We start from the raw sequence: 72,089 nt of genomic DNA on the forward strand, positions 1-72,089 counted from the left end.
TGCCGTGTGCTTGCTTTGCCTTGGGTTTTTGCTGCTATGCTTGCCGTGAGTTGCTTGCTTGGAGTGTGTTGCAGTGCGTCACTTTTTACCGTGTGGTGCTATGCAAAAGACTGCAGCAGGTTCGCGATGTGTAGTGCCTTTTGGTCACAGTTTTCCCTCGGTGGTGACGTTGACGTGCAGTGCAAGAAACTGCTTGCGTATAATCATTGCGGGGTTGTGTAGTGCGATTACGCATCATTTTGGTTTTCTTTTCTATTGTAGTGTGCGTTGAAGGACCATCTTGTAGCTGCCCTATTTGCTATGAAGTGAAAGAAATTACTTACGTAATCGCTGCAAGTTTGTGTAGTGCGATTGCATAGCATTTTGGTTTTCTTTGCTACTGTAACGTGCATTGAAGACCCTCTTGTAGCTGCTCTCTTTGCCGTGCTCTTCAAGCTTTTGTGGGTGATTTCTTTTCATCGTTGTGACTTTGTCATCGTCATCCTTCCACGCTTACAAGGTTTGTCTCGCATGTCTTTCGCTTTAGCGAAGCAATTTTTTTCTTCTTTGTTTTTTTTCTTGTCATCCCACCTTGTGCTTATGTTGCCTTGTTTGTTTTTTTGCAGCCGTGGTATTTTTTAAGTGCTTTAAGAGCAATACCATCACCATTATTGCGAAGGAAGGCGATTCACAAGATAGGGGAACGACATTGAAGCTTTGTGCGCTGTTAACTGGCCCTAAAGCACTTGTTCTTCCTTCAAAAGACAACTCGATGCACATCAAGTTGTGGTCTTCTGAAGCATCTTGGGAGGTAACAGATTTTGGACAACCAAATACGAAGAAGAAGGTGTGTATATCGAGAATTCTTATCTTGAATCCTTCGTACCATGTTCGTGACAATTCACCTGCTTTGCTTCTTAGTGATCGCGTTTGTAGCGGAGCTGCGACTTGGAATAACACTTTGTCGACTACTGGAGAAGCCATCTTTGTTTTTGCTTATTTTGTAATACCGCTTTGTAGCTGAATTTTTCTTTTAAAGAAATAAATTATTCTTCAAAATGTTTGTATTTTTGGTGATAGTGTGACTGTACGTGAATTTTTTAAGCTTTAAGTTGCCTAAGTACCCTCGGTTGATAAGGGATCAAGTCATGACGTAGTTCAAATGAGTGATGGATTGTTTTGATGGTGATTTTGCCATACATAGTTTATGCTCTTACGGGCCAAGAGCGTTGGGTGTCGCTTTTGAAGCTCGTGAGACCAATGAGCATTGGGTGTTGCCTTTTAAGCTCGTGCGGACAAAGAACAGTGTTGTCAAGTAGTTTAGGCTTATGCAGGCGAGAAGCATTGTTGCTGTGTGCAGTTTAGGCTTGTGCTGGCAAAAAGCATTGGATGTTTATTTAAGGGGGTAGTAGCGCTTCAAGAATCTGCCATTGATGGGGCCAATCTTCAAGCCGTCTTCTGCCATGATTAGGTTGGCATCATTGGTGTAGACTTCTTATATTACATAAGGTCTATCCCATTTTGATGTGAATTTGCTTTTTATTATGTGAGTTATGATGATAGGCCTTCGTAATGCCAAGATAAGATCTCCAGTTTGGAAAGACCTTGGGCAGACCTTCTTGTTGAATGTCTTGGATAGTCGTGCTTGGTAGCATTCCAAGTGTTCTTGAGCTTCGAGCCTCATTTTTTTCAAGTGCTTCTAACTCTTGAAGTCGTAGCTTTGCGTTTTCCTCTTCAGTCAAGCCTTCTTGTATAGCCATCCTTAGTGAGGGGACTTGACTTTCGAGTGGCAAAACATCTTCCACGCCATATACGAGAGCATAAGGCATAGCTTGGGTAGGAGTTCTATGTGTCATCCTATATGCCTAAAATGCTTCACTTATTCTTTCGTGCCAGTCTTTCTTTGTTCGGCCGATTACCTTCTTTAGGAGGTTGCACATCGTTGGTTGGAGCATGATACATGGAAGACTTGTGCTGCTTAAACTTGTATTTCTCATAGAGCTCGTCCATGAGTCGGTTGGAGAAATTTTTTCTGTTGTCAATGATGATTTAGCAAGGCACACCATATCGGTGGATGATATGCTCCTTATTGAAATGGATGACAGTTTCCTTCTTGACTTCTTTTAGGGGTACGACTTCAACCCACTTGGAGAAGTATTCAGTTGTAGATAGGGTGTAGGCTTCTTCGGCAGACGACTTTGACGTGATTGGTCCTACGACGTCCAATCCACATGCATCAAATAGCTATGAAGCAACCGTAAGGTGTAATGGCTCAAGTGGTTGATGTATGAAGTTAGCATGGAATTGGCAGGCTTGGCACCTTTTGGCGTGTTCTAGGTAATTTTTCACCATACTTGGCCAGTAGTAGCCCATCATTTTAAGCTGGAAGTGCACCTTGGTCCAGACTGATGCGTTCCATATACGCTTATGTGTGCTTCTTCCATGGCTTGATTAGTTTCTTCCTCACCTAGGCATCTTAGAAGTACTTATTCAAAAAAGTGTCGGTAAAGTGTTCCTTTGTAGTAGAGGAAGCGAGGTGCCCGTTGACATATCTCAGAGCGGTGTTTAGGATCATCTGGAAGCTTTCCATGCTCCAAGTGGTCGATTAGCGGCTGTGTCCACTCTTTAGTGTCGATTGGAAGTACTGAGATGACATTTGTATCATCTAGTAGCATTTCAACGACTAGTAGGATCTACACGACCTAAAATGCCTACAAGGACGGCTGGCTTTCATTAGACGCTTCATCTCTAACCTCGCTAGACACTGTCAACCCTTAAGTCGACTCATGAAGAATGACGCTCCCATTCATATAGGATGACATCTTCCGCAATGCCTTCGAGAGCATAAAGTGATACCTGCAAGCCCAACTGCCTTAGGAGTACCCGTGCCTAAAAAACCATTCATCCTATACATTGTTGCACAAGAAGGTTCCGTTAGAGCACTCTTGGCATAAGAAAATGAAGACCAAAAGGAAAGACCACTTGATTACCTAAGTAGAACCCTCATTGGTGCCGAGCTCAACTACTCATCAACCGAGAAGATATGTCTTGCCTTAGTCTTTGGCTTCCAAAAACTTAGACACTACATGCATGTTTACACCATCCACTTGGTTGCCAAAGCTGACCTAGACAAATACGTCATGTCCAAGCCAATTTTGACAGGGTGACTAGCGAAATAGGCATTACTTCTTAATCAATACAAGATTATCTACATTCCAGCTAAAGTCGTCAAGGGACAAGCGCTAACAGACTTCCTTGGCGACCATCCAATCCCAGCCGATTGGAAAATCTCAGGCGACCTGCCTGACGATGAGGTATTCTATGTTAACATCTTCCCAACATGGACGATGTTCTTCGACGGATATGCAGAGGTGCCAGTTTGCCAAAGATGGGTCTTGATTCTGGCATGCTTTGAATGGCCTTGATCTTTGATTGGTCCACTTCAATGCCACGATGCTTGATAATGAAGCCAAGGAACTTCCCAGAAGTAACGCTAAATGCATACTTCAACGGGTTCATTTTGAGGCTGTAGTGTCAAAGTTTGTCGAACATTATCTATAAGTCATTTAAGTGATCAGATCTCTTCTTAGTCTTGACAACCACGTTGTTTATGTAACATTCTACATTTTTATGTAGAATGTCATTGAAGATTTTTTGCATTGCGCGCTGATATGTAGCTCTAACGTTTTTAAGACCAAAAGGCATTACCTTGTAGTAGTAGTAGATACCTTTTGGAGTGTGGAAGGCTGTTAATTTCTCGTCTTTGGGAGCCATGCGAATTTGATTGTATCCAGATGAGCCATCCATGAATGATAGCGCCTCGTGGCCAGTGGTTGCGTCCACCATGATTTCGATGATTGGCAAGGGAAAGTCATCATTTAGGCAAACATCGTTGAGATCTCGGAAGTCTACGCAACTTAGGGTATTGCACTTCTCGGATGAAGCCTGTTTTGATTAGCTTGTCAATCTCGGCCTCAATTTTTATGGGATGTGCTCGGATCGATAGCGTATTTGAGTTTGCTTTATTGATCGCGTTCCAGGCTTGACTGCAAGACAATGCACGACGATGATAGGGTCAAGGCCGGGCAACTTTCTTATAGGTCCAAAAAGAGACATCTTTGTACTCCAATAGCAGTTGGTAGTACTCTTCGACCTTGACCATACTTAGCAGTGTACTTACAAAGATAGGCTTTGGTTATTCGCTTGTGCCTAAGTTGAGCTCTTTGAGACCATCAACCATGGTTTGCCCCCCGCCTTCGAGTTGAGGTGGCATAGTAGTGACATCTTCCTTCGGGACTTCGTCTTCTTCATCTTGGATCGTGATGTGGAAGACGTCTTGGACCTTCTCTTCAATACCGTCCCCTTGTGCTTGTTGGCATGAAGATTGGCCGGTGTGGATAATGGTACACCTTCTTACTTCAGTGGTCTTTTTGTGTCCACCTCCAAGGTTGCTTTGCATTTCATCCTTGAAGGAATAGAGCTTCGAACATCGTCTTTTTCTGCTAGATCATCGAGCTTTTCTTCCTTCGGCGTTGTCTTCCTCTTTCTAGAAGGCTCATTGGTTTCTTCAAGTCTTTCTAAGGTCGACTGTCTTGGAGGAGAACTAGACATGTTGCTTTGTTTCTTGGGTTTTGACAACCTTTCGAAAATAGAGCTTTGAGGTGTTGGTGTGTTAAAACTTTTAAAGACAGAGGTTTGGTCTTGTCCACTAATGCGATCAAGTGCTAAACCCTAGGTTTTGAAGGGTTCAGTCAATCGAAGATTGATGTTCGAGGGGCATGTTTAGGCTTCTCTTGATTTTGTTCAATGCTCACGTTGATGTGTTAAGCGCTAACGTTCTTCGCTTTTCTTGAGATCTTCACAGGTGTATTTGGTGTGAAGCCAAGTCCAGCTTTGTTGTTGTTAACTCTGTAACCATGCTACTTTAACTTTTTTTGAGTCTCGATAAAGTCACGTTCTTTGTCGTTGACGGTGTTTGCGTTATTCTTTCCAAGATTTGAATAGAAGGAAATCGTACCAACCTTTGACACGAATTTGTAGGCGTTTGGGTTGAAACATTCTTCGAACTTCTTGGTTGGAAGAAAGCTTGGTTCTACCCTCTTTGGCAAGGGTTTTACAAAACCTTGTGGTGGTTTTGAAACTTTAATGTTGCCTAGCTGTGTCAGAGGTAACACTGCATTTATCTTGAGCAACTTTACATCGTCTTTGTGTAGCTATGTGACGGTTTTGCTTGCTCTAATTTTGAATGGGGATTGCCTATTCTTTTTTCTCGACATTAGGATTTATCGGAAGATTGATATGCTTGACCCTTTTAAGGGTGTCACACTCTCTTTGGTTGTTGTGGGCTTAGCAGACACATCGTCGTCTTTGCTTGAAGATAGCACGACTTCATTTTCTTGTTCTTTGGGCATGGCTTGCTATTCATTCTTTTTGGGTGCCGCTTTGCTTGTGGACTTGATCACTTTTGGAAGAGCTTCATGCACCATTTCTTCATCCATGTAGAACTTGGCGTCTGCAAAGTGTGATTTGCCTTCGGTGAATGGCTTGGTGTCGCCTTTTATCACCTTCACCTCTTCTCGGTAGAAATTTAAGCATTAGTGGAGGGTGGACAACACCACTCTATTCTCTTGGATCCAAGGCCTTCCCAAGAGCAAGATGTAGGAAGTTCTCAAGTCAATCACGTGGAATAGCGTGCTTAACTTGAGTTTGGCAATGGTCATTTCGACTCGGACCATGTTTATCGCTCTTTGTCATCCTTAGTTAAAACCTTGGATTAAAAGACGGCTTCGGGATAATTCATTTACCTTGATGTCGATTGCAGTCATTGTTGACTTTGGCATGATATTTATGGCCGAACCTCCATCCACAAGCATGTGGTTGACTTTGTGCTCCCTCACATACCCAGAGATGAAGAGAGGACGGCTGTGAGGCTTTGACCCTAGCAGCAAGTCTTTTTCAGTTAATGTGATTGTGTCATGGGCGGCACATCATGTGGCATATTCTTGTGGTCGAAGCTTCAAGCCTTCATCTTTGCTTTCTAGCACCTCGTGGTCGTCAGGACTTGCCAAGACCGCTACTAGTGCTTTTCACATATCCTTGGGCAATCGCAGTGTCTCATCGATGCTAAAGTGTGTTGGCAGGCTTTCTTTAGGCGTGAGATTTTTCTTTTCCTCTCCAACAATAACTTTGCCTTTTGAGGGCTCTTCTATCTCTATTTCTACCATGTGACATGCATCGGTAGTGCACTATTGGAAAAAGTCCTTCAAGAAGTACTCATGCAAAAAGATGGGAATGCGCGGCTCTTGCTCCATAGGTTCCCTAGCGTGCGTCGGCTTAGCAGCTTTTACGTTTCTCTTGGGCTTCCTATTGTTGCGACGATGGTGCTTTCTCTTTGTTCGACCTTTGGCTTTGCATCTTGTGGTCTTGGCTTCATTGTCTTCTTGTAGGTTACCAGTGTCCACCCCTCTTTATCGTTAGTAAGTGCATTTTGGTCACTTGCCTTCAGTGATGGTTGTGTAGAAGGTGCCATATGGCTTGAGGATAGACGAGAATAAGCATATGTTACTTGGAGAGGCATGGGATCGAATGATCCAAACACAATTGCAGTAGTGTGTGTTGCGGCTGTGTTTTCAAGGTCGAGTTCAATTCGCCCTTGTTGTGCCAGTTTCATGATGAGCTATTTGAGGATGAAGCACTTGCCAATAGGATGGCTCACAATATGATGATATTTGCAATACCTAGGATCATTAACGCGATTCATCTATTCTGGGCGTTTGCATTCAAGTAGCTCAATCACATTTTTCTCCAACAAGTAGTCTAAAAAAAAGGGTACGTCTTTTACTTCAGCTTCCTCAATGTGTTTTTTACCTATCTTGGGGTGCGAGAAGGCTCACCTCTTTTTATCTTCATTGCTTTGTTCTTGGAGGAGATCTTGACGGGCGTAAGGGAGGTCTTGATGGGGGTAGTGTTGACAACAAAAGCTGCTTTGGCGGGTTTCTTTCTAATCTTGTCTACTTTTGGAGTGAACACCTTGTCATTTTTAAAGTCGGTGGTTGGCTCTTTTTTCCCATGGTTGGTGATACTCAGCTCCATGTCATGTGAATGAGTCGCCAGTTCCTCAAATGTCATTGGCTTTTTGCCTTTAAGGATGTAGTGTAGCCCCTAATGCATGCCTTGAACGCACATCTCAAAGGCTAAGGTTTCAGAAAGCTGATCATTGCAATCTAGACTTAATGAATGCAATATGTTGATGTAGTGGACGACATGTTCATCCTTTCATTGCTTCGTACTCGTCAACTCTAGCATGCTTACGGTGCGGTGAGTTCTGTAGAAGCGGTTAAGGAATTCCCTTTCAAGCTGATCCCAGCTGTTGATAGACTTGGGCTCGAGGTCAGTATACCAGTAAAAAATGTTACCTTTTAGTGAGTACACGAACTGCTTGATGAGGTAGTCTCCCTCTGCCCCAACATTGTTGCAGGTTTCGATGACATGGGCAATATGTTGTTTAGGATTGCCCTTTCCATCGAATTATATGAACTTTGGCAGCTGATAACCCTTTGGCATCCTTAAAGAGCCAATCTTCTTGGAGTAGGGGTTTGAGTACAACATGGAGTCATGCGAGCTTCCTTGGTACTGCGCCTTGATGGTGCTAGTGATCATTTCCTGTATATGTTGGATAGAGAGGGATCCCCTGAGCGTTGTTGCTTGGTTCAGCTTCTCCTCCGCTTTCTCCACCAGAGGCTCTTCCTTTTCATCGGTTTCCTCATTTGGTGGATCAACCTTCGGGTCAGCTTTGTCTACGTGCTGCACCTCTAGACGGTTGATGAACGTAGCAATTTGTAAGTCATTCTCCTCCACAGTCTTTGTCAGCCTTGCAATTGCTTCACTCATTTGAGCCAGCTACTCCTCGATGGAAGTCGCGCCTTTAGTCATGACTTGCAACGTTACGGGACATGAGCTACTTGAGTCGGCGTCAGAAGTCAAAGACTCAGAGTACCTCCTCGAACTTTCTTTTCTTGGTGCCTTAATGAGGCCAGGGTGATCAGAGGTTCGTGCCTTGGGTGCTCTTGCTCCTTCAGCAGAGTTGATGGAGGGGTGGAAGGCACGACAGAGAGAGTTCTTGCCTTGCTTCGGGTTGTGACGCCCAAAGTGCCACCACTTGCGGCAAAGATGCCCTTGTTGTTCGTGTTGGTAGCGAGAATAACTTGATCCTTTCTTGATGCCATGTATGTTTCTTGTGTATTTGAAGACAGAGATGAGAGGCAGAGAAATCTCACTGGGCATGCCAAATTTGGAAACACGAAAATTATGTATCAAATGAAACGAGAACACGTGTATAAAGTAGATTTGTATTGATAAATTTGTAAGATTACAATCTCTGTTTGCAATTTTCTTCTAACTCAGTTCTCAAATTTGATGTAAATGTGTAGATTGTTGATCCAAGGGTCGCGATGACTTGATCTCGGACGAACTATTGAACGATTGCTTCAAGTTTTGAGCTTGAAACAATGTGTGGATAGTCTTCACCTCAGGTTTAGGGTTGCGGCAAAATGAGTGTTGATGTAGAATTTCGTTGATTCAAGGGTCTTGGCAACTTGATCTTGAATCGAACGCCGTTACAAGTTTTGAGTTTGCAACAAAGTCTTGAAGGAATCGGCACAAGGGCTTGTTGATTTTTTAAAGGAATGCTTCGACTTTGGTCGAAAGAAAGCTTTGGCTTTGGTTGTGCGTTCTTCGAAGAGAGCTTTGGCAACGTATTAGTCTTCAAAGATTTGACAGAGGTTCTTCTGAATGTGTAATTTTTGATCCTATGCTTGTGGGAGGAACTTGTTTGGTATGCGCATGACAAAACGGGAGAGTTGTTCTGTTCTGCGTTTGGTGCGCATGACGGAGAACAAAACCAAAAGACAAAGAAATCAAAACAAGCTCAATAGGAGGAGTGGAAGCAGACAAACAAAGGTGGATCTTTGGTTGCAAATGTTGAATTGGGTTGATCGATGCACTACAAAATACAAAGAAATCTAAACAAGTAAATCAGAAAAGAATACAAAGAAATCGAAGCACTACAAAATACAAAGAAATTTAGCCGAACTAGGAACTAGGTGTTAATGAAATCGAAACAAGCAAATTAGAAAAGAATAATAATGCCACTTCAAATTTACATCAAAATTAATTGAAGGACCTTCTGGAAGCAATTTTTTTATTTGCAGTTGTAGATGCAATATTGGGCAGATCGAAACACTACAAAATACAAAGAAACAGAGATTGAGAGACTACACAATCACAATCAAATCGAACCTGGAATGGAGATGCAGAGTTGAAGTTCGCAGAGAGGCTATACAGAAGAGGATGAGGAGGAAGGTTGCGAAGGGGAGATGTAGAGCTGAAGAAGTTCATAGCCGCAGAGAAGAGAAGATGATAGTTAAGGTTTGTTGTATGATTTAGATGGTGTAAATATTGAAAAAGACAAGAGGTATTTTTATCTTAAAATGTTATAAATTTGTGTTCCACGGAGGTGGAACATCACCCAAAACTTGTTCCGTTCCACATACCAAACAGTACCTAGGAGAGCTGCTCGATTATACGTCTTTAAATTATTTTTTTTGGAAGGTAAAATTAATTACCAACATAGAAAATATAAGTGAAACATAGAGCAAAACTATGGATCTCCAAAGCAGTAGAAACAAATAGCTCAACACAAGGTTTGGAGCCCAAACATAAAAACACAAAGTGAAAAACCCTAGCAGCCAACTATCTTTGCCGCCGCCGCCGTAGCATCATCTACTCCGCATGAACCAGCACCCCAAAGACACTTGAAATCCAAGCACGGAGGGCCCCAGAAACGAACAAGGAAAAAGCTCTATCATCCTCGATCAAGCAGCACACAAATCCGAACAACAAAGTGTACAAAACCTATGGGAATAAACATCCCACAAACAACAATGCCAAAATAGGCACGCACAAGGAAGGTGGTGGTGTGAACACTCGCGGGAACTCTTCACACATTTTAGTAAAACCGTGAAATGCGGTGGAAATAGACGGTTTTAGATCCAAAACCTTGCGGGGTCAAATGATGCTTGAGTGAACTGTAGAGTTAGATGATGAATTGAATGTAAACAGGGAGGTGAGAAAACAGTAGGGAGAAAAGTAAAAAGAAAGGCTAGAATTGAGGGCTTTTCGATGTAGAAATCAGGGTTTTAAAACGACAGTAATAGAGGTTTTGGGACAAAGAAAATTAAGTCAGAGAACATGGGCTACCACTGAAACTGAGAGAGGAAGAACAAAAAACAAAATTAAAGCATAAACGAAACGGAAAGGGGCTGCCACCGGCCCTAACCACGGCGAGGGTTGGCGGCTGAAGGATTTTTCAGATCTGGAAAAATCATACAGAGGTCTCTCAAAAGGAAAGAAAGTCTCTCACAACAAGAGAAAGCTAATATCATATGTCTTTACTTTAGGTTATGTTTGGGTGTGGATTCTAAGTTCCAAGAGATTGAGATCAAGCTTGCTAGTAAGGAATGGTTAACAAAATATTGACAAGAAGGATCAGAAAATTTACCATATGAGCATTTTAAGACATGTAAAAGTGATTTGTAAATGACTCATTCCAAGTAGGGATTTGCAAATTCCTCACACATGTCATTGTAACACTCATATGAGGATTTTCTAACTCCTCTTATTAGCATATTATGATCCAATTCTTACAGCTTGACCTCAAGTATTGAGACTTGAAAATACCTCATCCATACATAGATAACTTCAACAAAAGATGAACTTCAAAGGCAAGGTGGGCACAAAGAGGTTTGGGGAAGTTTAACATATTTAATTTTTCAAAACCTCAATTTCTTGTTAAACAGATGAACAATATAATACTAGTTCATAACTTTATTTAGAAACACAAAACTTACTACATTGGTGACACACATTTTAAAAGTGTGTACACTACAACATATCAGCTCATTTACCACGACAATTTTATTAGGGGCTTTGTAAGCCCATTATTAAAAGTACAAATTCACCACGGGCATAATAAGCATGTGATGATTAACGACTTTTGATCACAGACAAATTTTAGTCCGTTGTAAAATAATAGTAGGGTAAAGTACAAAAAACTACCTAAACTATTGGTGTCATTACACTTTCATACCTCATCTTTTAAAATTGACAATGTCATACCGCATCTTACGAATTTGTGACAATGTTATACCTCCGTCAGTTTTTCTGTTAATTTCTCTGTTAAATGCTGACGTGGCCCGACATGTGTCCCACTCACTAATCCAGCTGGATTAAAAAAAATAATTAAATATATTTTTAATAATTAAATATTAAAAAATTAAGAATAAAAAAAAAATCCTAGGGGTGCGGCATCTCTTTTCCTTCTCCCGCACCAATTTCAATTGTTTTTGTTCTTCTTTCCTTCTTCTTCTTCTTCTTTTTCTTCTTCTCCTGGGCCGAAATTGGATTTGTCACTTTTTTTTTTGTTTTCAATTTTTTTTGTTCTTCTCTCTTCTCCTTCTTCATCATCATCATCTTCTTCTTCTCCTGGGCCGAAATTGGATTTGTCACTTTTTTTTTTCGTTTTCAATTTTTTTTGTTCTTCTCTCTCCTTCTTCTTCTTCTTCATCATCTTCTTCTTCTCCTGGCCGAAACTGGATTTGTCACTTTTTTTTTTTCGTTTTCAATTTTTTTTGTTCTTTTCTCTCCTTCTTCTTCTTCTTCTTCTTCTTCTTCTCCTGGGGTCGAAACTAGATTTGTCACTTTTTTTTGTTCTTCCCTCTCCTTCTTCTTCTTCTTCTTCTTCTCCTGGGTGGAAATTGGATTTGTCACTTTTTTTTTTCTTTTTTGTTCTTCTTCTCTCTCCTTCTTATTATTCTTCTTCTTTTTCTTCTTAGGCCGAAACTGGGTATGAATTTTTTTTTCTTTTTGTTTTTTGTTTTTTGTTTTTTTGTTTGTTTCTAGGTTGCAAGTAGAGGAAAAAGGGGACGAAGATGAAGATGGGGAGGAGATAGAGAGGGTTCTTCTTCTTCTTCTTGGGTCGAAACTGGGTTCGATTTTTTTTTTTTGTTTTTGGGTTGCAGGTAGAGGGAAAAGGGGAGGAAGATGAAGATGGGGGAGGAGAGATGAGTGCGCATTGGGTTGGGGGGGACGATATGGGTTGGCAGAGTGAGGGAGTGGCGAGAAAGGGGGGAGAGAGAGAGAGAGGACAGAGAGGGTGGTGGAGGACGGGTGGGAAGGGGTTTTGAGTTGCAGAGAAGAGAGAGTGGCGAGAAAGGGGGGAGAGAGAAAGGAGAGAATGAGAGAGATTATATATATATATATATATTTATTATTAAAATTATATTTTATTATTTTTTAATCCAATTGGATTAGTGAGTGGGACACGTGTCAGGTCACGTCAGTATTTAACAGAGAAATTAACAGAAAAACTGACGGAGGTATGACATTATCACAAATTCGTAAAATGCAGTATGACATTTTCAATTTTAAAAGATGATGTATGAAAGTGTCGTGACACCAATAATTGAGGTAATTTTTTGTACTTTACCCATAATAGTAAATAACCACGAACAATGTTGCACATTGTAAATATACCAAGTCACCACGAACAATACTCGTGATCAATATTGTTAATATCCACATCACTTTTCTTCCATCTACGTCTACCACAGGCAATACTCGTAATCAATATTATTAATATCCACAACGCTTTTCTTTCGTCTATTACGGACATTATGTGTGATAGAATCATTTATACTTGATTGAAAATAAACACTTAGAGAAGGCGGCAAACCAAAATTTTGAACATCTTTAAAATTGAAATTTTCACACAACTCCCGCACAGTTCTCAAAGGATATAAGAAGTGAAACGGTTAATCTCATCAATCAAACGCTCGTCTCTCCAGTTCGAAGAATAATCGAGGTCAACCAGATTGTCTTCTCCCTCCTGTCCATCCTAGTTCGAAGAAGAACCAAGGTCGAGCTTCACGTTTCGGTGAACTCTCTCAACACTCTCCTTTTCTTTTAGATCTTACTTTTTTAAATCCTGAATGTAAAGGTGAGCAAAAGATTGAGCGATTTCATCACTTTTGCAACAAAAAAAGAAAGGAAAAGGTGATGATTTCAATCCCAAATACCCTCCTTATGTCACGTTGCAATCTTCAATTTATTTTTTTTGTTTTCTCTGCGATTTCACGTTGCTCTCTTCATAAAATATGCAGGCATGAACACATCTAGAACATGGGTTGAGTGAGTCGGGATTTTTCATATTTCAAAATTTCGTTTTATGGAGAAAGGGTTCAGCAATTTGGGATTTTTTTTTCATCCAAATTTGTGTTTCCTAGAGAATGATATTGTGTTGTAAGTTCTTATATTCTGAGATGGGTATTTCTTTGCTCTCTTGAAGAAATTTGTTTATGTTTTTTGAGTGACGGGTGAGGTTTTTTCAATCCCCATTGTCAACAAATACTTTCATTGCTAATAATGTCATTCTTTAAGAAAAATACTTTCATATGCTAAGATTGTCATTCTTGATTTTTTCAATTTTTAGGATAAAAATCAACTAGCTTTTGGACGTACATTTTGGTCACTTGCATTAGTCTATAGTAATTTTAATTACTATTTTCACAATTTGTTACGTTCCATTGCTTTCTAGTATTGTTGTTTGACTTCAAGTTCAAGTGGTATGCTCAAAAGTAGCCTTATGTAATTTGATATTGTTGTGGTTGACTTGCTTTTTAAAGGTTCGTTTGATGAGAGCTTACATATCAAAATTAGATGTTTTGGTTACTCTCTTTTCATTAGTTTTCTGATTGTATTCATTGACCAATACTCTGCTTTGATTTTTGAAAATAGAAGGTTATCATCTCTGCTTCTAGGGAGATGCAAAGAAGGTTATCGGTTATACTCTGCTTCTAGGAAGTATGCTCCCTTGTTTGTTGTGGGGGTGAACGAAAAGGAATACAAGCTAGGCATCCACATTCTTTCCTTTGCCCCAAGTTTCAATGTATAAATGGAAACTAAATAATATATACTATTTAAAAGTAAAGACTCACTCACAGTTACTTATGATGTTACATCCGTTCAAGCTAGGAAGTTAGAGTCTTCGATAGTAATCGCACCTAAACATAATATTGGAATCCATTAATAAAACTCAATTAAAACATTTGAATTTGGAGAAACAAACGGTGGATTCGGAATCAGCGCGTCAAATTACGCTAAGAGGGGTTTTAGACAAATTTTGTAAAAAGCCAACAAAAAGCTCAATGGTTAACCTTAAAAAGTTAATTGAGACGCTTCAGTGGTCAATTATGTTAAAATTTTGAAATTTCACTAAATAAATGTCAAAAACGAACTCAGGATGTCAAAATTAGCCTAGGAAGGTTTATAAGAAATTTTCAAAAAGTCAACACAAGGAATATTTTAGGATCCATTTTGAAATTGGGTCGAGTTTGGTAACGTCCTAAAGTTTTGGGTCGGTTGGCAAAAGGTTTGGACTAAAGTGTATGGGCCGGGTTTTGGGCTTAAGGTTTCCCCTCTATTTTTTTTCCTTTCTTCTCCGGTCAGTTACCGTTGCAACCATTGGGATTCTACCCAGCTCCGACCACACTAAATCTTAACTAAACCTAGCCTTCCAATATATCAAAGTGAAGATCGAGGAACAAGGATTTGAAAAGTACTATTGGTTTCCTCGGTCGTGGTCGGATCTCGCTGAAAAATGGCTTGAAGAGGTCGTGTTTTCACCGGAAAACTAGTGAGAGTTTCTCTCGAATTGATATGCACCAAAACTTCGACATTTCTCTCAAATAAACCAAGAATCATGTACAAAACAATGATTTAAGATGATTGTCTTTGATTTCAAAGCTTACCTTAGTTGGAATCATCGAAAATTTGTCGTTGGTTTGTCGGAGGAACACAGTATAGTGACCTCCGTCATTGTCGGGGTTTTAAGGTTTTGGTTCGGGTTTGAGACAAGGAAGAAGGCAACGATGGTGGTGATGAAGTTTATCATAGAGAGTGGTGGTGGTGGTGGTCTGGCGAGTTTCATAGAGAGAGGGAAAGTTAAGAGTGAGAGAGAGAATGAGAGGCTTGAGGGAAGAAAGGGCCGAGAGGGAAAGGTAAGGGATGAGAGAGAAAGAATCATGATGGTCAACAATGGTCCATGATTGGTCCTGATGGTGGTGCTCGCCATTCTAGTGAGAGGGTGTAGTGTGATCTCTGCGTTTGCGGAAAGAAAGGGGGAGATAAAGTTGAGAGAAAGATAGAGTGTGAAGAGAGAGAAAGAGAGAAGGAAAGTGACTAATGAGAGAGAGACTGAGAAAGTGGGAGACAAGGAAGAAAAGGAGAAATGGGACGTGGGCCCCACTTGGCACACAACTCAAAATCACCAATGAAAATACAGAAAAATATATCCTGTAACGTGAATTTACCAAAACGCCCATCACACTACGTAGTTTGTAAAATTTTCGTCATAACTCCAAATTCAATTTCGTTTACGCTTATGCTTTCGTTTCATCGTGTACTATGCAAATACGCCAAAAGAATATGTCATATGTGACACGCCCGACCCTGATATTCTCCCAAACACTAGGGTATGCATGTGCTGGTCGACACCTGAAAGGGACGAAGCCATATTAGAATGTATAAGAAATAATAAATATAGACAATACTTATAAATTTAAATACAATGATTATGCGATTAGGAATATGTTCAGAGCATACAACTACATTAGAACACTAAAGAGAAATAATATAAATTTGAATGAACAAAGAGTGGGTTCTACACTGAAAGGACTCGAAGATGTCGATGTGGAAGTGCCTTGACGTTGGGATTGTATGCCTCGATTCTAAGTCCTGAGAGGGCGCAAAACAAACATGAGTGGACCAAGTTGATATATATATACTGCAATAGTTATCAACATACTAACCCTTAAAGTTTTATGAAAACTCAACAACATAATATGTGATAAGTTTTTCGAAACCCTAGCATGCCATAAAAACTTTCATAAAACATATATCGTATATAGTGTGCTAACTAGTTGTATCAGTATTGTCCAAAGGCATATAAAACTCTTCATTTAGAACACTTCCTTCAAAGATATCAATGGCCCGTAGGCTCCTACAACACTCAACCCGAAGGTCAATGTAAGTATCATCACTTGCAGGCTCTTACAACACCCAACTCGAAGGTCAATATAAGTATCATTACCCGTAGGCAGAATAGTGACCACTAGATAAGCACAAAACATTGAATATACTATTTCCAAACATAGGTACATATATCTCAAAAATATCTTCATAGCATATAGTCATCCATCATATGTACTATAAAGATGTGTGTAAAAACATGTTCATAAATAGTATATAGTCATCCATCATATATACTACAAAAAATATAAGTTTGGTAAAATATGATATTCCAAAATATTCGCAGTAAAGCATGATATAGCATAAGTGTAAATCTAATTTACTCATAAAACGTAACCATTAAATCATGCTTTTCAAGTATGCATTTCTACTATTAAAACATACATTTTGGAAGAGGTCCACTCACAGATACTTCACTGTCGAAAAGACACGCAACCTAGCGAAGAAGGGAACTCCCCAATAAATGCACCTAAGCACATAAATGGTCCAATTAATAAAATGATATTCAAACGATTGAATTTGAGAAAACGGACATTAAAAACAGATTCAAGATATTGAAATTAGCCTAGGAGGTGTCCCAGAGAAAACCCGAAAAAGTCAACAAAAGTTAACGTTAATGGGTCAACGGTCAACGGTCAGCGTTGATCGGAAATCAATGGTCATATGGGTTGGGTCAACGGGGTCGGGTCAATGCCGATTTTGGGCTTGAAGGGATGAACCAGGTTAGGCTAAAGGGTCAATGGTTGGGCCAAGTTTAAGGATTGGGCTTGAGTTAAGGTTAAGGAATTAGGCCTGGGTAAATGGATTCATGAATTTGGACCTAAATTAGGCTTGGGCTGGGTTATAACATTGGGCTAATGGGTTTGGGCTCAGTTAGTTGGATTACATGGCTCAATGGTTTGGGCCGAGTATTGCATTGGGTTGGGTTAGTGGACTGGTTACATGGATCCAATTTTCAGTTCACGGGTTGGGTCGACCTGGCTAGATTCGTGGGTTACTAGACCTAACTAGGAAGAAGGCCAGATTTTTTGCTGGGAAATTGTCGAGCTTCGATCAAGCACAAAACTCAACTAAATCTTACAAACCTATATATCAAATTGAAGCTCGGGAGACAAGGAATTGAACTATACCTATTGGAGGCCGTGATATGGCCTAAGTTGGCCGGAAATGGGCTCGAGAGTCGTCGTATTCATGCCCGAAATCTGGGAAATTATTTCTGAGTTATTTCTGTGCTATATCATTAGCATATTCTAGGTTAGAATTAGGCCATAAGGACAAAAAATGAGGGGATTTCAAGTGTCCCGAGGCTTACCCAAATCAGAGGGGTGAGAAACCTCGCCGAAGTTCCTCATACTATACCGAAGCTTGGTGATTCTTGCGTTTTCGTCAAGTTTCAAGGATGCAAGAAAGGAACCGGAGGATGGTGGTTATGTGTGAGTATGTAAGTGTGGGTGTGTGTGTGTGTAGGAGTGTGTCGGAGAGGAACGGAGATAGTCGACAGAGGTGGAGGGTGAGAAAGAGAGAGAGAGAGAGAGAGAGAGAGAGAAGAGAGAACCATGAAAGGTGAGGGAGAGAGATAGAAGGGTGGGTCGGGGGACAACCCAAAAGTAAGTGGGCCCTTTTGGGCACACCTATTAAGGCATAAACCAATATTTGAAACAATTATCCTCTTACCAAAATGAAATACAACTTTGCCTTTTTCGTTTCAATGAATCTGGGATGGGTTATTACAATACGTCTCTCTAAATAATGGTCAACGAAAGTCAAAATCCCTACCTCTAGGGGTATTTTTGTCAATTCACACTTTTAAAATTTATAAAATCGTAGAATTAGGGACAGGTTGTCATACAATGTCCGTGGTGGATTGCAATCTACCACGGACATCCATTGTGATAGATGAACTGTTTTTTTCTAGTGGTAAGTAATGTGGTCAATTTTGTGTGTCTGAATAGCATGGCTTATTTATAATTAGTACTACCAATTACCTTGTAAAATGTGTTGATTTACAAGAAAGATGAGGAAGATAGAGTTGTGGTGCATGAAATGGTAGGGTCATTGGGGTCGCGACGGTAAAGGTTGTGGTTGAGGGAGATATAGATATGGACGGAGGTGGTAGGGGCGGGTGATAAAGGGTTGCAGAGAGGAGGTGGCAATGGCCCGGTGGGCCGTGGCAAGTTATTTATTATTATTTTTTAATTAGTTATTTTTTTTTCTTCAATCAGTATTTTAATTTTTGAATACTGCTATGTAAGCTAAATAATAGTTTATGTAATGTAGTTAACAGAATAGAGTAAAATAAGACACAAAGAATGAGTACAAGTGGTAAAGTTGAGACGTAATAGAGTGTAAAGGGTAAAGTGAGATTGTGTGAAGAGTACAAGTGTCATTGCTAAAGGAGATAATTGCAACAATGGTCCCTAAACATTAGCTTAATTGAACTAAAAATTCATAAGTATTGGTCCTTGAACTTGTTATAATGTGGATCAATGACCCTTTTGGCTAATTTTGTTTAGAACTTCCATCCAAAATAAAGAGTTTAAAGAGGCAAATAATGGATAGAAGTTCTAATGGAGCCAAAAGGATCATTGCTCCATATTATAACAAGTTCAATGACCAATATTCACGCATTTTAGTTCAAAGACCAAAGCTCCTATTGGACCAAAATTCAGGACCATTGTTCCTATTTTCTATTGCTAAATATAAGTCAAAATTCTAAGAATTTGAATAGAGGGGCAAAAGCCCTTTTGAGCCTCTAAAAAAGGCATTTCTTAAATTTCCCATTTTTAAATGGTGATGCTATATACACACATCCATTTTTACCTCTCACATACCTCTCTCAATTTTTTATCGTTGGATCGAATGAATTGAAGAACTTAAAGATTAAGTATTTTGTGTTTCGCATTTGAAGTTTTTAAGATTTAGAGTTTAAAGTTCAGATGCAAGTGTAAAACAAATCTTGATATGTATCAGATGCCCCATTTGAATAGGAGCTTCAGCTTTCATTTTCTATTTACGCCATTTGTGTTTTTCCCCTGATTTGGTCATCGAGTAATTGTTTCGATGTTGTGCAGGCTGTGCCACTATTCCTTTCGGAGATTGCACCCACAACAATACGCGGAGGACTCAACCTACTTTTCCAGCTTAATGTAACCATTGGAATTCTTTTTGCCACGCTTGTCAATTATGGTGCCGCTAAGTATGTCCCCTTGTCGGTTTGGAAGAGTAATACTATGTATGAAGAATATCAACAAATGAAATTAGGTCTCATTGCGCTTTACCACCATCCACTATAATTAATATGTAATTATATGTTCTGCCAAATACATAATTAAAGGGGGATGGGGTTGGAGGGTATCGTTGAGTTTGGCTGGCGTTCCTGCACTCTTGCTATCCTTGGGGTCTCTCATTGTGGTAGACACTCCTAGCAGTTTGATACAACGTGGTAGGTTGGATGACGGAAGAGCAGCACTTAAAAGGATCAGGGGCACCAAAAATGTTGAAGCAGAGTTCTTGGAGATACTGGAGGCAAGTCGTGCTGCCAAAGAAATAAAGCACCCCTTTAGGAATATCCTTAAATGGAAGAATCGCCCCCCGCGGGTGATTGCAATAGCAATGCAGGTCAATATATACACACATACATTGGTTACTACGACTGAAAAGTAGTAGTGTAATGTTAACATTAATGAATTCCAATGTTTGCCATACAGATCTTCCATCTGTTCACAGGCATGAATGCAATTGTTTTCTATGCTCCTATTTTATTTGCGTCCATGGGTTTAGGCAATTGATCTCTCTAATAGCTTATCTTATGGTTTGGCAATTGTGGTGATGTGCACTTTCGCCTCCGCCTTTGCGTGGTCTTGGGTGTTGGGAAAGATGATAGTTCATAGGAGTCAAAATAATACTTTGACAGTCCTAGAATCTAATTTTTCCCACTCTTGTGTTATTAAAATGAACTCTGCCTGTGTAAGTTTATCTTACATTGCCGGTCCCAAGTCCGGATAAAGGAGGAGGGGGAGGGCGTCAGGTAGTCGACAGCCGGCACTCCTCGGTTACGTCGAATCCTTATGAAAATGAATCCAAAACGAAATCGCTCTAAAGCTAGGGCGTCACCCGTAAGTGGCGTGCTGTGTGGCTCGAGCACAGTGATAAGTGAGCAAGGGTTGCTGTATCTCCATCGGCACCCGAATGCAGTGTTAAATGAGCAAGGGGCCATAGAAACTTCTTTTCGAACAACTCCACTCAAAGTTGTTTGGGAGCATATGCTCTTATCAACTTTACACAGGACACACAAAAGAAGTACTTTGATCCTATTAGACGGGGGAGGGTGAAGAAGTTAGGACAGAAGGGTAGAGTTCAAGAGAGTAGAATGTGTTTAGGAACGTGGAATATAGGAACCTTAACGGGAAAATCTATGGAAGTAGTGGAAGTTATGGTGAGGAGAATGATAAATATTATGTGCCTACAAGAAACTAAGTGGGTTGGTCTTAAGGCAAAGGATCTAGAAAACTCAGGGTTTAAACTTTGGTATTCGAGCACAAATAGAATGAGAAATGGTGTTGGCATCATCGTGGACAAGACCTTGACACAAGATGTTGTAGATGTCAAGAGGGTAGGAGATAGAATCATGGCAATCAAGATTGTAATAGGACAAGAACTCATCAATGTGATTAGTGCGTACGCACCTCAAGTAGGGTTGGATACGAGTTCGAAGGAGAAATTTTGGGAAGACCTTGGAGACTTGGTGCAAGGAATTGCTCAGACGGAGAAGTTATTTATAGGAGGAGATTTAAATGGACACGTGGGCAGGGAGACAGACAACTATGGAGGTTTTCATAGTGGCCATGGTTTTGGGGAGATAAACGAGGATGGGGAAGCTATCTTGGATTTTGCAATGACATATGATCTCTTCTTAGCCAACACATTCTTTAAGAAGAGAGAAGAACATGTGATCACCTACAAGAGTGGGTCGTCAAAAACACAAATAGATTTTCTTCTAATGAGGAAAAGGGATCATATAACTTGTAAGGATTGCAAAGTTATACCGGGAGAAAACTTGGCTAATCAACATCGCTTGTTGGTGATGGATGTACATATCAAAAGAGTGAGAAAAAAGAACAAGACTTGGAAGTGCCCAAGGACTAGATGGTGGAATCTAAAAGGAGAAAAACAAGCCATTTTCAAAGAGAAAGTAATCACCCAGTGTGTGTGGGATAGAGAGGGGGAAGCTAGCCAAAGGTGGGATTCCATGGCTAGTTGTATCCGAAAAGTAGCAAAGGAGATATTAGGAGAATCCAAGGGCTTTGCTCCACACCAAAAGGAATCTTGGTGGTGGAATGATGAGGTACAAACAAAGGTGAAGGCTAAGAAGGAATGTTGTAAAGCCTTATACAAGGATAGGACCAATGAAAATGGTGAAAGGCATAGAAGAGCGAAGCAAGAGGCGAAGAAAGATGTGAGAGAAGCTAAGTTAGCGGCTTATGACGATATGTATAAGCGACTAGATACCAAAGAAGGAGAGTTCGATATCTATAAACTAGCTAGAGCAAGGGAAAAGAAGACAAGGGACCTAAACCAAGTGAGGTGCATCAAGGATGAGGATGGAAAGGTTCTTGCTACAAAGAACGCGGTCAAAGACAGTGGAAAGGTTATTTTCATAATCTTTTCAATGAAGGACATGAAATGAGTACTTCTTTATGGGAGTTGAGTAACTCAGAAGAGTGTAGAAACTACTCATTTTATCGTCGAATCATGAAGGAAGAAGTGGTTGTAGCTTTGAAGAAGATGAAGCATAGAAAAGCAGTGGGCCCAGACGATATACCGATCGAAGTGTGGAAAGTCTTGGGAGAGACAGGTATAGCATGGCTCATTGACCTTTTCAATAGGATTTTGAAAACGAAGAAGATGCCAAATGAGTGGCGAAAGAGCACTTTGGTGCCTATCTACAAGAATAAGGGCGACGTACAAAATTGCATGAACTATAGGGGTATTAAGCTAATGAGTCATACAATGAAGCTCTGGGAGAGAGTCATTGAGCATAGATTGAGGCAAGAGACACGGGTTTTGGACAACCAATTCGGGTTCATGCCAGGGTGCTCAACCATGGAGGCAATATATCTCTTACGAAGATTGATGGAAAGATATAGAGATGGGAAAAAGGATTTACACATGATCTTTATAGATTTGGAAAATGCGTATGATAGGGTCCCAAGAAACATTCTTTGGAGGATTTTAGAGAAGAAAGGAGTACGAGTAGCATATATCCAAACTATAAAGGATATGTATGAAGGAGCAAAGACTGCCGTAAGAACTCATGAAGGACAAATCGAAAGCTTCCCCATAACTGTAGGATTACATCAAGGCTCATCCTTAAGTCCTTACCTTTTTGCGTTGGTAATGGATGAGTTAACAGGACATATTCAAGATGATATTCCTTGGTGTATGCTTTTCGCAGACGATATAGTGTTGATAGATGAAACTCAGGAAGGGGTAAATACGAAGCTTAACCTTTGGAGAGAAGTGTTGGAATCTAAAGGTCTTCGCCTAGGCCGATCAAAGACAGAATATATGGAGTGCAAGTTCAGTGCAAATGGAGGCCAAAATTAGTTAGGGGTGAGGATCGGAGATCAGGAAATACCAAAGAGCGACTGCTTTCGCTACCTATGATCTATCTTGCAAAAGAACGGAGAATTAGATGGAGATCTCAACCATAGAATACAAACAGGATGGATTAAGTGGAAAAGTGCATCCGGCGTGTTGTGTGACCGCCGTATGCCACTGAAGCTCAAGGGAAAATTTTATAGGACGGCAATAAGGCCGGCGATGCTGTATGGCACAGAATGTTGGGTGGTGAAGTATCAACACGTACAAAAAATGGGTATAGTGGAGATGAGAATGCTTCGTTGGATGTGTGGACACACGAGAAATGATAAGATTAGGAATGAGGATATCCGAGGTAAAGTAGGACTATCCGAAATTGAAGGAAAGATGAGAGAAAATCGGTTACGGTGGTTTGGACATGTGCAAAGAAGGCCTACTGACGCTCTAGTTAGAAGATGCGACTACGTGACAGAGGTTCAAGGCCGAAGGGGTAGAGGAAGACCTAGGAAAACTTTGGAAGAGACTCTAAGAAAAAACTTAGAGTACTTGGATCTAACGGAGGACATGACATATGACCGAGCACAATGGTGTTCTAAGATTCATATAGCCGACCCCACTCAGTGACTTGGATTTTTCAAGTCTCAAACCGAGAAGTTTTCCTCACTCAGGAAATTAAGGGAACACTACCTCAACCTACATGCTCCACTCACAAAGCTTCAACATACAAGCTTCAACAAAAGAAAAATTCAAAGAACTTAGTGAAGAAGGCTTTGGTGTATTTAACACAATACGTTGAAATGAATCAAAACTTATTTATTGATATCTTCAATAAGTTACAAATATGTACATATACATGAGTCAAAATAAACAAACAAGAGGAAGCCTTCACAAAGGTTGCTTAGGAGAAGTCTTAGTAGTCGGTAGAGCCCCAGAAAGAGAAAGCACCGGAGGGGGATCATTCGGAGCTTCAGTACTGGACAGAACCCTAGAAGGAGGAGGCATCAGAGGTTGATCATTTGGAGCTTTATTACGCGGTACAGTCCCAGAAGACGAAGGCAATAAATGCCTTTGGAATAAACCCACAAACCTCTGATGATCAAGTAAAATCTGACCATCAGATTCCTTCATCTGGTTAAGCTTCATCTTCATGTTTGTAGCATAGTTATGTGCGAGCCGGTGCAACTGTTTATTCTCATGCTTGAGCCCTTTAATCTTCTGTTTGAGATTCATCACTTCAGCTGCCAATGATTCAACTTGGCGGGTTCGAGCAAATAGGCGTTGGGCCATATTAGACACAGAATCTGCACACTGAACACTCAGAGCCAGAGAATCCTTAACAGCCAACTTATCAGACTGTTTGGAAAGTAGTCTGTTATCTTTGAGAGTGAGAAGGTTCCTGGCCACCATAGCAGCGGTCATATCATTCTTCATCACGGAATCCCAACGGTAAGAGAACCAGTAGGGGATAAGAAGGATAGGCGCTATATGTTATTTGGAAAAGGTGTGGCTGCCTCTTCAACAAGGTTCAAGTCAAAACGACGATCGGAGGGGCCAGACATTTTCAAAGGTGTTGAAAAGAGAAGAGGTCGGACAAATCAAGATCTTAGAAGTGCAAGAAGGGAGCTTCTACTGGTGGAGATTCAAGTGTACTTTGGAACTTAATGCCAGCCTCCATAAAAATCTGCACTCGACGGAGCTTCAGAAATTAAAGAGGCGCCTGCTCAGAAATCGAAGAGGCGTTTGCTTTCTCAAAAATCTGGGCTGTTCAGAGACCACGAGGGCCGATCTCAAAAATCGAAGAGTCGTTTGTTTTCTCAAAAGCTGGGCTGCTTAAAGACCACGAAGGCCGATCTCAGAAATTGAAGAGGTGCTTGCTTTCTCAAAAGCTGGGTTGCTCAGAGACCATGAGGACCGATCTCAGAAATCGAAGAGGCACCTGCTTTTTCAGCCTTGTCAGCACCTGTCACATGCACACTCAGCTTTGTGGAAATTACGGGCATTCTGTCGAAGATTTCTGGTGAAGTAGAAAGCACGTGAATCTTACTGTTCAATCATCCACTTTCCACACGCAACATCAGCTCATGGGTACCATATATAACTTTGCCAAAGATCTCTGACAAAGTTTAGACACGTGAAGCTTGCAGCTCCCACTACATCGCTATGACCAAGAAGGGTAAAAGAATAGCAAAGAAACAGCACTAACAAAGTTTAGACACATAAATTTTGAAGGTCTAGCTACCATATTATTACCCACAGGGGTAAAGGAACAGCACCACTGCTGGATAATTGGAAAGTCCCTGTGTGTGAACCTCTGTGCTCTGTGGCAAGGTAGACTAGCAAACATGCCCAACCTTTACTCACATTCGAGAAAACACTCCCAACAAGATTGCTTGCTCCAAAATCGAAGAGGCACCGTCCTCCGAATCTCAAGAGCCAGACTCCCAACATGATTACTTTCTAAAAAATCGAAGAGACACCGCTATTCAAATCTCAAGAACCAAACTTTCAGCAGGATTGCTTTCTCAAAAATTGAAGAGGCACTGTTCTCCGAATCTCGAGAGCCAGATCACCGACAGGATTGCTTGTTCAAAAACCAAAGAGGCACCGCTTTCTCAATTTCGAGAGCCAGATCTCCTTGGATAAAGCTTGTCTGTAATCTTCACATGCAACATCAGCTTTCCAGATACCACAGACCACTTTTTCAACGTGCTCTGACAGAGTTAAAATACGTGAAGCTGGCAGCTCCCACTACCGTGCTATGACCAAGTAGGGTAAAGGAATAACATTACTACTTGTTGTTAGGAAGACTCCTATATATGTCGACCTCCATCCTCAACGGACAGGCAGACCTGTAAAAATGCTCAACCCTTCTTCATATTTGAGAGGGCACTCCCAACGAAGCCTCTCGAAATTCTCAGCTTTCTTTCCCCCCGATAATACCTCTGTAAACAAGCTACACCAGAGCAAGAATATCTCATATCATCAGGGTTAAAAACAAGAGTATCCCATATCATGCTTTTTCCCTGTCTTTTCCTTTGGCCTTGTTCTTACCTGCAAGACAAGGAGAAAGAAAGCAATCAGTCAGCACTTGGAATCAAGCTTTCAGTTAGGAACTGACTGCCTGGAACCCCTTACCTGATTACTTACTTGGCATTGCTCTCGAGTACTCATCTTCAACATCTTATGCTTCTAGAGAAGATACCACATCTGCCTGAGGAACAGATAGGGCAAGTGAGAAGGATACAAGGAAGCATGTGGAGACAAGCGTAACAAAACACGTGCTGATACATCCACTACTTTGTCAACAACAAAAGTATCCCATATCAGCAGGGTCGAACGTACTCTAGATTTGATGGACTTGTTTTGACCCTCAAATTCTTCAGTCGGCCTTATACTCTGGAGGAAACTAGAAAATCCTCCAGCCCAGTTCAAGAATAAGCTTGTGGAAAGTTACTTCTTCAAAAGCAAAAGTATCTCATATCATCTCTTCTCATTTTTCTTCTCTTTATCCTTCATGCTGCCTGCAAGATAGGGAGAATGAGAACAATCAGCCGGAACTCGAAATTAAACTTATGATCTGAGACTGATTGCTTGAAGCTCTGATTGCTTACCTTGTCTGTCACCTCTTTCAGCAAATCCCCTAACTCGCCGACTTGGGGGACTCCTATTACATGGTTTGTATCACGCTTGACCAAGCCTGAAACTACAAGTAAGCTTCAAGTGAAATTGATACATTACCTTGTGCATCTCCACCAGTTAAAGATACCACCCTTGGATAGAGGAAGAGTACTTCCAGAGAAGATGCCACATATACCTATGAGACAGATAAGGCAAGTAAAGACGATACCACACTTCGGTACTCAGAAGTTTCATGATTACTCAGCGGCTTGGATCTTGCAAGTCCCCAACCGAGGAGCTTCCTTTACTCGGGAACTTAGAGGAGCACTATTTGTACCATACTTTTGACCAATCCTGAAACTACCAAGCACCAGTCAACGTTATACCATCAAGGACCCAGAAGAGTTTCCCTCCAACCAGGAAGCCAATCACAGAGCGACACGTGTCGACATCTGAAGCCAATCATAGCGCGACACGTGCCAACATCGGAAGCCAATCACAACACAACACGTGTCAATGTCAGAGCAAGGCTAGAAACGCTCTTCTATAAAAAGAGATCATTCTCCCACAATATTTCCTAATGTCATTTGTACTAAATCATTCATTTGTACTCACTAAAGGAGAGCTTAAACCTATGTACTTGTGTAAACCCTTCACAATTAATGAGAACTCATCTACTTCGTGGACATAGCCAATCTGGGTGAACCACGTACATCTTGTGTTTGCTTTATTGTCTCTATCCATTTACATACTTATCCACACTAATGACCGGAGCAATCTAACGAAGATCACAAACTTAATACTTTCTGTTGTACCAAAGTCCTCAATGATTTTGTGCATCAACAATCCTTAAGTCCTTACCTTTTTGCGTTGGTAATGGATGAGTTAACATGACATATTCAAGATGATAATCCTTGGTGTATGCTTTTCGCAAACGATATAGTGTTGATAGATGAAACTCAGGAAGGGGTAAATGCGAAGCTTAACCTTTGGAGAGAAGTGTTGGAATATAAAGGTCTTCGCCTAAGCCGATCAAAGACAGAATATATGGAGTGCAAGTTCAGTGCAAATGGAGGCCAAAATGAGTTAGGGGTGAGGATCGGAGATCAGGAAATACCAAAGAGCGACCGTTTTCGCTACCTAGGATCTATCTTGCAAAAGAACGGAGAATTAGATGGAGATCTCAACCATAGAATACAAGCTGGATGGATGAAGTGGAAGAGTGCATCCGGCGTGTTGTGTGACCGTCGTAGGCCACTGAAGCTCAAGGGAAAATTTTATAGGACGGCAATAAGGCCGGCGAAGCTGTATGGCACAGAATGTTGGGCGGTGAAGCATCAACACATACACAAAATGGGTGTAGCGGAGATGAGGATGCTTCGTTGGATGTGTGGGCACACGAGAAATGATAAGATTAGGAATGAGGATATCCGAGGTAAAGTAGGAGTAGCCGAAATTGAAGGAAAGATGAGAGAAAATCGGTTACGGTGGTTTGGACATGTGCAAAGAAGGCTTATTGACGCTCTGGTTTGAAGATGTGACAACGGGACAGAGCTTCAGGGCCGAAGGGGTAGAGGAAGACCTAGGAAAACTTTGGAAGAGACCCTAAGAAAAGACTTAAAGTACTTGGATCTAACGGAGGACATGACACAAAACTGAGCGCAATGGCGTTCTAGGATTCATATAGCAGACCCCACTTAGTGGAAAAAGGCTTTGTTGTTGTTGTTGTTGTTGTGTTATTAAAATGGACTAACAAAAAATACAATATCTTCCACTATTAAAATAATGGGAATATAAAACAATCTCACAAAAAATGTGGATACACTCTCTCTCTTGGTTCTCTCTCAAGAGGATTTCTCTCTCACGTACAAGTAAGAAACCCTCTCACCTTTTTTCTAAGTGACGCTTTGTTTGGATTTTCTCTGTATGATTCACTTTCTCTGAATGAATAATTTGACAGGATGAGGAATAAGGGTTTTTTTTAGCCAATGTTGTCAAATGGTAGCCGTACAAAGAAGAGAAAAACTCTGCACATTCTTCCAACATCTCGCGTACATTCTTCTCTTTATTTATTTTTAATATATCAGGAAATCATTTCCTTATATATTAAAAAAAGAATAGCCTCTATCATGCCTGCAATACTTAGACTTATTCTTAGGTACGGATTTGGTCATCATATCTGAACTGTTTTCATCAGTATGAATGCTCTTTGCCTGGTTTAGACAAGAATATGCTAACAACGCCAACTGCAGTGTTATGTCCGGTCTCGTACACGCCATTACACACATTAAACAATCGACAGCTGAGGCATATGGCACCTTAGTCATTTCTTCATTTTCTTTGTTACTTACAGGACTCTGCTTTGAGCCAAGCATGAAGTGACTAGCAAGTGGAGTAGCAACTGGGTTTGCTTTATCCATGTTGAACCGCTTTAATGCCTTCTCGATGTACTTTTCCTATGACAACTACAACTTTCCATTTATCACGGGAGATATTCATACCGAGGATTCGTTTAGCAGGTCCTAAATCCTTCATAGCAAAGGATTTGCTCAGCTCTATCTTCAGCTTCCTGATCTTGTCACTATCTTGTCCTATGATCAACATGTCATCAACCTAAAGAAGAAGTATGATAAACTTACGATTTGTGAATCTTTTCACAAATACTTGAAGGTCAGAAGTAGTCCTTCGATATCCCTGCTTAATCATGAAGGAGTCAAACTTCTTGTACTACTGTTGAGGTGCCTGCTTTAGTCCATACAAACTTTTCTTCAACCGACATACTAGATCTTGTTTGCCTTTGAATTTATTAGAAATTGATTCTTTTGATAATTTAATAATTTTACAGACTCATACATGAGTTTCTTTTATACAGGACTAGGAAAACACGATCCTATATCTAAGCCTAGGAAAAAGTAGTTGCCTAGTTTACAATGCTACAAAAGGAAATATAATCTGTACAATCAATTAAGCATGATACACGGAGGATAGGAGATCAAATCTTCAGCTGACTTTACTCCCTTTTCTCAACAATCCCCCTCAAGTTGGAATGTATGTTAATGGTTCCCAACTTGCCGAGTAAAGTCGAAAATTGAGAAGAACTCAAGGCTTTAGTAAAAATATCAGCTGGCTGTTGTGAAGTTGATATGTGTGCTGTTTTGATCATGCCTTCTTGAACCTTCTCTCGAACCAAATGACAATCAATTTCTATATGCTTTGTTCTCTCATGAAAAACTGGATTTGAAGCAATGTGTAGGGCAGCTTGATTGTCACAATACAATTTGACGGGATGTGCATGCTTGACTCCTAAGTCTGCCAAAATGTATTTTAACCAAGTAATTTCACAACATGTCGCAGCCATGGACCGATATTCTGCTTCTGCTGAAGATCGTGACACTGTTGGTTGTTTCTTAGTTTTCCAAGACACTAATGACTTCCCAAGAAATATACAATATCCAGTGGTAGAACGTCTAGTGTCTCGACACCTTGCCCAATCTGCATCACAAAAAGCATTCAACTGTATTGAGCTTGTCGCTGAAAGAAATATACCTTGACCAGGCGAGTGCTTAATGTAACGCAAAACTCTATGAGCTGCTTCAAGATGTGGTATCCTTGGCTTGTCCATGAATTGGCTCAAGATATGCACAACATATGTTAAATCCGGTCTCGTAATAGTTAGGTAGATTAAACGCCCAACAAGTCTTCGATATGATGATGGGTCATCAATGAAACTTCCATCATTTTTGCTAAGGGACAAGTTTTGTTCCATGGGAAATGGCGTTGGTTTGGCACCAAGACAACCTGCATCCTCTAGAATCTCCAATGCATACTTCCTTTGTGAAAGTACAATGCCCCTGGTTGATCTAGCCACTTCAATGCCTAAGAAGTATTTTAGTTGACCAAGATCTTTTAATTTAAAATGCTGCTTCAAAAATAACTTTGTTGCTTCAATATCCTCCAAATTATTTCCTGCTAAAATTATGTCATCCACATAAACAAGTACGGCAGTGAATGTACTACCTTGGGTACGGACGAATAATGAGTAATCGGCTTTGGATTGTTGATACCCAGCTTGCTTGAGTGCCGCAGAAAGTTTCAAAAACCATTGTCGAGAAGCTTGCTTGAGACCGTATAATGATTTATGAAGCTTGCAGACACGTGTATCCCCCTTTCGTCCGAACCCAGGTGGAAGGGCCATATAGACATCCGCATCGAGATCACCGTAAAGGAAAGCGTTATTGACATCTAACTGGTGAAGATGCCAATTCTGAGTAGCAGCAACGGCAAGTAAGATACGCACAGTGACTAGTTTAGCAACAGGAGCAAATGTTTCACTATAATCTAGGCCCTCTATTTGGTTGTAGCCTTTGGCGACTAATCGAGCCTTGTATCGTTCAACTGTGCCATCGGGATTAAATTTGATTTTATACACCCATTTGCAGCCGACAAGTTTCTTTCCAGGAGGTAGAGGTTGAAGAGACCAAGTTCCATTAGTTTCAAGAGCAGCAAGTTCTTGTTGCATTGCAAGACGCCATTTGGAGTGTTGTATAGCCTGCGAAAAAGAGCTTGGCTCCTTCTCAACGGAGATGGAGGCGGTAAAAGCACGATGTTGAGGTGATAGTTGATCATAAGATAGAACATCGGACAAAGGATAAGAAATACCTGTGGTGCGAACCAAAGCAGAGGTTGATGACGAGGGGGAACGAGAGGGAAGGGACACTTCAACATGATAGTCTGTAAGATAACTTGGAGGCTGTGTAATTCGTGTAGGCCGCGAAGGATGTGTTGGAGCTTCAATAGATGGAGGAGGTGATGGTGGTGTTACCTCAATGGGAGGAGACTCTGAGCCATTGTCGCCGGATGGAGACGAATGAGAAGGAGGGAGAACCGTATCATCAATGTATGTTGTGGTATCATGTGTAGCAGGTAAAACAATAGATGAATCCATGGTTGAAGGAGGATAGGGAAAAATGTGCTCATAAAAAATAACATCTCTAGAAACAAAAGTTTTACCCGTATCGAGATCGTAGAGACGATATCCTTTTTGGCCATACGGGTAACCAAGAAAAATACATCGTAAGGCACGAGCATCAAATTTAGTGGGACGCTTGTCATGAATGGATGCAAAACATAAACATCCAAATACCCTCAAGTGATCATAGGCTGGTTGTTTGTGGTAGAGGAGTTCATATGGTGTTTTTCCTTGTAGCAATGGTGTAGGGGTACAGTTAATGAGATAAGTGGCAGTTAAAATGGCATCTCCCCAAAACTGTTTCGGCAAATGTGCTTGAAAAAGAATAGCTCTAGCAACATTGAGAAGATGGCGATGCTTTCTCTCAGCTACCCCATTTTGTTGGGGGCTAGCAACACAACTTGTTTGGTGGATAATGCCCTTATCGGAATAATATTTGGCCATGGTAAACTCAGGACCATTATCACTACGAAGCACTTTGATCTTAGCAGAAAATTGTGTTTCCACAAAATTAATGAAACTGGTTAGGTACTTGAATGTTTCAGATTTTTGGTGCATTAAGTAGACCCAAGTGCATCGAGTGAAATCATCAACTATTGTGAGAAAGTACCGAGCCCCATTATTTGTGGCAACATGATAACCACCCCAAATGTCAACATGAATCATTTCAAAAGCTGCATGAGTTTTGATAGAACTGGTGGAAAAAGAAGAACGAGTATGTTTAGCTAAAGGGCAAATTGAACAATCATTAATCTCACAAAATTCAACGTTCTTAACATAATGTGAGATTAAATTCAAAATTTTATTTGAAAGGTGCCCAAGGCGTTGATGCCAAAGGCGAGAAGAAGAAAGGCAAGTCTTGACTGTGCCAACTGAATTACACATAGCCTCCTCTGTGATATTGAGGTAGTAGAGTCCTCCTCTCTCAGTTCCCGTCCCAATCATCATCCCCAAGCGTTGGTCCTGTAATACACAGATATTCTTAGCAAATATAGCGATATAATCTGAATGATTTACAAGTGCGCTAATGGAGATCAAGTTCAATTGGAGCGAGGGAACACAAAGAACATTATGTAAAGTCAAATGATGGGAGAATTGAATGCTCCCTATATGTGTAACAGGAGCTATTGTGCCATCAGGAAGGCGCACACTTCGATTCTTCACTGGTGAATAAGTGGTAAACAAGCTAGTTGAACATATAATATGATCTGTTGCGCCAGAGTCCAAAATCCAAGCTATATTTTTCCAAAGTGCAATACCACGAAATGATTTACCTGAGAGATTACTGATGGTAGATGAACCACCAACCAAGTTAGCCATAGAAGGCGATTTATTGTTACCAAGCAAGGTCAATAAATTTTGGTATTGGTCTGGTGTTAAACTGATGGGACTAGACTGCGGTTGTGCCTCCTCCTTTGATTGAACATGATTGGCTTTGGAAGAGAATGGACGTCGGTCCTGAACATCTCCTTTTTCTTTGGACTTCTTGAGCTTGCGACAATAATCGATCGTGTGTCCTTTCCAGCCACAAAAATCACATTTGAGATGTGATCGACATGCTTCTGAAGTGTGACCAATTGTATCACATCGATCACACTTTAAATGAGGATTCTTTGGTGTGAAATTTCTCCCAGAATTTCGGTTATTATCTCGAACAGCAAAGGCAGTAGCATCAGGTACAGTTCCTCTTCCAGATGAGAGGGTGCGTTGCTTTTCATCTTGCAGGATGAGTGAATGTACCTTGTTAACGGTGGGCAGTGGATCCATGAGTAATATCTGTCCTCGAACAGCAGCATATGTTTCATTAAGACCCATGAGGAACTTCATGGTCTTTTGATTTTCTCGAAACTGTAGAACCTCCTTCATGGTGCTGCATGTGCAGGATGGGATGGCACATAAGGCATCACGCTCATCCCAGAGGCCCTTGAGTTTTGTGTAGTACGCACCTATGGTCATGTTGCTTTGTGTACAATCATGAATGGCTTGTTCAATATGGAAGAGATGAACACTGTTGACGTGAGAGAAGCGTTCCTTGAGGTTAGTCCAAATATTAAGGGCCACATCATTGTAGATCACGCTTGCCCCAATTTCTTTGGTGATGGAATTCAATAACCATGATTTTACAAGGTTATTGCAGCGAGTCCATTGCTGCAGTTCAGTTACAGAGGTTTTCGAAGGTTTCTGGATCGAACCGTCGACAAAACCCTCCTTGTTTTTGGCACTGAGAGCCATCAGCATGGCACGGCTCCAAGTCCCATAGTTTTCTTCATTCAACAACTGAGTGACTAGTATTACACCAGGTTGATCAGAATGATGTAGGTAAAGAGGATCATTTGGATTTTCATACTTGTTTTCCACAGGCTTGGCTGAGGAATTCGTTGAGTTGCCGTCTCCCATGGATGATCGCTGGTCTGTGTTTAAGATTGGCTAGAGTTTTAGCGGAAGGTGGGTGTTGGTCACCAAGAGCGGTTTCGCTCTGATGCCATATTAGAAATTGATTCTTTTGATAATTTAATAATTTTACAGACTCATACATGAGTTTCTTTTATACAGGACTAGGAAAACACGATCCTATATCTAAGCCTAGGAAAAAGTAGTTGCCTAGTTTACAATGCTACAAAAGGAAATATAATCTGTACAATCAATTAAGCATGATACACGGAGGATAGGAGATCAAATCTTCAGCTGACTTTACTCCCTTTTCTCAACAGAATTTGAATCCTTTTGTCTGCTTCATGTAAATTTCTTCTTCTAGATCACAGTGAAGAAATGCAGTCTTCACGTCAAGCTGTTCAACCTCTAGGTTTAAGCTTGCAGCCAAACTAAGTACAACCCGAATGGATGACATCTTCACCACGGGTGAAAAAAATCTTTGCAAAGTCAATTCCTATCTTTTGACTGAAGCCCTTCACAACTAGCATTGCCTTGAACCTGTCATGCCCCGACCAGCAAATAAAGACTATTCACGAGTTAGGGTGTGAGCCATATCTTTGAGTTTTAACGATAAGGACAAAATAAAATGTAAAGTGAATAGTACCATAATTGACTTTTTAGTGTAAAAATGTGGTTTTTCATTAAAGTGAATAGTACTGGGAGCTTTTCGTTAAAGTTCCCTAGAAATAAATTCTACAACTAAGATATGATGGAAAATAAAATAAAATTATAACGCTTACACAATACATCATATAACAAATCTTACATAATAAAAGTTTGAGTTTACCACATATAATTTATTGAATATGCAGCGGAAATAAAATATTAATATACAAAATTAATTCATAACAAAAGTACCAACTAAAATAATAATTGAAATGAGCAGCTCTTGCAAATACATAAAATGTATGCAATGAGATGCATGAATGTACTTACTCCCTTCTAATCCCATCAACCCATACCTAAGGCACCCAAACCTACACGTCCCATACCATGCTAATACCACTTGGCTTCAAATACCTTAGAATATGAATTAACTCCCGTTCATCCCTCAAACCCAATTTTTGTAGTTAAATTCTCAATTTCCACTTTATTATACAAGCACTTCCCCCGACGTCCAATTGTATATTCAAGCCTTTCCCCAATGCCTGACATATACAAGATTTCATTATTTTATAACCAACTGGTTGTATACTCAAGCCCTTCCCTTGACGCCTGACGTATACAAGGTTCATTATTTTACATCAAGGCAAACTTTAGCCCTTGAATACCCTCACAACTCAAACACAACTTAACTCTTTTCTTACTTTACAAGAATGCTTATGTATATGCCATGTAACAAGGATATCAACAATCATATGCTCTAAAACATCTGCAACACTAATCAAGCTGTTAGTAGCCAAAATTGTATTATATTTGCAACACTAATCAAATTGTTAGTAGCCAAAATTGTATTATATTATCAATAATATATATAGTGTGGATAACACACAACAATTTAATTGAGAAATATTACTTTACCATTTTACTCCATCTCTCTCTAGGTGATATTGATGCATGACTCCATTTGAGTTCCATAAAACAATTCTGTTGGGTAAGCTCTCATGCATTTTTTGGGATTTGTCTCTCTTATTTTACAACATTCTCAAGGAAAGTAAATGGATATTTTTGATGGTTTGGTGGGAGTGCTCTTATAATAATGACCTCAAAATGTAAATGTATAAACAACACAAGATTTAAGTGGTCCGCCAAATCGACTACATCCACTGGGGTTTGCTTTCATTGTATTTCACTATATATGAAAAAATTACAAGTACAATGAAAGATGGCTTAAAGCCTTAACAGTATGTAAAAAAATTAAGATAATGAGGTAATATGAAAGGGATGATGGTTTTTTGTTGGAGTTGTTCTTTTTCTTTTTCTTCTTCTTCTTCCTCTCTCTTTTCTCCATGTCCTCCGTTGGTTCTTGCTCATTCCTTATAAAGATTGCATGACATCTTCCTCTCCAAAAACCTCCACAAGTGTGCCAATAGAAAGAAACCAAGTGTTGTGCCAATCACTAGACATAAAATGTGTTCCAATAACAAAGCAACAATTGTTGTCCTAATCATTAAGAATGAAATGTGGTCCAATAGAAAAACAACAAATGTTAAGCTAAGCATGAACTAATGAATATCATGCAAAATGTTCCTTGCATCAAACGCCACGTGAAATGTTCTAACCACAATAAGTTGTCATCTTCTTCTATTTAGAGTGGTGAATATCATCATAATGATTATGATTCCTATAGATTGATGAGTAAGCACTTCTAATACCTCAAAGTGTTGCCACCTACATGCAAATAGACTAACATACACATGCTATAGACTCCACCTCTTCACCCTAATTATTAGCTTCTATTAATTACCAACTTCCACCTCATTCTTTGGAGAAAAAAAAATCAAGCTAACTCTACTAGAAGATTTCCACCTCTCGGAGCTTAACTCTCCAACCCTTTTACACTTCACTAATTAAAGATAAAAAAGGCTAGCAAGGGTAACTTAGTTGATATTGTCACGAAAAGGGTAAGTAGAAACCCTAACAAATCAAACTAATGCATATATACATATAAGATACACAGTTACTGGACAAAGTTACAAAATTATGATGAGGATGCCAAAAAAAAAAAAAAAGAAACCTCTCTAGTTGGAGACATTTGAGTATAAAAGTATTAGTTAGGCATAGAAATATATTTTTGTTGTGAAAGAATCCCTACTAACTTATATGCCAAAATAGAAGTTCTTGTTCTTATAATATATAAAAGGAAATTAAAAAAAAATCATTATATTTGAAATAGATATAAGTGTTGTAGGCATAATTTACTAAACAATTATGGAGGCCATAAAGAGAAAGAAAGGTGCGGCAATAGTAGAGAGAAGAGAGAGATGTGTAATTGTGGGTGTGTGTTATTCCACCCTCATTGTGCCTTTATTTATAGTAGTAGGATAGGTAAAAACCTTTCCCTTTAGGATTACAACATTTAATAGGTAATATACTCATAATAGGAATATAAGAGATATTCCTAGATATACTAGGATTTACACAATCACATTTATATTCCAATAGGACTACAACACTCCCCCTTGAATGTGTAAATACTCAAACAGATGGCTCATCAGGTCTTCAGCGATGGAGTAAGTACAGTTGATGAAGTCGTCGGCACAATGAGCAAATACGAGTTTCAAATCAACGGAAAAATGCATAAAAAGGTAAAACTCACAAAATCTCCCTATGGTAAAACCCAAGGTGGGAGAAAAACTCATAGTCTAAGGAGAAAAGTGAGAAGTTGCATTAAGTCAAAACTATACGTCTTTTAGACACAAGTAGAAGAGTATGATCAGCCTAGGATGGGTGCCTCGTTAAAACCTAGTTAGGTAGCAAAAACCCAGTAGGAAAAATGCTCCTAATTGTAGGAAAAAATAGTACATTAAGATCAAGTGAGTATACTTCTGGATACTCCCCCTGAGTTTGACATAACTTCCAAATGAGAACTACAAGCATTGCATATGATAGTTAGGCATACCAATTCCTCGGACAAGCTTCTGGAAGGTTGATTTTGGTAGTGACGTCGTGTAGAAGTCGACAAGGTTGTCTGGGATCGACTTGCATGACTTCAATCTCCTGATGCTTTGCTGATGTAGATGCAATATGTCTTGACGTTAACTTTGTTGATGTATCATGTCTTGGTCGGGTGGATACATGAGGTATAATCTTCATGGATCGTTATTAAGACTCAACGATAGATGAAAAATAGCAAGTACTTCGAAATACTCAACAAAAACTCTTAACCATGTCTCACTTGTGGCGTAATGAAGTAAGCTGAATCTTGGAATGGTTCGAAGATTTTGCAACTAAGGTCATATCGTGGACCTCCAAGATATTGTGATATCCCTTAACGGTAAAGACATAACCATTTAGGGATTTTGCCTTGTGCAGGTTTGATAAGCAACTAGCGTTAGCATAACAATCAAGGCAAACATCATTTCGAGGATCGGGGGGGGGGGGGGTTGGATCCGCTTAAGATGCGTTAGGATTTGCCTATAGTACCTTCAGGGTATGTCTTTAATACCAATTTAGTGGATGCGTGTAGGCGCGGTACTGTATCTTTACCAAGATCAACAACGAATGAGATGTCTTGTCTAAATACAATGAGCTAAGTACAACTAAGCGCAAAGTTGAACTTTAGATATGGAATTTCGGATTCTATAAAAGGTATACTCATAGGTAACATATTTGGGGTATAGTTCAATTGGTAGACCAAGGTACCATCAGAACAACGCTTAAACTTCAGGTCAAGGCATAAATGAGTTTCCCAAGATCCTTCATCTTAAATTCCATCTTCAGGTGCGATGCAGTTTTCTCAAGCTCTTTTGGAGTCTTAGTGAGATTCGTGTTAACAACATAAACTGTAACTCTAGCAATTTGGAATAAGACTTCATAGTTTAACACGCAAGGGCATAATTCATCCATGACTGATCAAATAATCACTTAGACGGGTTTCCGTCGGATTGTAAGTGAATGCCTCAAACAAGTTAAGAGGGTGTTTCATGGTTTGGAACTATTTGAACCAGTCCATGTAATTCTTCGGAAACTTACATGTAAATCTCCGTATCAATATCCCTATGGAGAAAAACACTAACCATATTTCATAATGCTGCTATCAATCACAGGACGTTTGAGAGAAACCTTGGGTCGCAAGGCGTGCATCATATCGCACTATTTCATTCATCTCATAACCTTTCCTTTCCCACTTGTAACACAATAAGGTTACCTTGGGCAGTGTAGGAATGACATGTCCAATACACACTTTGGTAAGGAATTTGACCTGGATTATAATTTCAGTTGTCTAATCAGTTCTACATTGTCACTTAATCAATGAAACACGGTTCGATATCGTCGCTTTTCATTTATATCGGTAGCTACCATATAAGTGAAAACATCATCGAGGGTAATCTCATTTCAATTCCATTTAGCTCATCTAAACTAGTATACTAGACCAAGAACTTCAAGTCTCGGGAGTAATCTGGATTAATTTCATGAGATGGAAATGATTTGAGACAGTGATCAAGTATGGATTCATTTTTGTGTCGTGTCTTCCTCTTCTACGGAAGTGACTCTTACAACAACCGAGTGATCTGTCATGCTCCACGCCAAGACATATTGATTGGCTATCCGTCGGTGTACTGGACCGTCCAACAGGGGTATCCACACTATCTAACAGGGGTGGCATACTGTCCAGGGATGTTGACTCGACGTCCGTTAAGTACGTCTATCCTTGCAAGCATGTTTGTAGTTGGTATATGATCTCGTCACTTTAGCTAGATCAGAGGAATGCGTTTGGAGCAACATTCTGAAAACTAAAATTTCATCGCACTTGCTTATCATACTTGTGCAGTATAGGAATCGAGATGAGACATAGTGGGCAACGTCCATGCAAATTTGAGCTGTTCTCCAGGAATGTTAACATTCTTATCTCCCCCTTATGGGTGGAAGACTATCTCATTAAAGAACTAGTAAATAAGCGGTAAAGATATCGCATGCAAGGGCTGGAAGAGAGCTAGTGTGAAGAAGAATCATAATCGACAAAGATTCACATCCTTCTTTGAGGACCCATGTTGGTACATTGCAGCAGCACAACTTGGCACATGGAATGCACACCCAAATGCGTAAATACTATAATCGTCGGGTTCATACCAAGTAACCAACTGTAACATCATATAGGTTGGGTGGTAATGGGCCTCAAGGCGGACCAACATAAATACTTACAAGATTGCATAGCCCTAGGCAGAAATAAAAAAATTGGTACATTTACCAAAATTCAAGCGATCATTTAAAATTACGCTCTATGATCACTAGGCGAGGCTTTTTGGGGTGAACATAAGAATTCAATGTTCAATTATAAACGCAAAAGACATGCAATACTTTATTGAAAATCGTCGATATAAACTCTCCGGCATTATCCAATCTCCCGGACCTTAAGGGATAAATAGGGTGGTGAACCCTTAATCAGCCATGAGGTTTAGCAGCAATGTGTGTGGACAAACATGTGACCAGTTTGTAGATTTATCAACCAAAACCATAAGTATTTATATGATCTGCATTTTGGTTGGAGTAGTCCACATATATTCATTTGAATCCACTATGAAAAATAGTGATTTCAAATCTTTGCGAGAAACGATATAGAAAATTAATTTCCCTAATGAGCAGGCTTGGCAAAGTGTGCTTGTAGGCATAATATCCTTACTTCGGGTAAGGAGATGCATCGTAGCATCATTGTTCGACCTAAGTGTCCTAAAAGGTTGTGCCAAAGCAAGTAAACTACTCAATCACCAAGTTCCAGGCCGGCCATATGTGGTGTATTCCCAGTTGGGAGACAACTCATTGGCCCCAAATTAAAGCTTCAGGCTCATTTTTGGTGGTGGTGCAAAGATATTCCACTCTATTTTCTTCGGTGGTTTCATTTATGATCATTGTCATCTTGAATATCCTTAAAAACTCAACGACAGGGAGAATTTAAGGTCCCTTAAATGGTGATACAGTACCATTCATACAACGAAGAGAGATGTGATTTAGGCGTAAAGTTAGTGTGCGTAGTATCGCATTCATCCAGACAACTTACTTTCCCACATTCCTACCTAATCATGTGTTTAATTGAATCAGTCACATGTATTAAGAAACATGATTCAATTAACTCATATTCGAGGACAATATCAATAAGATTATCCATAAGTAAAACATACACCAAACTTGAATCCAAGAACATGGAAAAATGTTCACAAAGTAAATGGTTTACTAAGGGGATTCGGCCAACAAGGCCATCCATGTCAAAATTCTGCTCTTCCAACGATGTTTGGTAGAGCAAAATTAGTCTCACATATTGACTACGAGAACGGTACTCCTCAACGACATTGGTAGAGGCACGAACAGGTGCATAACCAATGATTTATTCCATTGAGATGAAAGTAGATTCTGCAGGGTTGAGGTTTGGGAATATTATCCCTTATTCTTTGAACTTTTAGGTCTTAGGTACCAACGATCATGCTTCGGGCATGATGCCACACCTTGGCAAGCCCTGATTCTACCATATGTTGTAAAAAACAAACCCGAAATTAGATTGTGAGATAAACCCCGAATTGGATTTGGTAGGCTCCAGCCGAAGCTGGAAGGGTCTGTTCGGTGCATCCCTATCGAAGTAAGGCATCACCATTTAGTAGGCTTTGACCGAACTGGGTTAAGCTATTCGGTAGACTACAGCCGAATTGAGTCTATACCGTTCTCTCACATTTGTGGTAGTAATTAGATCCAAGAATTTAGTAAACTTCTGCTTTCTACACTGCTGCTTCAGGAGCGAGTTAGAAACATGGAAGGACGAGAAAAGTTTTCTCCAGTCAAAATTTGGTCGGATTTATAAACTACATAATCGTACTAATTCATGGACGTAATCATAGTGTGCTTTAGGCAATGTTTTTCATGATTAGACAGTCTGTAGGAGTGAGCCAAAGAGCCATGGAATCTTCGTTCGGGAGGTATTTCCATTTGTAAGGCTTCGGGCATAAGTCTTCGAATGAAGATCATGGCGGAGGCTTATTCTGCTCTTTCATTAAATTGTTGACTTCAATGTTTCTCAACTTCTTGATTGTCAAGTGGAGATTCACGTCTTGTACCCCACATTAAGTGGTCTCTAATAAAAACGTCCAAATAAGGGAAATCGTACTTGTGATAGTTTGACAATCCATTGAATTGGAGAGAACAAGATTGTGATTAGTGCTATGGGAATGAATCATGCATATGCATCAAAGTTAGAACATTCGGGGTTCTAAGACATGGTTTTCATGAAAAATTCAGGTTTTCATGGGTGTATTGTTTTATGAAATCTTCGGGTTTCAAAGGCACTAAATTTGAAACTACATGTTCAATTTAGTTTTTGAACGTTTAGTTCATAAAAGAGAGGTTTCTGCAAGAACACAGAATGCAATATACAACTAAGTGTAGTGGATTTAAGGTTCTTCGGGAACTCAAGTGTGAAAGCTTCGTTACTACGAAAGTATGTTAATGGTTTAAAGTATAAAAATAAATTATTGAATCGTTAATGTCCAAAAGTGATCTTCAGGTCAATAATTTTGGATTCATTATCAAATTAATGGACTGCATGTCATTTTTAATTAATTCAATAAATCAGGACCATTCAGGGTCGATCGTAGGAGCAAAATAATGACATTCAGGTCTTATTAGCTTCAATTGGCTTCGTGCCAAGTGATAACAAAAATATAGCCTAATGTGGCTTTAACAAGAAACATCCCAAAAATAATTAGGTATGGTTAAGAAGCGAGGATACCAAAAAAAATGGCATCGGGTAAAAAAAAAAAAAAAAGAGCCAAAAATGGCTTTGGGTCGTGTGAGGCTGCTGCAGGCAGCCCAATAACAAGCAAAGCAAGTTTGCATGCTTGCTGTGATGTTACAGGCCAAAGAAAAAGGGCGTAGGGGTCAGCAAGCCCAGCTTGTGCTGGCGCGGGCTGGTGCGTAACGAAGCCCAGCATGAGCTGGCTTCAGGTTTTGGGTTGGAACGAGGCGAGCCCAGCAGCTTAGGTTCTGCTGCAGGCGGGCCGTGACATGTGGTAAGGCCTAGTAAGCATCAGGCTTGCAAGAGTGGGCCAGCGTGTAATGGGTAAAGTCCAGCAAGCAGCAAGCTTGCTTGCTTGGGTCAGAGATGCATGGACAAGGTCCAACATGGCTGCATACCTGCTAGAGGTAGGCTGGGGGCTGTAGGCCCATGTAGAACCCTTATCAGGCCAAAGTCTGGTTGTCATGTGCACGCAGCAAGCCCCAAAAAAGGCTGCTGCCGTGGTGGTCTAGATGTCAAACGACATCATCCCAAGGTTACACAATGCAGCTTAGCTGCAAAATCCCAAATTTTTAATCCTTTTTTTTTTACTCTAGGGTTTGAAAAAAAAACCCTAATTGCTTCTAATTTATTTTGATTCTTTGACTTACATATTCCACATAGCATAATTGCGTATTGCATGAACAAATATATATAGACAAAATATATGAAACATACACAATATATATATATCGGAAGGTAAATATAAATGTAGGGGGTTCATGAATCATGGGGAATGTTTTCATGCTTCATGGTTGTTTCAAATATCTTCCTTTATTTTAAGCGTACCTAATTGGCAGAAAACAGCAAAAGCCTTTGAATTTGTAGAAGATCCTTCTCGGAAAGCCGAAATTGCATCTCTAATTCGTTGTATCATGTTCAACACAGAAAATTTAAATTGAATCAATAGCATGTAGATCAATTCAATAAAATAATAAATTAATCATAAAAAGAATGATTAAAACGTAATACCACAACTACAAAAGGGGATATCACTGGCGGTGGAAAAACCGACAAGAAACAGCAATTACTGTCGGATTTTTGGTAAAAATCTGACATTAAATCGTGCAATGTTTGATAGAGGAACCGACACCAATGCTACCGTCATGAAAAGGGTATTGACGTCACTTAGACCCCTTAATCCACCACCAAGAAGCAAAGTAATATAAAATAAAAAAGAACAACAGCGTCGCTTAAAAGTGACATCGGTGCTTATGTCGGTTAAAAGTGACATGGAAATTTGATATGATGGCAGTCCTAACCGACATTAAGTAACAAATAAACAATTAAAATAGTCAAGCTACTGTTAGTCGTAACGACATTACCTAACATCTCAATAAATAAAATAATTATGCTGGTGTCGTCCATAAGCGACACCAAATATATTAAAAACAAAAATATTAATAAATCTTCCTCAGTTTTTAATTAATAATACTTAGAAAAAAATATATGAAAATAATTCCAACAATATTTCATATATAGGCCAAGGCAACCATTAATAAAAACTAATAACAGTAATAGTTGTCCCAAACACTAACAATTATCCATCATAACAAACATTTTATATTTCACATAACATACAAAAACTCATCCGTCATAACAAACACTAAATCCGACATTACAAATAAAACATACAAAAAAAAAAAGAAATAGAAACTATAAATGCAAAAAAAATTATATAAAATAATTCCCACCATATGTCAATGAAAAAACAAACAATTTTAAACAAACTTCATCTTAAAAATAAAATTTCTACCAACTATATATTAAATTTAAAATTAACTACAATTCTTAAAAATGCACAACCCATACAATTTGTTTCCGAACTCTTGCAAAAGATTTTGAACCAGTTGTGTGGTTCATAGTTTTCAAATGTCGATTATGCTTATTTTTTTGGGCAATCTCTTGAAAAATAAAAAAATTTATTAGACAAATTTTAAGGTATAATAAAATAAATCATGAAACATTTACCTTTGTTTTTTCTTTAATCTCTAACCTCTGTCGTTGCATGTTTCGAAAACGCACTACAATTATCTTTAACCTCTCCGTTGAGTTGATCCTTATAAATACAGAAAAAACAATTAAAAACCAAGAAACAAAAATAAATTTTCAATTTAAGCATAAAACTAGTTAGAATACAAAACAGAAACTAAAATTAATAATCATAATAATTTAAAAATGAATCACCTTCGATCTCTTCCTCTTCGAATTGGAGTTCCTCAGAATGTTGATCTTCAAAATGGTGATCCATATCAAATGGGGAAGGAGAAGAGGAAAAACTAAAAAGGAGGAAGAAAGGGACGCACAGATGAAATGGGGGAAGGAGAAGAAGAAGACTGAAATTGGGGGAGAAATGAAAGCATGGATGAAATGGGAATGAGAGGGGTTTAAATATGGGTACTTAGTTGGCGTCGGTTAAAACCGACATTGTTTTACTGACGTTGAATTAAAAACAACTGGTGTCGAATTAAATGAACATGGCGTCGGTTAAAACCGATGCCAACCTGGCACACTTTACTAACGAGTTAAATGAACTAGTCAACTTTCTGACACTCTTTATTGAAAATCATAGCATCGGTTTAAATTAAACAGACACCAACGTCTGACATACTTTTTGAAATTCATGTAGTGTCGGTTTAATGAAACTTGTGTCGAATTAAAAGATAATAGGGTCAGTTAAAACCGACACTAAGTCTCTCCATCCAATTCCTCGTGTAGAACAAGCAAGAAATTTCCCGCCTAATATTTCAAATTATCTGACCAATGCCGTTGGCTAAAAGCGACAACAGACTAGTTTAAAAAAAATGTTTAACCCAAAGAAAAAAAATAACCAGCTTTTTGTTTTTTTTTTGTGTTATCTCATATAACATTTTAAGATTTTAATAAATAAAATTTAACTTGAATAAAATACGTAATAAAAAACAGGAATATAATTTTATTATAAAATATCATCACATATTAAATGAAACATAGTCTAATTAATACTTAAAATATAACATAAGTTTTTGTGGTATCCACTAGTGTAAATATTTTAAATTGAAGATCGAGTTCATTCATTGTATTCGTATAGGGTCAAGGAGTACAGCTGTAAAAAAATCATCAAAATCAGAGTTAAAATAATAGTTAAATTGTGATTTTTCGTTGATAATCGTTGAAAAGTTTTGTCTCGTTACTTGATCTCTAAATATTTGTTTTTTGCAATTTTTGGCCTATGCAATTATGAAGTATATACAAACATGTTTGACAGTTGGATCATTGAAACTAGTTTTGTAGAATGCGTATCCCATCAAAACAATAGATTCACTAACACTTAAGAGTTTATTCATATTTTCATTAAGTACCACTAGTGTAAATATTTTAAATTGAAGATCGAATTCATTCATTGTATTCATATAGGGTTAAGGAGTGTAGCTGTAAAAAATCATCAAAATCGAAGTTAAAATAACCGTTAAATCGTGATTTTTTTGTTGATCGAAAAGTTTTGTCCCGTTACTTGATCTCTGAAAGTTTGTTTTTTGCAATTTTTGGGGTATGTGATCTTGAAGCATATACAAACAAGTTTGACGATTGGATCATTGAAATTAGTTTCGTAGAATGCGTATCCCATCAAAATGATAGATTCACTAACACTTTATTTATACTTTCATTAAGTATAACATAAGATTCTGTGGTATCCACTAGTGTAAATATTTCAAATTAAAGATCGAATTCATTCATTGTATTCGTATAAGGTCAAGGAGTGTAACTGTAAAAAATCATCAAAATCGGAGTTAAAAATAACTGTTAAATCGTGATTTTTCGTTGATAACTGTGGAAACGTTTTGTCCCGTTACTTGATTTCTAAATGTTTGTTTTTGCGATTTTTGGAGTATGCGATCTTGAAGTATATACAAACAAGTTTGACGGTTGGATCGTTGAAATTAGTTTTGTAGAATGCGTATCCTATCAAAACGATAAATTCACTAACACTTAAAGTTTATTTATACTTTCATTAAGTATAACATACGATTTTGTGGTATCCACTAGTGTAAATATTTCAAATTGAAGATCGAATTCATTCATTGTATTCATATAGGGTCAAGAAGTGTAGCTATAAAAAATCATCAAAATCGGAGTTAAAATAACCGTTAAATCATGATTTTTCGTTGATAACCATTGAAAAGTTTTGTCCCGTTACTTGATTTCTGAAAGTTTGTTTTTTGCAATTTTTGGCGTATACGATCTTGAAGCATATACAAACAAGTTTAACGGTTGGATCGTTGAAACTAGTTTCGTAGAATGCGTATCCCATCAAAATAATAGATTCACTAACAGTTAAGAGTTTATTCATACTTTCATTAAGTATAACATAAGATTTTGTGGTATCCACTAGTGTAAATATTTTAAATTGAAGATTAAGTTCATTCATTGTATTCGTATAAGGTCAATGAGTGTAGCTTTAAAAAATCACCAAAATCGGAGTTAAAATAACCGCTAAATTGTGATTTTTCTTTGATAACTGTCGAAAAGTTTTGTCCCGTTACTTGAGCTCTGAATGTTTTTTTTTGCGATTTTTGGCGTATGCGATCTTGAAGCATATACAAACAAGTTTGACAGTTGAATCGTTGAAATTAGTTTTGTAGAATGCATATCCCATCAAAACGATAGATTCACTAACACTTAAGAGTTTATTCATACTTTTTAAAGTATAACATAAGATTTTGTGGTATCCACTTGTGTAAATATTTTAAATTAATGATCGAATTAGTTTATTGTATTCATATAAGATCAAGGAGTGTAGCTGTAAAAAATGATCAAAATCGGAGTTAAAATAACCGTTAAATTGTGAATTTTCGTTTATAACACTATGTCGGCTACAACCGACACCGGCTTTGAAAATATTTCTTTTAACCGACGCTAACATTATGTCAATTATAACCGACACCGGGTTTCAAATTTTTAATAAAAATTAAAACCTAAATCGGCTACAACCGACACTATCTTTGAAAATATTTAAAAACTATCATTAGTGTCGCCCAGAAGCGACAACAGTTGTCTTTTAACTGACGCTAATGTTATGTCGGTTAAAAGCGACACAATTTTTGTTTAATGCGACACCAATATTAAAAATATTAAAATCAATGTCGGTTGTAAGCGACATTAACAGTTTATGTCTGTTATAACTGACAGTAACTCCGACACCATATTAAGTGGGTGTCGGAATGTCTTATTCGTCACTATGTTGTATAAAAGCAACACCACTCGCTGACACAATAAGGCCCTTTTGTAATAGTGTACTCCCTTGATTGAAGATCAAACTTTCTTGTTAGAGCAGCGTCAAGAGCGTGCTGATAACGTGTTGTAGGCATAATTTACTGAACAATTATGGAGGTCATAAAGAGAGAGAAAGGTGCGGCAATAGTAGAGAGAAGAGAGAGGTGTGTAATTGTGGGTGTGTGTTATTTCACCCTCATTGTGCTTTTATCTATAGTAGTAGGATAGGTAAAAACCTTTCCCTTTAGGATTACAACATTTAATAGGTAATATACTAGTACTAGGACTATAAGAGATATTCCTAGATATTCCTAGATATACTAGGATTTACATAATTACATTCCTATTCCAATAGGATTGCAACAACAAGTACTTACACACACATTTATATAACCATTTTTTTTTTAAATACAGGGTATTACAGAACCTTTGCTGTGAGTTGTTTTCTTTAGTTTCCAATCTGCACACCCATTTGTTCTTGAGCATCCTTCTACGCATGGGTGGATCTATTAAGGGACCAAGGTGGTCCCGGGATCACCCGAAACTTGGAAAAATGGCTGTGAGGATCTTTAAGGACCACCCATGTTAGTGATGCTGCACAAGTGATGCGCAACATGTGATGCTGCACAATGACTTGGCAAAACGACATCGTTTTGAGCCAAGTCATTAAAAAAATTTAAAACCTCACTCACATGAGAACCTTCACATGATAGAGCACTCAGCTCTTTCACACGATAGAGCAATCAGAACCTTCACTTTACCAATAATACCTAATTGTCTACCACTCGGCCCGCTTTTATTCCTTACGGCATCGATTAACTCTCTGTTGCACTCTAGTTTTTGTTCACCGTTGCACCGATGACATTTCTGGTGAAAATCTGTAACCCTTATGCATTTTTTCTTCGTGTAAAGCTCTGGTCCGGAGGCTAGCCGCTGGTCCTCTTCTTCTTGGTCGAAGAGGTTTGTACTTTCTTTGACTCTGTCCATTAAATAATTTTTCCATCCACTATCTGATATTAAATTATTTGTGGTGTTCGATATTTAAATAATTTTACCATCCACTATTTGATTTATTTGTGGTGTTAGATATTTTGTTTAAGAAGTATTTTTATTTTTAATGTTTGGTGGTGAATCTGGTGACGAATTAAACTTTTAATGTTTTTTTTGAAGTGATGGCAGTCTATTTGTGGCATGCATCTCTTTGTCTTTGGCATTCATAATATTAGAATCCCACGGGCAACGACCTAATTATAAATTTATAAATGAATTTGATTTCTCGTTTTTCATATAATATTTTTTTTAGTTTCATCAATTGATATAAATTTTTTTTATTAATTGATATGTGTAGAAATTAGAAATATGGAACGATATTACAAGCGAAAATCATCATCAATTAGTTCGGACAATCATATTCCAAATAGTTCATCTCCAAACTTGGATAGTTCCAATCCTATTCAGAACAGTTCTCTTCCAATTCCAAGTAGTTTTAATCCAATTAGGGGTAATTCCACTCCATAACAAAATGAGTTAAAAGTTGATTTGGATAATCTTGAGAGAGATCTCGGAAAGAGAAAACGAATGAAGGATTATCCTCCAGATATTCGAGATGAGGTTCGAAGAGCATATATATTGATGGAGTCTTTTAGAGTTAAAGATCATGATTTTCCATTCACTTTGCATTCAAATAAAAAGCGACGGTTCGTTGATAATTGGTTGAAGGAATTTCCTTGGTTGGAATATAGTATATCTAAAGATGCTGCATTTTGCTTTTATTGCTATCTATTCAAAGTCAACTTTGAACAATCAGGTAGTGGCGTCTTTACTGAGGTAGGCTTTCAAAATTGGAAGCACGCAAGAGCCTGTTGTGAAAAACATGTGGGAATGGTTGGTAGTTTTCACAATAAAGCTGTTGGTAATCTAATGAATCAAAAGACACATATTGAAACAGTTGCGGTCAAACAGTCAGAAGAAGCTCGTATGGCTTATCCCACTTGCTTGAATGCGTCAATTGATTACATTAAGTTTTTGTTGGGATAAGGTTTTTCATTTCGTGGTCATGATGAAAGTGACACTTCAAACAATAGAGGTAACTATTTGGAGCTCTTGCAATTCCTTGCGGATCATGATGAAAAAATAAAGGCCGTTGTGTTAGATAAAGCTCCGGGAAATCTCAAGCTAATAGCTCATTCAATTCAAAAAGATCTTGTTCATTCATGTTCTATTGAAACCATTAAAACTATCATAAGTGATATGAAGAATGCTAGGTTCTTTTCTCTATTGGTTGATGAGGCATGTGATGTTTCTATAAAGGAGCAAATGGCGGTAGTTTTGCGTTATGTGGAAAAAAATGGGAAAGTCATTAAAAGGTTTGTAGGAGTTCAACATGTTCCTGACACCACTTCAAACACATTAAAGGAGTCTATTGATGCCTTCATTCATTTCAAAGAGTTGAGCTTCTCCAATTTACGAGGGCAAGGTTACGATGGTGCTAGTAATATGAAAGGTGAGTTCAATGGACTCAAGACAAAGATTTTGAATGATCAACCTTGTGCATTCTATGTTCATTGCTTTGCTCATCAACTCCAATTAGCTCTTGTTGCCGTAGCAAATAATAATGTTGATGTTAACATATTCTTCCTATTGGCTAATAATGTGGTAAATAATATTGGAGCTTCATGTAAGCATCGTGATGCACTTAGAGAGATGCAACAAAAAGAACTTATGAAAGCTCTTGAAAATGATTCTCTTATGACGGGACGAGGCTTAAATCAAGAAACTAGTTTCAAATGTGTCGAAGCTACAAGATGAAATTCACATTATGGTACTTTGATTAGTTTGATTACTATGTTCTCATCTGTGGTCAATGTGCTTGAAATGATTGTTGATGATAATAACAATGATAGTGTGGCCAAAGCAAATAGGTTATTGAACGACATACAATCTTTTGAGTTTGTGTTTCTCCTATTTTTGATGAAATCTATATTGGGAATCACGAATGATTTATCATAAGCATTACAAAAGGATGATCAAGAGATTGTGAATGCAATGGCTTTAGTTAATACATGTAAAGAACAACTACTCTACATGAGGAATGATGAGGGGTTTGACCTTTTGGTTGACAAAGTATTGTCATTTTGTGTCCAACATCATATTGAGGTTATTAACATGGATAAGACATATGTAGCTCATGGGAGGTCGCGCCGTTATACCCACAAAAAGACCAACCGTCATCGTTACAAAGTGGAGCTCTTTTTTGTTGTCACTGATTCCCAGCTTACAAAGTTAAATGATCGCTTCAATGAAACAAGTACCGAATTGCTCATTTGTTTGGCTACTTTGAGTCCAAATGATTCTTTTGCAGCTTTTGACAAAGAAAAGCTACTTTGCCTTGATCAATTGTACCCTTAAGATTTTATAAGCAAGACCTAATGGCACTTGAAGATCAACTCGATATTTATATTCATTCTATGCGTTCGAGAAGTGATTTTTCTTAGTTGCAAAACATTAGTGATCTTGCTAAGAAAATGGTGGAAAAAAGGTTGCATCGAGTATTTCAATATGTGTATTTACTTATTGAATTGGCTTTGGTTTTACCTGTTGCAACTGCTTCAGTGGAGAGAGCATTTTCCGCCATGAATATCATAAAGAGTCCACTCCGCAACAGAATGGGGGATCAATGGTTAAATGATAACTTAGTTGTTTACATTGAGAAAGATGTTTTTTCTTGTATTGACAATGAAACTATCATAACACGTTTTCAAAGTATAAGATCTCGTCGTGGACAAATTTAGTATTTCTAGCTTGTTTAGCACAAAGATTATGAATGAAAATTGTAGTTTGCCATTTATTTGTTCAATGATATTTTCGTCTTGTTTTTATTTTTGGAGCTTTTATATTGGGACCACCCTAAGTTAAAATCCTAGATCCGCCACTACTTCTACGTATTGGTAATTTCACCAACTTATAAGTGTGGTTCTCATGTAAGGATTGCATTTCCTCTTGCATGGCTTTCAACCACTCCCCCTGTGTTCGTGAGTCAAGGCTTCTTGGTAGCACTTTGGTTCTCCCTCATTTGTGAGTAGAACGAATTCACTTGCAGGGTACTTACTTGGGAGTTTTTGTACCCTGGTTGAATGTTGTAGCTGAGGTCCAATAAATGGTTCTTGAGAAAGTTGAACTCCTTCCTCATTTTCATCAGCTACTTCATTATCTTTATGAATATCTTTGATATTTTGGTCTTTGAGGAAGACAACATCTTTACTTCTGACAATCTTCTTGTTGACAGGATCCTAAAGCCTGTACCTAAATCCTTCATTACCATATCACAAAAAGATGCATTCTTTCGACTTTTGAGTCAAGCTTCGATCCTTCATAGCTAGGAATATGAACAAATGCTCTACAACCGAACACTTTCAAATGATTGTAGGAATCATCTTTTCCTGTCCAAAACTTGTTTGGAACATCATCATTCAATGGAGCTGATGGAGAAAGGTTGATTAAATCAACCTTAGTCTTTATAGCTTTACCCGAGAACCTTGTAGACAACTTTGCATGAGACAACATCTTCCATATTCTTTCGATAATAGTTCTGTTCATTCTCTCAGCTATGCCTGTTGAAGTTGTTAAGGTTTCATAACCGTTAGGGTTAGGTCTCTTAGTTTGTAGGGTTGTTTCAGTTGTTGTTAATAAGACCTATTCTTTAGGGATAAGTTATTTGATTCTAATTTAGTCATATACCACGTTGTTAGGGTTGTAAACGTGGGCTGCATATTTTCAGCATTCAGTTCTCTTTGTAAGGCTATTTAATGCCATGTCTTGTTTTTGAATGAATAACAGATATTCTCCCAGCATTTGAGTACTCAAGTACTCATATAGTTACGTGTATTTTCGTGAGTGTTCAACCTAGGTTTTAACATCTGGTATCAGAGCCCCACCACTGGGCCTAATTGGAGCTAGTTCAACAACAACGTCATGACGATTGAAAGTAGTTTTGTGCAACCTGCAATCCCGAGGTTTGATCGACACTATGATCATTGGAGCATGCTCATGGAGAATTTCCTGCGTTCCAAGGAATATTGGGGTTTGGTGGAAACTGGAATTCCTACAGTAGCAGATGAGAGTAATCTCACAGATGGACAGAAGAAAACTATTGAAGATCAGAGACTAAAGAATTTGAAAACTAAGAATTATTTGTTCTAGGCCATTGATCGATCAATCTTGGAGACAATATTGAAGAAAGATACCGCAAATGACATCTGGGACTCCTTGAAACAGAAGTACCAAGGCACAACAAGAGTTAAATGTGCACAGTTACAACCTCTTCGCAAAGAGTTTGAGATTATGCACATGAAGGAAAGGGAATCAATGAATGAATACTTTGCACGTACTCTCACCATAGCCAACAAGATGAGGATCCATGGAGAAAAGATGTTAGATATCGTGGTTATCGAAAACATTCTGAGATCCATGACTTCTAAATACGACTATGTGGTATGCTTCATTGAAGAGTCAAATGATCTCGACATCTTGTCCATCGATGAACTACAAAGTAACTTGTTACTACATGAGCAAAGGATAGGGAGACACACAGTGGATGAGCAAGCTCTGAAGGTGACTTATGATGCCCAAAAAGGCGGGCAAGGTGGACGCAGCAACTTCAGAAGAAAAGGACGAGAAAGGGGTAGAAATTGACCTGACAAGTCTACCTTCGAATGTTACAACTGTCATGAACTTGGGCATTTTCAATGGGAATGTTCTAAGAAGGGAAAGGATTCAAAAGGTTTTTATGCAGAAACTAGTGAAGAAATGCTATTGATGGCATACGTGGATATCAAGGAGGACAACAGAGAAGAGTTATGGTTTCTGGACTCGGTATGCAACAATCAAATGTGTGGCAAGAAGGAGATGTTCACATATTTGGATGATACCTTCAGGAAGTCTATGAAGTTGGGGAACAATTCAAACTTGGTTATCTTAGGAAAGGGAAATGTTCGTATGGAAGTCAACGTAATCATGCAGGTCATCATTGGAGTATTCTATGTGCCAGATTTGAAAAATAATTTACTGAGCATTGGACAATTGCAAGAGAAGGGTCTTGCCATTTTAATCAAAAGTGGCAAGTGCATGATTTATCATCCAGAGAGAGGACTGATCTGGGAGACCACAATGCCAGAAAATCGCATGTTTATCCTATTGGCTCGCACACAACTACAAGGGCAGAAATGTTTCAACGTTATTGTCGACGATCAACCTCAACTATGGCATCACAAATATGGACATTTGGGGTGAAGCGATCTAAAAGTCCTTCAACAAAAGAATATGGTGAAGGGCTTACCAAAGTTCAAAGCACACATGCAAGTTTGTGAAGAGTGTTTGGTGGGAAAGCAACAACGAGATCTATTTCCAAAGGGGAGTACGTGGAAAGCATCTCAGATTCTTCAACTCGTACATGCAGACTTATGTGGGCCTATTAATCCGATCTCCAACAGTAAGAAGAGGTCTATCATTACCTTCATTGATGATTACAGTAGGAAAACGTGGGTGTACTACTTGGTTGAGAAGTCAAAAGCCCTTAGTACTTTCAAAAATTTCAAGGTTAGGGTCGAAAAGGAAACTAGTTCAAGCATAAAGACCCTGCATACAGATCGTAGGGGTGAAATCACTTCACTTTAGTTCACAGATTTTTGCAACATGCATGGAATTCAAAGGCAGTTGACAGCTGCCTACACTCCCCAACAGAATGGCGTCACAGAGAGGAAAAATCGAACTATTATGAACATAGTTTGAAGCATTCTTACGGAGAAGAAAATTCCAAGAACTTTCTGGCCAGAAGCAGTTAATTGGGCCATTCATGTGGTCAACAGAAGTCCAACTCTAGCAGTGAGAAGTATGACACCAAAAGAAGCTTGGAGTGGTTCTAAACCATCAGTTGAGCACTTCAGGGTTTTTGGATGCTTAGCACACGTGCATGTTCCTGATAGCAAGATGATTAAGCTCAATGATAAGAGTATGAAATGCATTCTACTTGGAGTTAACGAGGAATCCAAGGCTCATCGTCTATACAATCCAGTCTCTACGATAGTGATAAGTCGAGATGTTGTTTTTGAAGAAGACAAAGCTTGGGACTGGAGTGACACTCATTAAGAAACATTCATGGCTGATCTTGAGTGGGAAATAAATGAAGAAGAAGGTCCGGGGAATGATGACAATGAAAAAGAGTCTGAGGCTGATGAAACAACACTAGAAAGCAAGGAATCTGATCATAATGACCAGACAGAAATGACTACCATATAAGGACGAGTTAGAAGACAACCAGTGTGGATGATAGACTATGTGAGTGGAGAAGGTCTCTCTAAGGAGGAAGATATGGTTCACTTAGCTTTATTGGCTGAGTCTGATCCCACCACTTATGAGGAGGTTGTGAAAAGTGACAAATGGAAGAAGGCCATGGATTCAAAAATTGAAGCGATAAAGAGAAATAATACATAAGAGTTAATAGAGATGCCACCAGAAGGAAAAGTAGTTAGGGTAAAATGGATTTACAAAACTAAGCTCAACGAGAAAGGTGAAGTGGACAAGTACAAGGCTCACTTGGTTGCAAAAGGGTATAGCCAGGAATATGGAGTAGATTATGCAGAAGTGTTTTCACCTGTGGCTTGCTTGGATACAGTTTGTGTCATCCTATCACTTGCAGCTCAGAATGATTGGACTGTTTATCAGTTAGATGTCAAGTCGGCTTTCCTCCTTGGTGAAATAAATGAATAAGTGTTCATCGCACAACCTCCAGGTTATGAACAAAAGGGGCAAAAGCACAAGGTTTATAAGCTTAAAAAGGCTCTATACGATCTTAAACAGGCTCCTCGAGCCTGGTACAGTCGCATTGAGTCCTATTTCATGAATGAAGGTTTCGAGAAGTGCCCACATGAACACACATTGTTTGTCAAGAGAATGAATGGAAGTAAAATGTTAATTGTCTGCCTTTATGTTGATGATCTTATATTCACTGGGAATGATGAGTCCATGTTTAGAGATTTCAAGCATTCAATGATGACTGAGTTTGATATGATTGACCTTGGGAGAATAAGCTACTTTCTTGGCTTAGAAGTTCTTCAAAGGTCAGAAGGCATCTATGTTAGTCAGTAGAAATATGCTCAAGAAATGTTGGAGATTTTTAATATGAACCAATGTAATGCAGTTTATAACCTGGTTTCAAATTGATGAAGGATGAAGAGGGAGTAGAAGTTGATAGCATTATGTACAAACGAATCATGGGCAGTCTTATGTATTTGACTGCGACGCGACCAGATATGATGTATGTTATCAGTTTGATAGTAGGTTCATGGAACGACCTATTGAGTTACATCTTAAAGCAGCAAAAAGAGTGTTAAGATACTTGAATGGCACAATGAGTTTTGGGTTGTTCTATAAGAAGGGAGGAGAACAAGAACTCATTGGATACATTGATAGTGAAATGCGGGAGATCAGGATGATAAGAAGAGTACTTATGGGTACGTTTTTATGTTGAGTTCAGGGGCAGTTTCATGGTCCCCGAAGAAACAACTTGTGGTCACGTTATCTACCACAGAAGCAGAGTTTATAGCTGCAACTTCAAGTGCATCTCAAGCAGTTTGGTTAAGGAGGATCTTGCAGCAGCTCAATCATGAACCGTGTAAGTCCACAACAATTTATTGTGATAATAGTTCTACTATTAAGCTCTCAAAGAATCCAGTGATGCATGGGCGTAGCAAACACATAGATGTTCGGTTTCATTTTCTTCGAGAACTCACCAAGGATGAAGTTGTGGGATTGGTTCAATGTTCTTCGCAGGAGCAGGTGGCAGACATCATGACCAAGCCTTTGAAGCTAGACGTGTTTCAGAAATTGCGGGGGTTATTGGGTGTTTGTTCACTGGTGGATATAAACTGATTGCTGATAGCATTCAGTTTAAGGGAGGATGTTGAAGTTGTTAGGGTTTCCTAGCCGTTAGAGTTAGGTCTCCTAGTTTGTAGGGTTGTTTCAATTGTTGTTAATAAGACCTATTCTTCAGGGATAAGTTATTTGATTCTGATTTAGTCATATACCACGTTGTTAGGGTTGTAAACGTGGGCTGCGTATTTTCAGCGTTCAGTTCTCTTTGTAAGGCTATTTAATGCCATGTCTTCTCTTTGAATGAATAACAGATATTCTCCCATCATTTGAGTACTCAAGTAATCATATAGTTACGTGTATTTTCGTGAGTGTTCAACCTAGGTTTTAACAATGCCATTATGTTGAGGAGTTTTCGGAATAGATCACGGATGCCTGATTCCTTTGCTCTTACAATAGTTTCTGAATGGCCCCATGTATTCCCCTCCATTGTCTGTGTGAATACACTTCAAGCTTTTGCCAGTCTCTCTTTCAGCACTAGCTTGGAATTGTTTGAACACTTCAAACACTTGATCTGCATACTCCAATAAAGGTAACAAAATACCTTGCACCTCCAAAAGTTCTAGTGGTCATAGGACCACAAACATCATAATATACAACATCCAAAAACGTTGGGTTTTCTTGTTCCAGGTTTATGCTGAAACAAAGCTTTATGTTGTTTTCCAGCCAAGCAATGCGTGCAGGATTTTAGAGACATACCCTTTTTCAACCCGGTCAATGCCTCTCTTTTGGCTAGAATATGTAGTCCATTCTCACTCATATGGCCAAGTTGCTTATGCCATAGCTCAATCATTGATTCATCTTGGATGGAATTCACACACCCAACTGACCTTTGCATGAGTCATGTAGAGAGTGTTCTCCTTCTTTCCTCGAGCGACCACAAGGGAACTTATACTAAGTTTCCACTTCCCATCACCAAAAACATTGGTGTAGCCATCATCATCATTAAGAATTTCAGTAGAAATTAAATTGAGACGCATATATGGAACATGTCTCACATCCTTGAGAACCAAAGAAACATCACCTCTTCCCATGATCTTGGACAGTTTATCATTTCCCATCCTAACATTACCATAATCTCCATTGGTGTAGAATGTAAAGAAGTCCCTTCGTGAGGTTACATGAAAGGATGCACTGGAATCAACGATCCAACATGTATCTTGAGATGTTAAGTTAACAAAACCATCATTGTAATAATAATCACCTCATCTCCATTAGAGGCAGCAGCGGCTATGTTATTCGCTTCACCATTTTCTTGCTCTCTCTTGAACAATCTGCACTCGTTCTTTATATGGCCAGGCTTGCCACAATGGTAACATTCTAGGTTTTTCCTTGTCTTAGACTTACCTCTTGACCGATCTTTTGACCTCCTTCGGTTGTGGAGTTTTCTATTAGTGCTTGTTCCACAGTGTTCGGCGACAAGGGCATCAGACTCGATCGATATTCTTTGTTTTTTCCTCCTTGCTTATTCATTGTACATGTTATCTTTCACTGAGTCCAATGCAAGAACGCCTTGAGGAGTTGAGTTGCTTAATGACACCACCAGTGTGTCCCAACTATCTGGTAAGGAGCTGAGTAACAATAATGCTTGCAAGTCATCATCAAGCACTATTTCCCTGTTGGTGAGCTGATTTATTATACCTTGAAAATCACTCAGATGCTCGGTAACATTACATCCATCTTTGTACTTTAGGTTTACCAACCTCGGGATCAACGAAGCTTTGTTTTAAGCAGTCTTCCGCTTATACATGGATGCCAGCTTTGTCCATAATTTGTAAGCATCTGTTTCTTGTGCCACGTAATGGAAGACGCTTTGGTCTATCTATTGTCGGATTTGACCAACAGCTTTCCTATTCAAAATATTCCATACAGCGTCAGTTTTAGCTTTTGTTTTTGTCCCTCTGTTTCCAGAGGCTCATACATATCCCTGCAATCTAGGATATCCTCCATTCTTGGTTTCCAAATAGAGTAATTTGACGATGTCAACTTGAACATTGTGCATGACGATGTTGATGATGACACATCCATCATAATTAACACAAATCAAAGCTTTCTAAACAAAGCTCTGATACCACTTGTTGGGAAAGATGAAAATAATGGGAATATAAAACAATCTCACAAAAAATGTGGATACACTCTCCCTTGGTTTTCTCTCAAGAGGATTTCTCTCTCACGTACAAGTGAGGCTTTCTTTCTCTCGAACTCTCTCACCTTTTTTCTAAGTGAGGCTTTGTTTCGATTCTCTCTGAATGATTCACCTTCTCTGAATGAATAATTTGACAGGATGAGGAATAAGGCTTTTTATAGCCAATGTTGTCAAATGGTAGCCGTACAAAGAAGAGAAAAACTCTCATTTGTTTTGTCCACCCATTTCGTCCAACATCTTGCGTACATTCTTTTCTTTATTTTTTATTTTTAATATATTAGGAAATCATTGCCTTATTTTTCTCTCCTACTGAGGAGGGATAACTTGTCAATGGGGACCCCTGGGGTGGTTAATTCCCAGTGAGACATTTCCGTTGGAGGCTTGATCATCGGGGCAAAGTGTGACGGTTTGTATGAACAGGCTATGCTGTTTTCTTATAGAATAAGTCTTCCTCTTAATGCTTTGCAGTATGAAGTATATGCCATTGTCTTGTTTTTCTCTGCTTGGGTCTTGGTCATGTCACTCTTTGTGCTGTTTTTGGTTCCTGAGACCAAAAATGTCCCTATTGAGGAGATGACAGAGGAGAGAGTGTGGAAGCAACATTGTTTCTGAACGACTAGGAAGATGATAGAGTCTAATAGTTTCATTTTTTTGGTTACATTGGAGGGTTCCGAAAGAAAATGTCATCAAATCATTCACTAGTTAAAACCCTCCTCTCATGCTTCATTATGTTGAAGTTTGTAAAACATAATGAACTTAGTTAATAGAGGGACACTTATATATATGCCTTAGTTTTGAATTTCTAGACTAAACATATGGTTATACATACATAATCATGCAAAACAATACTTCTCTGAATTTGATAATTTTTGTGCAGTTTCTATTTAGTAATATCAAACGCTCAGATCAGTATATTAGCCAACATTTTTCTTTATATGAAACAAAACTAAGTTCATGGTGTTATGTTGTGAAAAAATTAATTAATAATTAATTCACGTTTGAAATCTGTATAGACGGACGAAATATCTTAAAAAATATTGTATTAAATATAATTTTGCTGTAATATGCAGGCCTAGGTTTTGGTAAGCCTGCTTTATTTCGGGCCTCCATTGGTGCATTCTATTACAAACCTAGCTCAACCCAAATCAACATCGTTTTTAGCTTTTACGCAGTTTACTTTTAAAAAATGTTTCACGTACAAGTTATTTAAATTGACAAAAAGTTAAATTAAATAATAAAAAATTTATAATAGGGAAAAAATAGCAATTTTAATGAATTTAAAGACCAAATCAACACATTACTCTAGTCTTTCTGAACAAACCAAAATTTTTAAGCTATGTAAAAATAAATGAGGGCATGAAGTCCCAAAATGTGAAGTTGGGTTTATCTCAAATTTTAGAAACCTGAAATTTGGAGAAAAAACCAATGATTCTCTCAAGAGTACACTATGACTTGGCACACCTGCAAACTAATTATTTCAAGCTAGCATAAAAATATATATTTACATTATTTAGAATTAACTCTAGAATGAATTTGTGGGCAAAATACTACTATAATGTAGATTTGCTTGAAAAGCACTCAATACTTTCATTTCTCGAAATTATTTTTTATTTTAACTGAGGATGAATTTCTATTAAATTTTACCTTTTGGTTTTAATGCATGAAAAAAAACTTAGTTTATGCAACTGAGGCCACAATTTTTCGCATAGGATCTCCAAAATTTAGAACATATCTGTTATATTATTCGTTAACCAATACCAATATACTATAACCGAAAAGAAGAATTTTTTATATTTATATTTTAAACAGAGATAAAGAAGAAACGTTAGTCACTTAGTACTACTGTCTAGTGATATTTCTTTTCAGTTGTAAGTGAGAGATCTTAAGTTCAATTCTTGCCAAATATGAGTTTGAACCACATTATTGCTAAAAAAAGAGAAAAAAAATGTTAAACACACAAGCGAACATGTTTCCAAGAAAAAATTATTTCCTTTTCATCTTCCTTTGAGGTGGGGGTGGGTTTCAAGTTTCAACTTTCATTACATGTGGGGATCGGAGAGCACTTCCTGTCTTTCGATAAAATGGAGAAATCTGCTAAAGCTTTCCTGAAGCATTTTCGGTTGCTTTTCTGATTTGTATTCCACTTTGCATTGATTCCTTCCATGGCCAACAAGAAAAGGAGGGCATAATTACTGACCTTACATAACTTCATGATCAAATTTGGCATATACTTTTACTGTATGAATTTATCTTAAATATTGTTCCTTTTCCCGGCCTGCAGATTATGTAAAGTTTGTAATTATACTAGTGCATCTCGACAACTAGATAAATTTTTTGGTATGACGATCATACTAATATAGCGTTATTAATTCACGTGTTATAATATAAATAAGTAAACAACATGATTGATATGTCATAAATGTTGAGAATGAGTCCCACATTGATGAGATAATGAACCTTACATGGGCTTATAAGAGGTTGGGCTATTCTCCATATTACCAATTGGTTTTATGGCGAAGACTCAACTTTCTTCATGGTATTAGAGCAAGTTGTCCCATGTGTGAAGCCAAACAGCCACACGTGCTCCACGTCACCCCGTTGTGTTGTCCACATGTTAGGCTCGAAAATTCGCCACACGTGAGGGGGTGTGTTAAGAATGAGTCTCACATTGATGGGAGAATGAACCTTGCAACTTATAATAGGTTGAGTTACTCTCCATATTGCCTTCAATAAATTCATATATCATAGATTTATAATACGAAACGTAGCAGCTAGTTGCATACTGGGTTCTAAAAGAAAAGAAACTGCTTCAGGCTTGCTTCGGTTTAAGCCGCAAGGGATTTCTCCTGCTTCGTAAGCGAGGGATTAAATGGAAGTTGCTTAAGAGGTTCGACATCTATTTTATGGGCGCTCAAAACTTTTGGGCAAGGTCTAAAATATCGATGATATCGGAAATTTCGGTAGTCCAAAATCACGGAAATTTCGATGGAAATATCGGGATATTATCAATATCGATAAAAATTGAATAAAAACGATATAAATTGTAAGAAAAACTTGAAAATTTTTATTGAAACTTTGCAGGATGTTTATTTAATCAATTATCTATTAGTTTATCACAAAAAAATAGAAGGAAATGCATTCCATGATGGATTTAACTGATTTAAGTTGATTATATAGCGAGTTGGCAAACATTGTGAGTATAGAAAATATGTAGTAATTAATGAAAGAAGTTTAAACACACCATAATCATTTATATATAATGAATTAGTACAATGTTTTACACTTTATACATTGCATGGTAAGATACATGAGTGACTTAGTACCACATAGAGTTCCTATGAGGTTCAAAATTTTCACTATCTTCATCATCTCTATATGTAGAGTCAGTGGATTGTGAAGAGTAGTCATTAAATGATAAATCCCCAAAATAGTTTTACATGTAATTGTTAACATGCCACCCACATGGATCCGAGATTGGTTGACGTTGTCCATAAGCAAAATCATTTGAAGATTGAGTCTCGGATTCTTTCCATGAGTCGCTCGATTCCATCCCAACAGGAATGGGATATGAAGGGTAGGGAAATGGTTGGTTATGAGTATAACCATAGTTACTACTTCCCACTCCAACAGAGTTCGAAGTTATAGATAACGAGTCATCTTCTTGACTTGACAAAGTCCCCTTGCCTATTTCTCTACAAGTATAGTCCTTCCCTATGGCACCAATTCCTGGTCTTGCCTGCCTACTGCCATGGTCCTCATCCTGTGTTGCATGCGTAAAGTTTGCCTCACCAGTGAAGGGGCTCATAAATCCGGAAGGTGGTCCAACATAGTTTCCATATCCACCACTACCTCCAGCTCCATTATATACTTCATCATTCCCACCCCCGGTGGTAGGCGAGTCTCTTGATCTTGTACTAGAGTTATCATTAGTATCAGCAGGATTTTGTGTTTGTGTAGGATTGGAAGAATGTGGAATTCCAGTGTTTCTTAGTCTTGGAGTTAGCGCTGCTAGATCCCACATCCTCCTCTAATACTCTTTCTACATTTATGTTTCATTACGCGCTTCTTCAGCAACTTTTAGAGTTGGGTTGCCTTCATCATCATCTAAATAAAGAGGTCTAATCCATTGATAAAGTTGGTCACCCTCTATATCATCATCTTCAGCAACAATATCAAACACATCTAGTGGGTCACCACGGTAGACATGATCTATTTCTGCTTCCTTATCTCGAATTTGAAGCTTCATGTTGTAGTAGCAATAAGCTAATTTTTCCAACCTACTATGAGCCAACCTATTTCTTTGCTTTGTGTGTATGAGTGCAAATGTACTCCAATTTCTTTCAGAAGCAGATGAGGAAGCTGTTTGTGATAATACTTTAATCGCTAACTTTCTCACAGTTGGTGCATCAGTCCCATACATGATCCACCATTCAGCTATAATGAAAAACAATGCTGATAAGCATAATAACTCCAACAAATTCTATTATAAACTGATAGTGAAATATGTTTACAATCACCAGGAGACATTTTTGTTCGAGCAGCAACTGATGTTGGTTCTCCAAAAGTTATTCTTGCATCTTTAAACCATGTTAGCTGAATTCAATAAATTGTGTTAGTTTAATCCAACAATGTAATTATTATAATTTAAGTAATTGTGTACCTCATTTCCAAATTGGCCAACTGTTGGTGATGCAGGGTCTAATTTAGAGTATACAATATGGACAACACGTATAAGGGTACCATCATCTCCAACATCGGTTCTTTATTGGTATCGAGGATTCAAATAATATGCTATTCAAATAAACACATACTCTAATAAGAGAAATAATACTTATGCAACTAAAGAAATGAATTGCAAATTATGACATAATTTATACCTGCTGCATGCAAATCGTGGTATAATGTTTTATACTTTCAATCATCAATTATCTTTATGACCCACCTTGCACCATATTTTCTTTCCAAGTCATCATTCACTACACGCATCAACTCATATATTGCCCCCATAGTATGATACACTTCTGTGTCAACGATCCGTTAAACTTTGTAAAGGGGTTCAAACACTTGGCACACATGTTCTGATTGAGTCCAAAAAGCATGATCAAACACTATACTTTCCACCATACAACCTGCATTTGAACGGCTGAAATTGTGGTTGTCCCAATTGTCACTAGTGAATAGTTGTTTCAACCCTGCTTTCTTTTTAACTAGACTGTCTAGTGCAATATAGTTGGTGGCGAATCGAGTGGTAGCTGGACGAATAATTTCTTATTTGCAAAATTCACGCATATTTGCCAACAACCAACCATAATTGTAAATATAATTTGTGATCGTTCTAGCTCTTTTTACAACATTAGCAATATTCTCTTTCTTCCCCATTGCCTCAAACATGAGATCAATACAATGTGCTGCACATGATGTCCAAAACACATTATGATGCTTCATTAACTTTTTTTCCAGCTTTGACAAATGCAGAACCGTTGTCGGTCACGACTTGGACAACATTATGCTCTCCCACCTCCATGATTACATCCCTCAATAATTTGTAAATATACTTGTAGTTCTTTATATGGTCTAAAGCATCAACGAACTTCAAAAAAATTGTCTTTCCCTTTGGAGTATACCATGAAGTTTATGATAGACAATCTGGTCGGGTCAGTCCATCCGTCACACATGATTATGCAACCATTAGTTTCCCACTTTGACCTCAACTTGTTAACATACTCGCCAATGTCTTTATACTCCATTTCCAAATATTTGTTTCTTACCTTATAGGGAGTGGGAGGTTGTACTTCAACACCAGCCTGTTGACATCCCAATACCATATTTTTGAAATGATGTGATGATGCCTTCTCAGCAAGGACATTTTCATAGATAAAGAACTTGCTAATTAGACGCCCCATTCCCTCATTCACATTACCTCCAGTGAAATAACTCCAAACACTCTTTTGACGTGTTTTGGATGACTTATATAAACTTGGGGCTATTGGTGGTGTTGGTTGTGATTCTCTAACACTTGCTCCCCGTCTCATTTGTGCACCACCACTTGTCCCGGAACCTTGTGCTCTATTAGGAATTTTATGAAGGTGTTCTCTTTCCCATGTTGACTGTTTGGAGGCACGTAATGCTTGTTTGAAATTGCGTCGTTCTTCAGGTCCCATGTCATCATCACATTCGTCCTCATCATCATCATCATCACTATCAACCGCTTGGCCAATGACTTCTCCTCGTAGCCCAGCTCGAATATTTTCCATTCCATGTGTTTTCTTTTCTTTCTGGTGTTTTTTATTTTTTAATAATGTGGTGATGAATGCCTTCACTTCTGGGGGGACATTATCGCATCGTTGGACATTATTTCCTGGATCTAATCCACTAAAATGGTACTTAAGTCGTGTCACTCCGCCACTCTTCATTACCCTACCACAATATTTGCAAATTGTGCCATGTTTGTTTCCGTCTATTGGGTCTCCATGTTCCCAAGCTGGATCACGTTTAGTAACTCCGCTAGACATCTTAAACGTACCTATATTTATTTTTCATGGAAATTAGGCAATTATTTTTTGGCCAAAAAAAATATAGTAGTGACGATTATATAAGAGAACCTAAATAATAAAGTTATTCTAGAGAAGAATTATATAAGAAGTAAATAAAATGATTGTAAGAATTTAAGTAATTATAAAAATAATATGGAATAATAAAACCCAATATTAATGAATAATAATCCAATTTGATAATAAAATAATAATAACATTAAATATATTAAAATTATCCTAGGGAATAATTATACAACATTACTTAATTACTTCAAAAAATTAACATGCACAGTATTATTTGGTTCTTAGATCACATGCACGGGTCCACACAAATTTTTTTGTTGTTGTATAAATTACAATAATATAAATATAAGTTTGTAAACTTACCTTAAATATGGAACCCTTTGTGTAAAGGCCAAATAGAATTTGCGTGGACCAACAATAAAATAATAATTACAACAAAATGTGATGAAAACATATAAAGTCTTTAATAATGAATTAAGAGACAATAAACACACATGTAAGTGACCAAATAAAAAATAGAAAAATTAAAAACCACATGCCATTGACTAAGTAATTAATTGACACAATTTAAAATATAATACCACCAAAATTTTGGAATAGATAATAACAAACATGCAAATTAAATAACAATAATGAATGAGAATAACTTACTGTAGTTCAGTTTTTTTTAACTTGGGGGCAAATTGAGGTTGATAGATGTTGAGAATAACATGAGCATTATGTTTTGTTTTGGAGAGATGTTGAGAATAAGGGACGGCATGGGACCATTTGATTTTATTTGTATATATAGAAATATAACTACCTAACCATATATATAGAAATATGACTACAACTAATTAGTTAGGTGAGTGAACGTGGTGAGTAGTTCAAAAGTAGATACTTGAAAAGAAATTGTCAAAGATTCATTGTCTTGTTTCTTACAAAAAGAATTCAAAACAAAACCATATATATAAATCTTTTAGCATATTCTCACAAAAACATAAGTGATATGGTGGTTAAGGTGTTGAAGGAGTAAAATGGGAGGGGTTCTGTGACAGCCCGTCCCTGATTTTAAGAGTTTTAAAGTTTTAATAAAGGATTTTACAAAAATGCCCTTTGAGGCACGCGCATTATTCGAGGTTAATCGTTGTGTCGTGCCATCTAAGATTTGTTTTCTTGACATATCCTCATTGTACTCGTCGCTACGGACGTGTGGGCGCTGACGGTTCATTATTTGGAGTTATAACGAAAAAGATTTTAAAGTTTGAAATTTGAGCATTTTATAAATTTTATTATTAAAATTTGGATGGCCCAGATTTAATGAAGAATTAAATGGATGGCTCGGATGTAAAGGAAAAATAAATAAATAAATAAAAAGTGAAGGAAGGTTTTGTGTGTGTATGTGCGTGTGAAGAAAGAAGAAGATTGAGGATTAGGCAGTCGAGAGGAAAGAACAAAGGAAAAAAAAAATGGGATTGGGCAAAACTGCCCAATCTGAAAGAAGAAGGAGGGAATGAATCAGGAGAAGAGAGAAGGAGAGGATGGCCAATCGGAACAGAGAAAGGAGGAAAGGAGAGAGGGAGAGAAGCGGATGAGAGAAGGAAGAAAAATGGGTCTTCACCTGCGACCCGTTTCGACCCGCGACACCCACACCCAAATTCCGACGATTTTCACCGGAATTCTCACAAATTGGATCAAGGTACCACTTCCAATCAACACCTAGGTCTTCCCTCTTCATGTTTCACCCCAAAAATCATGAAATTTCGTGGTGATTTCGCGAAGAACACCCACACGGGTGCCGCGACTTTCTTGTTCAAAATTTGCCCAATTCCGAAGCAATTTCTTTCAATTACTAACACCATTAGCATTCCCTTAGGATCTGGAACAAAGACCAAGCATTAGTTGGAGCATCAGAGTGGTTTTGGAGGTCGAATTGAAAACACCCATTTCTAGGGTTCCACACAGATTTTGGTGAAATTGGAGCTCTTCCAGGCCAAATTGGCCTTGGCCTCAGGTATAAAGTTTACTCTACTCATTGAGATCTTCAATTCTGTATTTTTTGAGAATTTTTGGAAATAGTTGGATTTTTCGGCAAGCCGGTGCGGCCGACCGCCACCCGCGGCGGCCCGTGCTGCGGCGCGTGGCTAATGACCCGCCAATGTCATTCTTAGCATGTATTTAAGGTTCTAGGTTCAGTTTTGATAGTTGATGGACGTAAATTGAGTAATTGAACCTAAGTTCGTTGCGATTCGTGGTTAGGCCCAAAAGGTGAATCGACAATCCAACCGTCGGAGGATTATAGGAACTTACGGATCGGGAATCCGATTTACAGATCTTTCAGAATTGGAGTTGTAAGTTCATAAAATAGAATGTTAACCGTCACTTGGTTCTGGAAATTGACAAAGATCCGACCGTTGGATGGTAATGAAATTTTAGGATGTTGTCCTAGAGGTATATTGTGGACCTCTGGAAGTTATGGATTTGAAATCTGAGTTGCAGATCTTCCGGGTCGAACTACGTAGTGACGTGTTTTATATAAGTTATATATTCTATCGATATGATTTCTGAGGTTGGATTTGATTATTGTTCTAGGCGCCGATCGTCATGACGCCTTGATGTGTGGTGCTAGGGAGTTGTTGGGCAAACTCCAGGTGAGTGGGTAGTATTTCTTTTTATACCTATATACTATTGATATTTTTCCCAGAAATTGAGTTTAAATGAAAGTACGTTTTAAAATGCCATGCATGCATATTATGAATTATATGATTTGGTATATGATGCATATATGTGAAATGGTGCTGTGGACGCACAAGTGAGTATCAGGTGAGGTTTATGTTGTTCATGTGATTTATTGATGATGAGAATTGTGTTGAGAGCTCACAACCTGCACCCCCGGTGTTAGTGCTTATGTTATTCACCCTGCATCACACGCTCACCTTGGATCCAAGTAGATGCTAGTCGTACAGACCACTAGAGGTGGTTCCGACATGCCAGTCGTACAGACCATTAGAGGGGTTCCGACTGGTAGGTGACTTTAGATTATGTGCACAGATGATTGATGAGAGAAGCACTAGAGCGTATTATTTCACCATCTTAGTCGTACAGACTACTATAGGTAGTTCCGACTTATGTACAGTGTAGTGCCATACAGGTCACAGTTGGTGACTCCGGCAGGGCTGTATAGGACACAGTTGGTGACTCCGGCTGTATGGGATATTGAGCTATAGAATCAGCCATACAGAACCACTATAGGGTCTCCGGTTGATTTATTATTTCACCTGATTTATATTGATGCATTCATATTATATTTTGGCATATGGCATGGCATGGCATATTCTTTCTGAAAAGCGTTGAAGGATTGTGATTTGAGCTTTTGATGATATATATATGTTTATATACTTTTTTTTTCCTGGGAAAGTATACAGGTTTTACGGTGAAGGGTTAGAAATGTTTTAAATGAAATGTTTTCGAAAAACTTTGTTTTACTGACCCACTCAATTTTGTTTTGCGCCCCTCCAGGTTCTAGATAGCAGAGCTTTGGTGGCCACGAGGAATCCAACGGTGTTCTGACAGAATTCACAAAAGTAGGACCCATCATCGGGTGTTTCATCTTAATAATTGTATTTTTAAAGCTTCCGAACTGTTTAAATGGTTACGTCACTCTCATGTAATGGCCAGCATGCCCTCCTTCGGGACGGGGTGTGTCAGTTGGTATCAGAGCCTAGGTTGCAATTCTGGACATCTTGAGAATTTCCTAGTGTCTTCTGTCAGAACTATACCGCCTCGTAGCGAGCCACGTAGTTCAGATGAGCCTAATTTCCCTGATATAGTAGTTTGGGGGGAAACTATTGCCATTGTGATTCAGTCTATTATCTAAAGGAACCTTTTGAGACTGGTTATAAGTTAAATTTGAATCACTTTAGGGAGATGAAGAACCTAAGGGAGCAGATCGATGGCTTAATCATTTGGGAAATGACGTTTCGGATTATGCAAAGTCAAGGGAATCTTCCTCCCGACAGGTGGGTCGAGATGACTACCTAGTTTCTGAGTGTTGAATCTACATTCTGATGGAGATAGAAATGGTATCCGATGTTATCGGAAGAACAACTGTTTGGAAGTCGTTTAAAGAATTGTTTAAGGAAAAGTTCATTCCTCCAGCATATTATTATAGAGAGTTTACAGACTTGCCTTGTTTCCATTCGGATGTTGTTGCTAATCCGGTCGAGGTGTTCTGTCGTTTTGGCTAGATAATAAGAAGAAATGACGTTCTTTGGCGACCACTATTCATTGTACTTTTTACCAGGAGTTTACGAGATGTTGTTGAGCATTGAGGACTCTGAGAACATGATCAGCGAGAGTAAAGAGAAATAAGAAAAGAATGAGAATCAGAAGAAAGACGATAAAGTTAAAGATCCATCATATCAAAGACCTTGGAAGACTCAGAGCTTCAAAAAAAAGTGAAACTAGAGCTAATTTTCCCAGCTAAGGTTTTAGTGCCACTGGTCAGAGGCGAAGTGATAGATCTACTAATGATCCCAGATCTCAGAGACAAGGTGACTCTGGTAGAGGAAATGTATCTTTGTACCATAGGTACAATATTAGGCACTTTGGAGAGTGTGGGAAGTTGTGAATGTGTTATGTGGTTAGATGAGACATAGAGGTATGAATTGTCCCTAGGATCAGTTGTTACCCAGCAGTCTTCCTTGACATATTACTTGGAAAATTGATGAGTAAGTCGTACAAGTCACTATAGATGACTCCGACTTATGTGCTAACATGGATGGTCGAGCAGTAGACTCAACTGTACAGGTCATTCTGGCTGACTCCAGCTGATATAATTCTTATTATTGACGATGTTGCCAAAGGAAGTAGTGAATGAGCACGATCGAGGCATATATATGTCTTTCCCTGTGAGGAGTAAAATGATAATATTGCACCCTTAAGAATTGTTGTTTACTTATCGAGACGACAATGAGTTATCGTTATTGCGGGTTGCAGACCGCAATACCCATAACTTATTTGTTGGATTCGTTAAGCAAGTAAACATGTAGGTCATTCTATGTCGGTTATGACTATTCAGGGTGTCCAATGATGGTGGAAGAAGTAGTTATGCCAGCGAATCGTATCCTGTTAGACATTGTGGATTTCGATGTGATTTTAAGCACAGATTGGTTGCATTATAATCGTGCCAATATGGATTGCTACAAGAAATCAGTTACTTTCCATTGTCTTGGATTATCAGAGGTTACTTTTGTGATTGAGCAAAGTGGAGTGAGGCATGCCATTATTTCTGTTGTGAGAGCAAAGAGATTGTTATCAAAAGGTTGCCAAGGCTACCTAGCTCATGTGGTGTTGCAGGATCGTACTCCTAGTATTGTGGATGACGTACAAATGGTCGACATTTTCCTTGGATTGCCACCAGACAGAGATGTGGTGTTCACTATTGAATTGTCTCCAAGTACAAACTTTATGCTATAGATTGGTTCCTACAGAGTTAAAGGAATTGAAAATTCAGTCACAGGAATTGGTTGATACAGGTTTCAGTCAACCTAGTACATTACTTTGGAAAACCCCAGCTTTGTTTATAAGGAAGAAAGACGGGACCTTAACAATATGTATGGATATTAGGTAATTGAATCAGGTAACGAGTAAGAACCGATATCCATGTACATTGATGATTGTTTGATCAGCTTAGAGGTGCCTATGTGATTTCAAGGAAAGAGTTGAGGTCTGGTATACTCTTAAGTGAAAGTAAAGCATACTAGTCATTTTGAGTTGGTGTTAAAATATTTGAGGGAACATCGGTTGTATGCTAAGTTTAGCAAATGTCAATTTTGGACGAATCAAGTGGCATTTTTGGGACATGTGATATCTACACAAGGTATTCAAGTAGATCCTCAATAAGTGACAACTGGGGAGAATTGGGAACAACCTCGAACCGTCACTGAGGTACTGAGTTTTCTTGGTCTAGCAGACTACTATAGACATTTGTAAAGGATTTTTCAGTCATTGCTTTGCCATTGACAGGATCGACTAGAAAAGAGGTTAGGTTTGAGTGGATGAAAATTGTGAACAAAGTTTCAGCAACTAAAGCATCATCTCACTCATACACCTATTTTAGCACTCCCAGATGATAAAGGTAATTATGAGGTCTACAGTGATGCATCCTTGAATGGGTTAGGATGTGTGTTGATGCAACATGATAGAGTGATTGCTACACTTCACGACAATTGAAACCTCATGAAATGAATTACCCTACTCATGATTTAGAATTAGCAACTATCATCTTTGCTTTGAAGATTTGGAGACATTGTCTTTATGGGAAGAAAAGTGCAAGATTTTTTTTACGAATCAAAAGAGTATTCAATATCTGTTTATTCAGAGGTATCTTAATCTTAGGCAACGAAGGTGGATTGTGTTGCTTAGTGATTATGATTGCACGACCAGGGTGATCGTGCAAATGTTGTGGCCAATGCTTTTAGTAGGAAGACCCCAGCGAGAATTAATGCTTGGTACGATTGCCATGTTCATCTTCTTGTGGATTTGAGATCTACTGGAGTAAAGTTGGGAATGGAAGATCGAAAAGAAAACGTACTTGCTAATTTTCAAGTTAGGCCTATATGGTAGGTTGTACTTGAGACTCAAGCGTTTGACGAAGAAATTCAAGAATTTATTTAAAGCAAGGAATAACGGGAAAAAGAAAGACCTCAGAGTTAGAGAATCAGACGGCAAGCTTATGCAAGAGAACAAGGTGTTTATACCTAATGTTATGGAATTAAAGGAAGCAATTTTGGAATTTGCGTACTGTTCAACTTATACAATGCATCCTGGAGGTACTAAGATGTATTATACCATTCGATCATTTTACTATTGGTCAGGTATGAAAAGAGAAATGTTTGTATATATAAATAGATGTAACATCTGTCGGCAGGTTACAACGGAAAGAAAGAAGTCTTTTGGATTGATGTAGTTACTTCCCGTTCCACAACGGAAATGAGAAAATATTAATATAGATTATGTGTGCAAGTTTCCTCGTTCACGAGATGGTTATGATGAAATTGAGGTGAT

General features: G+C 38.5%; 3 protein-coding genes and 1 long non-coding RNA gene across 4 annotated transcripts; all 4 read left to right on the top strand.

Annotated features, from left to right (window-relative positions):
• Window positions 1–12,894: 12,894 nt before the first annotated feature.
• Window positions 12,895–14,023, top strand: LOC126606723 (uncharacterized). Its single transcript, XR_007617344.1, has 2 exons — window positions 12,895–12,970; window positions 13,831–14,023. It is a non-coding gene; the product is annotated as an uncharacterized LOC126606723 (long non-coding RNA).
• Window positions 14,024–14,963: 940 nt separating this feature from the next.
• Window positions 14,964–21,148, top strand: LOC126609148 (uncharacterized; the record flags this gene model as incomplete). The annotated part of the gene is made up of 5 exons (XM_050277143.1): window positions 14,964–15,092; window positions 19,194–19,318; window positions 19,569–19,740; window positions 19,903–19,979; window positions 20,347–21,148. Coding segments are annotated over exons 1-5 (1,305 nt in total), but the record flags the coding sequence as incomplete, so codon positions are not given.
• A 1,171-nt stretch (window positions 21,149–22,319) lies between these two features.
• Window positions 22,320–28,028, top strand: LOC126606722 (uncharacterized). The gene is made up of 2 exons (XM_050274107.1): window positions 22,320–22,657; window positions 27,356–28,028. The coding sequence occupies exons 1-2, from the start codon at window positions 22,402–22,404 to the stop codon at window positions 27,871–27,873; spliced, it is 774 nt and encodes a 257-aa protein (XP_050130064.1). The 5' UTR covers window positions 22,320–22,401; the 3' UTR covers window positions 27,874–28,028.
• Window positions 28,029–47,910: 19,882 nt separating this feature from the next.
• LOC126609149 (uncharacterized) lies at window positions 47,911–50,222 on the top strand. Its single transcript, XM_050277145.1, has 2 exons — window positions 47,911–47,998; window positions 49,453–50,222. The coding sequence occupies exons 1-2, from the start codon at window positions 47,911–47,913 to the stop codon at window positions 50,220–50,222; spliced, it is 858 nt and encodes a 285-aa protein (XP_050133102.1).
• Window positions 50,223–72,089: the final 21,867 nt, after the last annotated feature.

The sequence above is a fragment of the Malus sylvestris genome, chromosome 16 (genome assembly GCF_916048215.2).
Source record: "Malus sylvestris chromosome 16, drMalSylv7.2, whole genome shotgun sequence".
Classification (NCBI taxonomy): Eukaryota; Viridiplantae; Streptophyta; class Magnoliopsida; order Rosales; family Rosaceae; genus Malus; species Malus sylvestris.

Coding starts and splice junctions, on each gene's coding strand:
- LOC126606722 (XM_050274107.1), top strand. CDS start 22,402: ATGTATGAAGGAGCAAAGACTGCCGTAAGAACTCATGAAGGACAAATC. Junction 22,658..27,355: donor AGAAGTGTTGGAATCTAAAG/GTCTTCGCCTAG, acceptor TGGAATATAAAG/GTCTTCGCCTAAGCCGATCA.
- LOC126609149 (XM_050277145.1), top strand. CDS start 47,911: ATGGGTGGATCTATTAAGGGACCAAGGTGGTCCCGGGATCACCCGAAA. Junction 47,999..49,452: donor GATCTTTAAGGACCACCCAT/GTTAGTGATGCT, acceptor TGTTGGGATAAG/GTTTTTCATTTCGTGGTCAT.